At 40.6% G+C, this 72089-nt stretch overlaps 2 protein-coding genes and 6 long non-coding RNA genes across 8 annotated transcripts in view; 4 read left to right on the forward strand and 4 right to left on the reverse strand.

Moving 5' to 3' along the window:
* Positions 1 to 9366: 9366 nt before the first annotated feature.
* Positions 9367 to 10743, forward strand: LOC122677241. Its single transcript, XR_006335734.1, has 2 exons — positions 9367 to 9532; positions 10223 to 10743. It is a non-coding gene; the product is annotated as an uncharacterized LOC122677241 (long non-coding RNA).
* Positions 10744 to 20885: 10142 nt separating this feature from the next.
* Positions 20886 to 22389, forward strand: LOC122677242. Its single transcript, XR_006335735.1, has 2 exons — positions 20886 to 21211; positions 21899 to 22389. It is a non-coding gene; the product is annotated as an uncharacterized LOC122677242 (long non-coding RNA).
* On the reverse strand, positions 21969 to 43738 carry LOC122677240. Its single transcript, XM_043877184.1, has 2 exons — positions 43342 to 43738; positions 21969 to 22091 (listed from the first exon to the last, which is right to left on the reverse strand). Exons 1-2 carry the CDS (start codon positions 43612 to 43614, stop codon positions 21969 to 21971), a joined length of 396 nt encoding a protein of 131 aa, XP_043733119.1. The 5' UTR covers positions 43615 to 43738.
* On the forward strand, positions 26027 to 47867 carry LOC122677239. Its single transcript, XM_043877183.1, has 2 exons — positions 26027 to 26427; positions 47676 to 47867. Exons 1-2 carry the CDS (start codon positions 26155 to 26157, stop codon positions 47796 to 47798), a joined length of 396 nt encoding a protein of 131 aa, XP_043733118.1. The 5' UTR covers positions 26027 to 26154; the 3' UTR covers positions 47799 to 47867.
* On the reverse strand, positions 26054 to 27388 carry LOC122677243. The gene is made up of 2 exons (XR_006335736.1): positions 27187 to 27388; positions 26054 to 26626 (listed from the first exon to the last, which is right to left on the reverse strand). It is a non-coding gene; the product is annotated as an uncharacterized LOC122677243 (long non-coding RNA).
* On the forward strand, positions 42380 to 43715 carry LOC122677246. The gene is made up of 2 exons (XR_006335738.1): positions 42380 to 42582; positions 43143 to 43715. It is a non-coding gene; the product is annotated as an uncharacterized LOC122677246 (long non-coding RNA).
* On the reverse strand, positions 47378 to 48881 carry LOC122677244. Its single transcript, XR_006335737.1, has 2 exons — positions 48556 to 48881; positions 47378 to 47868 (listed from the first exon to the last, which is right to left on the reverse strand). It is a non-coding gene; the product is annotated as an uncharacterized LOC122677244 (long non-coding RNA).
* Positions 48882 to 70726: 21845 nt separating this feature from the next.
* The window catches only part of LOC122677250, a 1504-nt gene continuing 141 nt past the window's right edge, over positions 70727 to 72089 (reverse strand). The window contains exons 1-2 of the long non-coding RNA XR_006335742.1: positions 71905 to 72089; positions 70727 to 71217 (exon numbers count right to left, since the gene is read on the reverse strand). The exon at positions 71905 to 72089 is cut by the window's right edge and continues 141 nt beyond it. This is a non-coding gene — a long non-coding RNA (uncharacterized LOC122677250). The remainder of the gene's footprint in view (positions 71218 to 71904) is intronic.

A 72089-nucleotide genomic window follows, 5' to 3' on the forward strand; every position in this document is an offset into this window, starting at 1 on the left:
AGCAGTCACATCCACAGCTGGGTGCTGTTTTTTCTTTGGTTCCACCTCTTCATTCTGGAGTTATTTCTCCATTGATCTCTAGTAGCATATTGGGCATCTTCCAACCTGGGGAGTTCATCTTTCAGTGTCCTATCTTTTTGCCTTTTCATACTGTTCATGGAATTCTCAAGGAAAGAGTACTGAAGTGGTTTGCCATTTGCTTCTCCAGTGGACCATGTTTTGTCAGAACTCTCCACCATGACCTCTCTGTCTTGGGTGGCCCTAGACAGCATGGCTTATAGTTTCATTGAGCCAGACAAGTTTCAAGATGGTGGATTAGAAGGACGTGTGCTAATCTTCTCCTGCAAGATCTCCAAAATTACATTGGAGTACAAGAACTCCAAAATTACAACTCGCTGCTGAACAACCCTTGACAGGAAAATGTTGGATCCAACCAAAGAAAGATACCCCACGTCCAAGGACAAAGGAGAAGCCCTAGCAAGATGGTTGGAGGGGTGAAATTGCATTTAGAATCAAATCCCATACCCGCCAGAGACACTCGGAGGGCTCAAACAAACTTTGTGTACAGCAGGACCCAACGACCCCTCAGAGACTGAGCCAGAACTGTGTTTGACTGTCTCCCTTGGAGGTATGGGTCAGCAGTGGCCTGCTGCAGGGGTAGGGCTCTGGGTGCAGCAGACCTTGGTATGGCATAAGCCCTCTTGGAGGAGGTCACCTTAACCTCACCACAGAGCCACCAGAACTTACACTGGACTGGCGAAACAAACTCTTGGAGGGCATAAACAAAACCTTGTGCACACCAGGACCCAGGAGAAAGGAGCAGTTACCCCACAAGAGACTGACCCAGACTTGCCTGTGAGTGTCCAGAAGTCGCCAGCAGAGGCATGGAACAGCAGTGGCCTGCTGCAGTGTTGGAGGAACTGAGTGTGGCAGTGTGTGCATGGGACCTTTTGAAGGAGGTCACCATTATCTTCATTACCTCCACCATAGTTTGGCCTCAGGTCCAACAACAGGGAGGGAACACAGCCCTGCCCATCAACAGAAAATTACATTAAAGATTTACTGAGCATGATCCCGCTCATCAGAACAAGACCCAGTTTCCCCCTCAGTCAGTCTCTCCCACCAGGAAGCTTCCATAAGCCTTTTACCCTTATCCATCAGAGGGCAGACAGAATGAAAACCAGAATCACAGAAAACTAACCAAACTGATCACATGGACCACAGTCTTGCCTAACTTCAGGCATACAACACCTGAATTGGAAATTTTATAGATTACACTAGTAATAGAAATTTCATAAGCTACACTCTATACTAAGTTATTATAAAATATTGATTATATTCCCTGTGGTTAGTATTTATTGGAGATATAGTGAAAGTCACCCAGTCATGTCTGACTCTGCAATCCCATGGACTATGGAGTCTGTGGAATTTTCCAGGCAAGAATACTGAAATGGGTAGCCTTTCTCTTCTCCAGGGGATCTTCCCAACCCAGGGACTGAACTCAGGTCTCCCACATTGCAGGTGGATTTTTTACCAGCTGAGCCACCAGGGAAGCCCAAGAATACTTGCTTGGGTAAACTATCCCTTCTCTAGATCTTCCTAACCCAGGAATTGAACCGGGATCTGCTGTATTGTAGGAAGATTCTTTACCAGCTGAGCTACCAGGGAAGCCCTATATTCCCTGTGTTGTTCACGTACAAATGTAAAGAACAAATACTTCATGTCTTCACTTGTGAGTGGAATCTAACAAATAAAACATTATTAAGAGGTATAAACTACTAGTTATAAAATCGTAACTTATTCAGTAGTTTGTACCTCTTAGTCCCCTTCACATATTTTGCCCCTCCATCCACACCCCACTCCTCTATGATAACCACAAGTTTGTTCTCTATATGTCTGAGTCTGTTTCTCTTCTGTTATATTTGTTTGTTTGTTTTATTTGTTAGATTCCAAGTACAAATAAAAACATACAGTATTTGTTCTTCTCTAAGTTACTTTAAAATAACAGAGACTCAGTCTTTAATTCCCTCCCCTCTTCAGATTGCTGTCATGAGTTTCTGTCCATCCAGCAGCAATAGATCAGGACTTCTAGACTCACTGATTGTCCTCAGGGATATAGTTACTGGTTGGGCAAAACTTCCAGGTGTACTCATCTTTGGCCTAGCTCATACCTCTTTTCCTCTCCTCATAATACAGTGATTCATTGCTGAGGTCAACCTATCAGACAGGGGCTTCTGCTTCTTCATCCCCAAGGGCACTTAAATAATCTTTATCACTGTCCTTTGGGCTGTGAATGATTTTGTTTATCAAATAGTATTTTACATGATTTTTAAATGTTACTTGAAATGTTACAAGTAATTGCTACTTGAAAACTGCAGTTAAAAGATGGCAGAGGAATAGGACCGGGAGACCACTTTCTCCCCTACAAATTCATCAAAAGAACATTTGAACGCTGAGCAAACTCCACAAAAAAACTTCTGATCACTAGCAGAGGACATCAGGCCCCCAGAAAAGCAGCCCATTGTCTTCAAAAGGAGGTAGGGCAAAATATAAGAGACAAAAAGAGAGACAAAAGAGCTAGGGATGGAGACCTGTCCCAGGAAGGGAGTCGTAATAGAGGAAGTTTCCAAACACCAGGAAACTCTCTCATTGGCGGGTCTGGGGGAAGTTTTCGAATCTCGGAGGGCAACCTAACTGGGAGGAAAAATAAATAAAACCCACAGATTACATGCCTAAAAGCAACTCCCAGCAGAAAAGTACCCCAGATGCTCGCATCCGCCACCAGCAAGTGGGGCCTGAATGGAGAGGAGCGGATGGCATTGCTTAGGGTAAGGACTGGGCCCAAATGCCCTGAGGACAATTGGAGGGAGCTAACCTGAGATAGCAACTTAAACTGTGGGATAGCAACAGAGAGAGAGAAAATTAACCTGCGAAAAGCGCACTAACCGAACACACTGCCAGCCCGTTCACAGAACAAAGGAAGGACTGAGCAATTCTGGAGAAGAGCTAGCTGCCTGCAGACCGGCCCATCCCCCGCCGGAGGCAGGAGGCAGGGGGGAGGGGAAAGGGGCAAACTCGGCCCCAGAGACGGCACCCCTACCAAACTGCAAACAGGCTTCCAGTTTCTAACCAAAGACTTCCTGAGATTCTGGATGGTTGGCATCCACCGGGAGGGTCACAGCTAGAGACCAGCTCCCCAGCAGAGACACAAGGTGCACCCAAACAGCAAGCGCAGAAACTGAGGCTGGGACCGCGGAGGGGACAAGGCGCACTGCACCCGGGGAGAGTGCGCTTGTCAAGCTCCTGGCTGCCTGAGCTGCTCCAGCAGGGAAGGCACAAAACGCAGGCCCAACCGAGTCTCCGCTTCTGTGGAGGACCCGAAAACTGGAACCGCACGCAACTCAGGGCTCGCTCCCTATAGAGCAGCCAGGAGCCTGAACAGTGTAGACGGGGAAAGCACACACCCGTGAGCGGGGGCAAACCCAGTGTGGCTGGAACACTGCGAGTGCTCCCCACGCAGGCCAGTGACATTTGTCTGCAGCGCCCCTCCCTCCCCGCAGCGCAACTGAACAAGCAAACCTAAACAAGAGACCACCTCCGCCCGCCTGTGTCAGGGCGGAAATTAGACACTGAAGAGACCAGCAAACAGAAGCCAAATAAAGAAAGGGAACCTCTTCAGAAGTGACTGGTGAAGCAGATTAAAACCCTGTAGGTAACACCAACTACACCAGAAGGGGCCTATAGATATCGAGGAGTGTAAGCTGGAACAAAGAGCTATCTGAAACTGAACCGAACCCACACTGCCCGCAACAGCTCCAGAGAAATTCCTAGATATATTTTTACTATTTTTTTAATTAAAAAAAAAAAAAGAAAACTGCAGTTAATAACTAAAATATTTCATAACCAAGAGTGTTGGGTAAATAAAGAGGGGTTGAATTAACTCTCTTAGTGAGGTTAGAAAATTTCCTCAAAAAACTAAAAATGAGATACCATATGATCCAACAATCCCACTCCTGGACATATCTCCTATCTCCAGATAGGAAAAAACTACAATTAAAAAAGATACATACACTCCTTTCTAATAGCTTTGATATTACTGGTACTATTTTGCATCAGTATGAAATGCTATATACAGATACTATTTGGTGAGGACTGGGAAATATGGAAGTATTTCAGATGACTCCACATTTTGGACCCTGGGAGACAGAATAGGTGATGTTGACATAGAATTTTGGTCTCTCAGAAGAGTACAAGGTTATGAAGGAAGGAAATGGGTTTCATTTTGGGTACACTGTGTTAAAGCACATGAGAATTCCAGGTAGAGATGTTAACTGAGTATTTAGAAATGTTACATGGTTCTCTGGCCCCTCCTGGGATGGAGACACAAATACAGTGAGATGGGGTGAAAACTTAAGAAAGGAGAACAGCAAAGGGTTAAGGTGAGTAGAAAATTCTGAGGACAGAATGCCAAGGTTCGAGGGATTTGAGGGCTTCATTTTAGGTTCTAAAAAAGGTGGGTCACTCCTCTCAATTTTTTGTTTTGGAATTGATATACACTGTTACCCAATTATGATTTTGAACATCTATTGCTCTTTTCTTGTGTGGCCCTTCTAGCATTAACATTTTAGAGAGTCTTCTCCCTTATGTCTTGTGTACACAAGACATGAACCAAAGAAATCCTGCTGTGTCAGTGCCTTTAAAACTTCTTCAGACTGTGTTTCTTTATCCATTGGCAAGATACATGGACTTTACAAAATTATTCAGCAATCACATATATAGGGAAATTTTTCCATAGAGAATTAAATACATGAGCCTCAGACATAGTCAAGGCTCTGTCCCTTGTGATTCCAGTTGCTATAGGTTGGTGTATTTTTGAGGAAGGCTAAGGTAGTGGAAAAGACCCTGATGCTGGGAGGGACAGGGGGCAGGAGGAGAAGGGGACGACAGAGAACGAGATGGCTGGATGGCATCACCAACTCGATGGACATGAGTTTGGGTAAACTCCGGGAGTTGGTGATGGACAGGGAGGCCTGGCGTGCTGCGATTCATGGGGTCGCGAAGAGTCCGACACGACTGAGCGATTGAACTGAACTGAAGGTAGTGGAAAGACTATTTGCCTTAGAAATCACATGCCTTTGGCACAGATAGTCTCCTTTTCGGAATGTACAGCCAATTACATTCTCGTTTTCTGAATATAACCTCACCCATGAGAAAGACAGTTTGTCCACTAGTCCTTCAGTTACTTTTTTTTCAAATCACATGTGAACAAAGCTGCACTCCGCACTTCCATGCCCTGGTGTTCTGATCTTCTGCAGGCAAGTCTGTTCCCCCACTAGATAACATTCTCAAGATCAGGGGTATGATTTTCTTTCAATCTCTGCATCCTGAACATTATGTACAGTATTTATTACAGAAATTGTTGATTACAATAATCAATCATTATTGGTTGAATGGATAATTAAAATCCAGTTCTGACTCCCACCAAAGTTTGTTTGCTTATTTAAAATATTTCTTTGATCCTTATTGTGTTCCAAGCTCTGTGGTAGATATTGGAAGTACAAGGTTGAAATAAGACACAATCCTTGCACTAAGGAGCTCATAGTATTTTATGTCAAAGACACATAGAAAATTAACATGTAAGGTTGGCAAGTACAAGGATACAGTCATCAGGACAGTATGGTACTGGCACAAAGACAGAAATACAGATCAATGGAACAAAATAGAAAGACCAGAGATAAATCCATGCACCTATAGACACCTTATCTTTGGCAGAGAAGGCAAAAATTTACAATGGAAAAAAGACAATCTCTTTAACAACTGGTGCTGGGAAAACTGGTCAACCATGTGTAAAAGAATGAAAGTGGAACATTTTCTGACACCATATACAAAAATAAACTCAAAATGGATTAAAGATCTAAATGTAAGACCAGGAACTATAAGACTCTTAGAAGAAAAATATAGGCAGAACACACTTTGAAGTAAATCACAGCAAGATCCTCTATGACCCACCTCCCAGAGATCTAGAAATAAAAACAAAAATAAACAAAAGGGACCTAATTAAACTTAAAAGCTTTTTCACAATGAAAGAACTATAAGCAAGGTGAAAAGGCCACCTTCAGAATAGGTGAAAATAATAGCAAATGAAACAACTGACAAAGAATTAATCTCCAAAATATACAAACAGCTCATGCAGCTCAATACCAGAAAAACAAAAAACCCATTCAAAAAGTGGGCAAAAAGACTAAACGAACATTTCCCCAAAGAAGACATGCAGATGGCGAACAAACACATGTAAAGATGCTCAACATCACTCATTATCAGAGAAATGCAAATCAAAACCACAATGAGGTATCATCTCATGCGAGTCAGAATGGCCATCATCAAAAAGTCTATAAACAATAAATGCTGGAGAGGGTGTGGAGAAAAGGGAACCCTCTTACACTTTTTGATGGGAATGCAAACTGGTACAGCAACTATGGAGAACAGTGTGGAGCTGCCTTAAAAAACTGGAAATAGAACTGCCATATGACCCAGCAATCCCATTGCTGGGCATACACACCGAAGAAACCAGAAGTGAAAGAGACATGTGTACCCCATTGTTCATGGCAGCACTGTTTAGAATAGGTAGGTATGGAGCAAACTAGATGTCCATCAGCAGACAAACGGATAAGGAAGTTGTGTTACATATATACAATGGAATATTACTCAGCTTTAAAAAAGAACACATTTGAGTCAGTTCTAATGAGGTGGATGAAACTGGAGTCTATTATGCAGAGTGAAGTAAGTCAGAAAAACACCAGTGCAGTACATTAACACATATATATAGAATTTAGAAAGACAATAACGATGATCCTATATGCAAGGCAGCAAAAGAAACACAGATGTAAAGAACAGACTTTTGGACACTGTGGGAGAAGGCAAGGGTGGGAGGATTTGAGAGAACAACACTGAAGCATGTATATTACCATATGTAAAATAGATGACTAGTGCAAGTTCGATGCATGAAGCAGGGCACTCAAGACCCATGCTCTGGGCCAACCAAGAGGGATGGGGTGGGGAGGGAAGTGGACGGGGAGCTCAGGATAGGTGGACACATGTGCATCCTGGCTGATTTATGTAGATTCAGTGTATGGCAAAATTCACCACAATGTTGTAAAGTAATTATCATCCAATTAAAATAAAGTAATTAATTAAAAAAAAATGAAAAGGCAGAGGAACCAGGGATCAAATTACCATTATTGGTTGGATCGTATACAAACCAAGATAATTCCAAAAATATCTACTTCTGCTTCATTGACTATGCTAAAGCTTTTGACTGTGTAAATCAGAACAAACTGTGGAAAATTCTTAAAGAGATGGGAATACCAGACCACCTTACCTGCTTCCTGAGAAATGTGTATGCAGGTCAAGAAACAACACTTAGAACCAGACATGGAACAATGGACTGGTTCAAAATTGGGAAAGCAATGCATCAAGCCTGTATATTGTCACACTACTTATTTAATGTATATGCAGAGTACATCATGAGAAATGCTGGGCTGGATGAAGCACAGGCTGGACTCAGGATTGCTGGAAGAAATATCAATAACTTCAGATATGCAGACTACACCACCCTTATGGTAGAAAGTGAAGAAGAACTAAAGAGCCTCTTGATGACAGTGAAAGAGGAGAGTGAAAAAGCTGGCTTAAAACTCAACATTCAGAAAACTAAGATCATGGCATCTAGTTCCATCACGTCATGGCAAAAAGTTGGGGAAACAATGGAAACAGTAAGAGACTTTATTTTCTTGGTCTCCAAATCACTGAAGATGGTGACTGCAGCCATGAAATTAAAAGACACTTGCTCCTTGAAGAAAAGCTATGAGCAACCTAGACAGCATATTAAAAAGCAGAGACATTACTTTGCCCACAAAGGCCCATCTAGTCAAAGTTATGGCTTTTCCAGTAGCCATTCATGTATGGGTGTGAGAGTTGGGCCATAAAGAAAGCTGAGCACCAGATAATTGATGCTTTTGAACTGTGGTGTTGGAGAAGACTCTTTAGAGTCCCTTGGATTGCAAGGAGATCCAACCAGTCAATAGTAAAGATAATCATTCCTAAATATTCATTGGAAGGACTGATGCTGAAACTGAAATGCCAATAATTTGGCCACTTGATGTGAAGAACTGACTCTTTGGAAAAGATCTTGATGCTGGGAAAGACTGACGCAGGAGGAAAGGGAATGACAGAAGATGAGAGGTTTGGATGGCATCACCAACTCGATGGATATGCGTTTTAGCAAGTGCTGGGAGGTGGTGACGGACAGGCAAGTCTGGGGTACTGCAGTTTCATGGGGTCGCAGAGTCAGACATGACTGAGTGACTGGACTGAACTGAACTGAACTGATATCCAAGGTACTCAAGTTTTCCCCTGAAAGGCTTAGTAAATATTATTAGCTGAAGTGTTACTGTCGGTCAACAAATTATACTAATAAATTATCATGGGTTCTATGCCACCCATCTTTTACTTATTTAAGGAAAAATACCCAATGGATTGAATGGTTGAATCAATGATTCATGGAGGTTCATTCCCTGAGTGTACTAAGAATGTCTGAAAACACACTGTCATTTAAAATAAAGGACCTGATAGAGTCAATTGAATTCACTGCTGTAGGGGAAAGAAGTGCAAGATACTTAGGGAGTATTAGTGGAAAAACTTCTAAATGGGTATAGCCCAGACACTGAGTTCATTTTGAAGATAATGAGAGGAGAGGAATTTGGGTTTCTAGAAGACCACAAATGACTCAGATCATGGGTCTGCAGACTTCAGATCAGTGTATAAACCTGCAAAAGTAGAGCTTCAGGAAGGGGCCAGAGCTGGTGATTTATGGCCTAAAAAACTGAGGGATCATATTGTCCTGTTCAAGTCCGTGTATGGAACCATGTGAAAGCACATCTGACATGAGACTGCTTGCATTAAAAAATCCAGATAGACTTTGTGGCCAGGTTTATGTCACTTAATTGTTAAGAAGTAATATACAGTACAAGATGAGTTTAGAAAAACTGTAGGTAGGTTAAAATTGGTGCATTAGTAAACCCTGGTCTAAGTCATCAATGGACAAAAAACCAGGTGCTGACAGATGAAATGGAATGGGGTAGAAAGTTTTATGTACCAGATGCTTGGGGAGCTGGCAAGAGGGGGAAGCAACGTCTCTAACTATGGAAGAATAGCACCATTCTCAAGCATTCCTCATATTTCCTAAATGGTGCATGACACTGGTAGGGGAAGTATGAGACAAAGTCTCAAATGAATCACTCTATAATTCCTCACTGAAGGGTGAGGAAGTCCATGGACAAGGGAACTGAGATATCAGTACGACTGGGGCAATTTATTTTTGAGATTGCAAGCGCATGGTATTTTGGGTGGGAAACAAGTGCATCATGCCAGTCCTGGGATGGTCCCCCTGGGTGGAGCTGCCTGGTCCTTATAAAAGGAGTCTCCATCACAGGGCTGTCATTGTCGTGACGGTCAAAGGTCTTCTTTGGAGCCTCTGGTGAGCACAACTCTTAGAGACCTTTTGGGAACTTGAGTGGTAGGGTTCAATCTGGGGGTAGAAGTGGCTTTAATGGAAGCAATTAGTGCTCTGTATGGGACAAAGAAGATAATGAGGATTTAAGGGTAAATTTTTGGTATTTGGTCATGAATGTGATCTTAAACGTGAGGAGAAAATGGAGTCAGAGGCACAGTCTTAACCTGAGAGAGAGTAAGGGAGATGAGATACAGTGCTATAGCACAGCATACATTAGTTCCAAAAGCACCCTTCTCAGCACTCAATACCATTGAATGCCTAGTTTGGGCCTCTGCATTTCTCCTCAGAAGCCAACAGTCAGGTCAGCTTGACCAGCAACCAAGACCGCATGGGAGAAATAAGTAGAGATTTGTTTGGGGATTGGCTACAAGTTTATTATCCAGATTCTTCTTGAGAGTATGATTGTATTCGTACAACACCTGTGTAGGTAATCTTGTTTTAGAAAGTGGTGGCAGGAGAGACTAACCAGAAAAGACTGAAGGTCTGAGGGCAAGAGATACTAAAAAAGAAGGGTAAGAAGCTATTTATTAAAAACCATAAAGACTGTATTAGGAATCCAGAAGAGTCCTTAGTGATGGGAGGGTTGTTGGCGCAGCTAAATGTTCTACCATTTGGACTCTCTGTTATGAACGATGTTGTCTGTTTCTATTTCAGATTCCTTGAGACCCAGGAAGGATGTCTCACCACCATCATCCGCATCCACATCAGCATCAGCAGCATCACCATCAGGTCAAGGAGCCCTGCCATCCTCCTCCAAAAGTGTGCACACAGAAGTCCCATGAGCCTTGCCCACCTCATCCATGCCCACCTCCAGTGAGCCAGCAGAAATGCCCTCCTGGGCCACCATGCCCACCATGCAAGCAGAAGTGTCCACCCAAGTGAAAGTAAAGGCACCAAGATCCAGGCTCTTCCATTGTCCTCCCTTCGGCCATGGTGACGGACTGCATCTTCCTTAATCTCCCTCCTGAACCCACAGCTGACAGAGAAAAGGCTTTGTTCCTAAAGTTGACACTATGTTGGAATGTAGCAACGTTCTGTTGGAAAAAGATCAGCAGGATCATCACTTGATCTCTCTTTGCCATGTTCCTGTCTGTAATCCGCATTGTGATCTCTATCTCGTGAGCCACTAGTGTATCTATTCTTTTGCTGCTCCAATAAAGCATATTCATAGCCCATTATGTATTTCTTTCTTTCGTTTCTTTGTTTGTTTTTTGCATATAGTGTTTTTCTTCTCTTCTGTCAACTACAAGTATTCTTCTGAGTGTTCCTTTGCATTCTCATTGACTTATCAGAATTAGACTTTTCCATCTCTGAGTTCAGCTTTGCCTGAAATATGTCTTTTGGATTGGATCCATCATAGAATTCTGTCATTGGTTTCAGACTTGTTTCTATCTTTGTCTACTTTGAAGACCCTGAAAAGAATTGAATCCTCTCAGTCTCAGGTTCCTTATTTGTAAAACCAGTAGGCAAGAATCTATTCAACCCAGTGTACTCATAGAAATTAATTTATTCACAAAAGTTTCCTAATTATTAACACAAGCCAGGCAGTCTGTTATGTGCTAGGGACATGAGGATGGTGACTAAAGCCCTTTTTCCATCTAAATTCTTGAATGATTTTGCACACACACACACACACACACACACACACACACGTGCACATACAAGGCAAATAATAGTGATGCATGGGGTTATGTTAGAGACAACTGTGTAGACAAGCTCTTCCAAAATGGCTTTTAGGGCAAAGACTTGAGTGAATAGAAGAGTGAGCCTTGAGTATCTGGGGTACACTGTACCAGTGAGAGGAGATGGTGAGTGCTGAGGCAGGGCAGAGTAACTGCAGGGAGAACAGTCATCAAAGAGACAATGTCTCCAAATGGGATCAAAGACATTTAATCTGAAAGATGTATCAAAGGTTTTGATAATTTATTCAGAGTTTTCCATCCATTCAATGCTGAAGTTCAGAGTCTCAACTTTCTATGTAATTCTCTACTATCACATCTGTTTTCTTTTAACTGAAAGTACATATGATCTTTTAAAGACATTTTTTTGAAAATGGTTAAAAGGGCAGAGGAATAAATTAATTCTTTTGCAAAGCAAAAATTTATTTTATGAGAGTGACTATATGAAAAGTACGTCTATTATTAACAATGTTCCCATCTTATAGGGAAGTTGACTCCATTCATTTCCTCACCTTATAGGTAACAAAATGCATAGAGAATTTTACTGTTGTTGTGCTTCCTACGCTAAGAAGAAGTGATTTTATTTTTAGGAGGGTTGACTCTGTACTCTTGTACAGGGCTCTGGCCTAATATTATTGACACAATTCCCTCCTGAATTTTGTGTTGAAGAAAAACAAGAAAAAGGAAAACAAAAAGTAAAATTTTGTTTGATTTTAGGAGAACATGATCAACACATTCAGAAAGTTCATAAACCTTTGTTTTATGAAGTGGATAATTATAGATTGAACTCTTTATTGTCAACAAACATGAAGATAAGAAAAAGAACATTACCAACCCTTCAGAAGACCCAAGTTTCCTAATTAAATTGCATCGCCTACCTTCTCCACTAGAAGTGACCACAGTCCTGTTTCTGGGATCACAGATCCTATAGCCAGCCTTCCTGAGTTCACCCCATGGTTCTGCTGCCTAGTAACTGTATGATCTTGGGTAATTTGCTTAAGGTCTCTGTGTCTCATTTTAAGGTCTCATTTTTCTTCACTTCAACAGTAGGAATAATAATAGCACTCATTTTGTAGGTTAGCTTGTGAACCTTACATTTATACATACTTATAAAGCATTTAGAACGGTGTCAGCTCACAGAAAGCACAATGAGGATCAGATGTTGCTGTGAGTGCCTCAGAACTGTTCAGCCCACAAGCATAACTTGTCAGTGTTGTGACTTTTTAATCTATGAATTTAATGTCTTGTTCCCTATGCCACTTAAAGAAGCAGTACTTTTCACATTAAGGTTGTGATAATCTTATAGTTTGCTCCATATTTAGCCTATGTCTTTCCTGTATTAGATCTTTGCTTTGGCATCTTAAGTTGTCTCCTCTTCCCACTCCTTATCCTCGCCTTCTTCTGTTCCTTCATCTTCTTTTTCTCTTCTTCCTGTTCCTCTTTTCCTCATTCTTTTGGGAATTTAAAGTCTGCTGGCCCTACAAGTTGTGTGTTCTTTCAAGCTTATGAGGTACAATTGTTGAACAGTGCTACAAATCAGGACTTGATTAATTGCTTGGTGGATTATCTGGACTTGACAAAGTGATTAAAAATGTTAATAACTAAGATGAATTAAAAAATGTGTAGTATCACAAAGCTACAGTCATCAAGCCAGTATGGTACTGGTACAAAACCAGAAATATAGACCAATGGAACAAGATAGAAAGCCCAGATAAATCCATTCACTATGGACATCTTATCTTTGACAAAGGAGGCAAGAATATACACAGGAGAAAAGATAGTCTCTTCAATAAGTGATGCTGGGGAAAATGGTCAGCTATATGTAAAAGAATGAAATTAGAAAACTCCCTACACCATACAAAGTGAAGTCGCTCTGTCATGTCTGACTTTGCCACCCCATAGATGGCAGCCCACCAGCCTCCCCCCATCCCTGGGATTCTCCAGGCAAGAAAACTGGAGTGGGTTGCCATTTCCTTTTCCAAGGCACGAAAGTGAAAAGTGAAAGTGATGGTTCTCATTCCTTTCCGACTCCTTGTGATCCCATGGACTGTAGCCTACCAGGCTCCTCCATCCATGGAATTTTCCAGGCAAGAGTACCGCAGTGGACTGCCATTTCCTTCTCCAGGGGATCTTCCCAACCCAGGGATTGAACCTGGGTCTCCCACATTGCAGGCAGACGCTTTACCATCTGAGCTACCAGGGAAGCCTATACACAAAGATAAATTCAAAATGGTTTAAAGATCTAAATTTAAGACCATAATCCCTAAAACTCTTAGAGGAAAACATAGGAAGAACACTCTTTGACACTGTTGATGAGGTTCAGTCATTAAGCAATGTCTGACACTTTGCAACTCAGTGGACTGCAGCAGGCCGGGCTTCTCAGTCTTCACTGTTGCCTGGAGTTTGCAAAAACTCATGTCCATTGAGTTGGTGATGCTATCCAACCATCTCATCTTCTGTTGCCCCCTTCTCCTCCTGCCTTCCATCTTTCCTAGCATCAGGGTCTTTTCCATTGAGTTGGCTCTTTGAATCAGGTGGCCAAAGCATTGGAGTTTCAGCTTCAGCATCAGTCCTTCCAGTGAATATTCAGGGGTGATTTCCTTTGGGATTGACTTGTTGGATCTCCTTGCAGTCCAAGGGACACTCAAGAGTCTTCTCGAACACCACAGTTCAAAAGCATCAATTCTTCAGAGCTCAGCCTTTGAAGACAAAAGGGAAAAGGGAACCTTCTTGCACTATTGGTGGGAATGTAAACTGATACAGTCATTATGGAGAACAGTATCGAGATTCCTTAAGAAACTAGGGAATAAAACTACCAAAAGACCCAGCAATCCCGCTACTGGACATATACTCTGAGGAAACCATAACTGAAAAGGACACGTGTTTTGCAATATTCATCACAGCAATATTGACAATAGTCAGGACATGGAAGCAATCTAGATGAATGGATAAAGAAGTTGAGGTATATACATATAAGGAAATATTGTTCAACATTAAAAGGAACAAATTTAAGTCATTGCTGTGAGGTGGATTAACCTAGAGCTTGTTATACAGGGTGAAGTAAGTCTGAAAGAGAAGAACAAATATAATATATTAATGCATGTATGTGGAATCTGGAAAAATGACACTGATGAACCTATTTGCAAGGTAGCAATAGCGATGCAGACATCGAGAACAGACTTGTCACAGTGGGGAAAGGAGAGGATGGGATGAACTGACAGAGGCACATGGAAACATATACATTGCCATACCTAAAATAGAAAGAAAGTGGGAATTTGCTGTATAACAGAAGGAACTCAACCTGGGGCTCTGTGACAACCTAGAGAGATGGGATGGCGCGGTGTTGGTCCTTTAATGGACCAGAACCTGGTGGTCCAGAGTCGACGATAAGAAAGTAAGAGAGAGAAAGAGGCTGATACCACTTGTTGGTTCTTTAATGGACTGGAACCTGGTGGTTCTGAGAGTAAGAGAAAGAGGTTGACATCCCTTGGTTTACGTGGAAAGCCAATAGAATCCTGTTCTTAGGGCTCGCGCTGCTGCACGTAGGCACCAAACCAGGCACCCTCTCGAGTGGGTGAAGGTGCAGTGCGCCTTCTCAAGACGGTCTTAGAAGCCAGGGCAAGAAAGTGAGCTCAGTGGGCCTCCGTGCTCCAAGGAATTAGCCAGAAAGAGAGAGAGAGAGAAAGACAGAAAGAAGGAATAGAAAGACAGAAAGAAAGACACGGGGACCAAAGCTCTGATGGAGCAAAGGTGTTTTAATCAACCTGGCGTGGGCATATATACTGTGTTACCAGGTGGTTATTCTCAGCAAAGACAAAGATTAAAATTCCAGACTTACAAAACATAAGATAATCCCTATCAAAGAGAGAGAGTTGCAAACGATCACCTTTTATCATTTGGCTCATAAAAAGGAAGAGGGTACTTATCACTGTAATGAGAAATGCCTGGATTCCTCAGCCCCAGGAAAGGCGTGCCTCTCCTCTTAATTCCTGACTATTCAGGAATCAATAAGGGCCAGAGGGTTCCTGACAGATCCAAAACAGCACACAGGAAGCCTCTTGTTAAATGCTTCCTGACAGTGCGGGAGGTGGCAGGGAGGTCAAAGAGGGAGGAGACATATGCATACCTGTGGCTGACTGATGTTACTGTATGAAACCAGCACAACATTGTAAAGCAATCACCCTCCATTTAAAAAATAAATAATTTTATTCAAGTTCAATGTAATATGTGTGTAGTATGTGTAGTAGTTATGCTGTGAATAGCAATGTCTACACATACATTTTTTTTCTATTCCAGAGAGTAGATTGATAATCAATTATTACCACAGAATTGACTACTGTATATCTTTAAATTAACTGGCCTGTCATTCTTTCTGTCTTCATATTAGACACAGTTTCCAATTGGAAATATAATTTCTGGTACCTTTGAAAAAGTGTCTCAGTAGAATCTTGTTGATTTGTAGGTTTCCCCTACACTTCTCACGCTAGGGCTTTCATTCTCTTATTACGCTCAATTATATCATAGCTTTTTTTTCTATTTTTTTTTTTTTTTTGAGTCTTTCTCAATTTGGGTTTTTACCTTTGTTTTGTTGGAACAAAACCTCAAGAAGCTACATCAGAAAATATATTTGTGGATTTTGTAATATTTTATTCATATTTGACTAATAGTTTGGCTACATGTAACATTGTAGGTTCAAAAAATATGTTCCTTTGGAATTTTAGAGGCACTGCTCTTTAACTCTTTGAACATGCATATTTGTTGATGATTTCTTTTCTGCCTCATGGTTTACTTAGCCTCTCTTCTACTCATTTCCCAGACAGTCAGCTTCTCTCCTAGATAACCACTATTACTAGTTTCTAAGTAAAATCTAGCAAACTCTCATGTAGATATTACATGATTTTCAGAGAGACTCAGAGATTCAGTTTGCTACAAATGCTTCCATTTGTAAAATGGAAAATATCTATTATATGAAAAAATATCCATTATTTGGAAAGAATGAGAACCATTTGTCCTTTAGTCACTTTCTCTGTTATCAAGATCTAATTATCCCTCTTTCTAAGTCAGCAACCTCAAAAGCACATTTTTCTTAAGAAAGCCTAATCCTCCTTCAACTTACCAAACATATGTGACAACCCATAGAATTTATTGGTACAGATATCTTGGAATCCATTAGCAATTCATGAAGAAAGAAAAGCAAGTATAAAATTATGTTGGTAGAACTGCTCTAAGTCACATATTCCTTAGATAATTCTCTTACTCCAGCAGGTACCACCTAGTTCCTAAGACTCTGTCATGAAAAGAATGTTGTGAAAGCACCTAATCCATGCCAAGACTTTCCTGTTCCTTCCAGGATTCCTGAAGGATGTCTGTCTCCTAGTAGTGATCCTGGTGACTCTATTGTGGAGTCTCAGAGGACTAGGCAGGAACAGCTGTCCTCATTTTGGTTCTCTGAGAGACTGAGAAAGAGATTAGGAACAGGACTCAATCTAAAGAAGTCCCTACCTCTTCAAATACCCAGCTTACGCCACTGACTTTTTTCTGAACTACCTCAATCCAGTCAAGATAGAAACATAGCAGATGCTACACAGTCTTCTTTCAGGAAAGAGCACAAGCTGTGAAATCTTCTCTCAGGCAGTGGAGAAGGAAGACCTCTGTTACTAGTAAAAAGATATGGATTCTTAAAGTGCCTTCAAACTCACTCCTTCTAATTAGCAGCGATAACAGCTAGAAGAAAGAGAGGAGCAGGGCAGAGGTCTTAGCGAGGTGGCCCTTAGTCTACACAGTGCTATTCTTTATAAGATTTGGAGTATTTTTGACATTCTTGATTAGTTATTTTGAGTCGTTATTCATAAGTATTAGTTTTTCTACCTATTAGAGCTGACATATATAAGTTTTAAATTTATTTTTAATTGGAAGATAATTGCTGTACTATGTTCTGTTGGTTTCTACCATGCAACAATGTGGATCAGCGCTAAGTACACATATATCGCCTCCACCTTGAGCCTCACTTCCATCCCACTGCCACCCATCCCAGGCCTCTAGGCTGTCACGGAGCACCAGGCTAATGTCCCTGAGCTATAAAACAACTTTCCATCAGTCATCTATTCTACACGCGGCAATGCATGTATTTCAATGCTACTGTCTCTATTTCTTCCACCCTCTCCTTCCCCCACTGTGTTCACAAGTTTGTTTTCTACACCTGCATTTCTATTCCTGCCCTTGACAGAGGTTCATCAGTGCTATTTTTCTAGATTCCATACATATGTGTTAATATACAATGTTTGTTTTTCTCTTCCTGACTTAGCTCACTCTGAGTGAAAGGCTCTAGGCCTGTCCACCTCAATTCAACTGACTCAGATTTGTTCCTTTTTATTGGCTGAGTAATATTTCATTGTATATATGTGCCCCAGCATCTTTATCCACTCATCTGTTGAATGACATCTAGGTTGCTTCCATGTCCTGGCTATTGTAATGGCACTGCAATGAACACTAGGGTACACAGGACTTTCTGAATCATGGTTTTCTCAGGGCATATGCTGGGCCATTTGGTAGTTTTACTCCTAGTTTTTTAATGAATCTCCATATTGTTCTCCATAGTGGCTCTATCAATTTACTTTTTAAAAAAAGTTTTATTGTGTTAGGAACACTTTACATGAGGTGTATCCTCTTAACAGTATTTGAAGTGTATGACACAGTGTTGTTATACACAGTCTTGATGTTGTGAGCAGATCTCTAGAACTGATACACCTTTCAGGACTGGAATTTTAGGCTGTCAACTAAAAAATATTGTCACAACCTGACAGTAGACGTTTATTTTATTTGGTGGGAAAGATTAGGACTCCAAGCCTAGGAGACAGCATCTCAGTACCTCTGAGAAAACTGTTCCCCTTGGAACATGGGAGTGGGAGTCAGGCTACATACAAATTTACAGCAAAGGGAGCGGGCAGTCTGAACGTCAAAGATCAGATATCAAATGAAGGAATTTAGCATTGTATGCATGGGAAGAGCCAAGCCTCTGGGCTCACTGAATTCATTTCTTTCGTCTGTACCTCAGCTCTCTGGGCCCAATCCTGTTTCCTTGTTCCCCTGAAGCAGTGGCAGCTTTGGCAGATGGCTGCTCCTTGTGTCCCCCAGCTCCTCAATATCACGATGGCGGTGGCGGCATCTGCTGGACTGAGCTTTGGGAGCCCGCATTCACATGTGGAGGCCAGAAATCGCTGATGGCTGTGACTTTTCCTGTTTATTGATTTGGCAATAGAGATTTTCCTTTCACGGTACCTATTGATTAGCAACACCCTGTTTTACTCCATGCCCATCCTCCGCCAGTTCCTGGCAACTACTATTCTATTCTTTACTCCGTGAGATTGACTGTTTTCGATTCCTCACATAAGTGGATTCCTGTGGTACTTGTCCGTCTGTTTCTGGCCTATTTTTCTTGGCATAATCTCTTCCAGGTTAGTTCATGCTGTCCATTATGACAGCATTTCCTTCTTTTCAGGATGGAATAATAATCCTTTGTATGTGTATACTACAGTTTATTTATCCATGCATCTGTTGATGAACATTTACGTTGTTACCACATTTTGGCTCTTGTGAGTACTGCTCCAGTGAACTTGGGAGTGCTAATATGTCTTTGAGACTGTGATTTAAGTTATTTTGGGTAAATAGTTTAGATGTAGAATGGGAAAAATTTATGATACTTCTATTTTTTCTATTTTTAACTTTTTGAGTAACCTTCATATTCTTCAAAATGGTTACACAATTTTGCCATCCCACTACGAGGTACAAGGGTTCTTTTTTCTCCATCATCTCACCAACATTTGTTATTTTGATTTTTTGATGATAATCATTCTTCAGGTGTGAAGTGATATATCATTGTGGTTTTGATTTGCATCTCCCTGGTGATTAGTATTAATTTTAAACTCCTGTTCTTGTTGAACCCTCTATTACTGGTTTAAAGCCAACATTATAGCCACTATGTCTTTCTCAATTGATGACTGGTTTTATATATATATATGTCTTCTTTAAAGAAAGCTCTAATCATGTCCCTTACCTATTTAAAATTAAGGTTGTTAAATTTTTTTCTATTATGTCGTAGGAGCTTCTTACATACTTTGGAAATTAACCACTTATCATATACATGGGGCTCACATCCTTAAATCTTGTAACCAGGAAGAGTTAATTTTGAATTGATGCTGGATCAGCTTCTGTGATTTTAACCCTCATCTTGCCACCTTTGTTATTGTAAGCATAAGTAATGGGCTGCCTTTGGGAGATAACCTGAGCTGCCTATCTGTGAAGGACTGTAAGGAAGTGAATCTAACACATTCCCCCGCCTGAGGCTTGCCATACTAGGGGACATTTGCAAGGATTGAGTAGTCTTTTACTTTGTTTCCTTACCTGCACCCCATTTCTGATCCATAAAAGACCCTGGCAACTAGGCCCCAGCAAGATGATTATTTTGAGGCACTAGCTTGCCATTGTCTCAGCCAGCGGGTTCCTAAATAAAGTCCCTTCCTCGTCTAGACGGGTTCCCTCATAGCTCAGTCGGTAAAGAATCTGCCTGCAATGCAGGAGACTCGGGTTTGATTCCTGGGTGAAAACGGACATTTTTCCTTTCATTTTTTCATTTTCCTAGGCTAGACACCTCATCTCAGATTCACTGCAGCGAGCAGAGCAAGCTTGGACTTGGTAACAGATTATGTCATGTGCCTTATATTAGACATTTTGTTGTTTCCATAGCAAAATGTTGAGGCCAGTATAGCTTTTGTCGCTAATTACAGCAGTGTTAGTTATCTGATCTTCAGGGTGGTTGGGAAATATTTAATGTCATAGGTACCGGTGCCTATAGACGTCTGCATACCCAGGGCACTCAAGGTCCCCCATGGACGGTTTAGTGCTTAGTATTAGCTGAAGGGTTGCTGGGTTTCAAATAATTATACTAATAAATATGGGGTCTATGTCATGCTTAGTTTATTTGTTTAGAGAAAAATATCCATGGATTGAATGGCAGGGTCGGCGACTCGTGGAGCTTCATTCCCTGAGTATACTAAGAATGTCTGAAAACACACTAAATGTCATTTCAAAAAAAAAAAAAATGGCCTGATAGAGTAATTTGAATTAACTATTGTAAAGTGGCATAGGATATTTGCAGAGTATTAGAGGAAAATCTTCTTTATGTATGGATACAGCCGAGACAGTAAGTCAATTTTGAAGATAATGAGAAGAAAGGAATTTGAGTTTCTAGCAGATTACAAGTTGCTCATGGTCATGTGGCTGCGGAGACCAGATCAGTGTATAAATTTGCAAAAGTAGAGCTTCAGCAAAGGATCTCAACTTGTGCCCTTATGGCCTAGAAAACTGAAAGATCAAGTTGTCCTCTCGAAGTCCATGAATGGAGCCATGTGAAAACACACCTGGCATGAGACGGCCAACACTAGAAACTAGAAAACTAGAAAAACAAGATAAGACTTTGTGGCCCCAAGTCATTTAATTGTCAAGAAAAGCCTAGAGACCACTGGGGCATGGTGTGAGGAACGCGAGATTAAAAAAACTGTGGGTAGGGGTTAAGATATGTGAGGTTAGTAAATCCTAGTCTCGATCATCAAGGGAAACAACAACTATTGTTGTCAGAGCAAAACTATTGTCAAAGAATTCCTCATATTTCCTAACCGGTGCATAACAATGGCACAGGCAATATGTGACAAGGTCTCCAGTGAATCACTCTGCACTTCCTTAGTGAAGGATAAAGAAGTCCATGGACAAGGGAGATCTGTGATATCAGCATGAGTGTGGCAATTTATTTTTGAGATGGCTAGCGTGTGGTATTTTGGGTGGGAAACAAGTGCATCATGCCAGTCCTGGGATGGTCCCCCTGGGTGGAGCTGCCTGGTCCTTATAAAAGGAGTCTCCATCACAGGGCTGTCATTGTCGTGACAGTCAAAGGTCTTCTTTGGAGCCTCTGGTGAGCACAACTCTTAGAGATCTTTTGGGAACTTGAGTGGTAGGGTTTAATCTGGGGGAAGAAGTGGCTTTAATTGAAGCAATTAGTGTTCTGTATGGGACAAAGGAGGTAATGAGGATTTAGGGGTAAACTTTTGGTATTTGGTCATGAATGTGATCTTAAATGTGAGGAGAAAATGGAGTCAGAGGCACAGTCTTAACCTGAGAGAGAGTAAGGGAGATGAGATACAGTGCTATAGCACAGCATACATTAGTTCCAAAAGCACCCTTCTCAGCATTCAATCCCATTGAGGGCCTAATCTGGGCCTTTGCATTTCTCCTCAGAAGCCCAGAGTCAGGTCAGTTTGGCCAGAAACCAAGATTTCATGGGAGAAATAAGTAGAGATTTGTTTGGGGATTGGCTACAAGTTTATTATCCAGATTCTTCTTGAGAGTATGATTGTATTTGTACAACGCCTCTGTAGGCAATTTTGTTTTAGAAAGTGGTAGAAGGAGAGACTAACCAGAAAAGACTGAAGGTCTGAGGGCAAGAGATGCTAAAAAAGAAGGGTAAAGAAGCTATAAAAAACCTGAAAGACTGTATTAGGAATCCAGAAGAGTCCTTAGTGATGGGAGGGTTTTTGGCGCAGCTAAATGTTCTACCATTCAGACACTCAGTTATGAAGAATGTTGTCTGTTTCTATTTCAGATTCTTTGACACCCAGGAAGGATGTCTCACCACCATCATCCACATCAGCATCAGCAGCATCACCATCAGGTCAAGGAGCCCTGCCATCCTCCTCCAAAAGTGTGCACACAGAAGTCCCATGAGCCTTGCCCACCTCATCCATGCCCACCTCCAGTGAGCCAGCAGAAATGCCCTCCTGGGCCACCATGCCCACCATGCAAGCAGAAGTGTCCACCCAAGTGAAAGTAAAGGCACCAAGATCCAGGCTCTTCCATTGTCCTCCCTTCGACCATGGTGACGGATTCTATCTTCCTTAATCTTCCTCCTGGAGTGACAGCCGACAGAGAAAAGGCTTGGCTCCTGAAGCTGACACCACGTTGTTGGAAGAGCAGCAGGATCATCGCTTGATCCTCTTTGCCATGTGCCTGTCTGTTATCCGCGTGTGATCTCTACCCTTGAGCCCTTAGTGTGTCTATTCCTTTGCTGCTCCAATAAAGCATATTCATAGCCCATTATGTATTTATTTATTTCATTCTTTCTTTTGTTTTTTGCATATAGTGTTTTTCATCTCTTCTGTCAACTACAAGTATTCTGAGTGTTCCTGTTCATTCCGATTGGATTATCAGATTAGACTTTTCCACCATTGAGTTCAGCTTTGCCTGAAGTATGTCTTTTGGACTGGATCGATCAGAGAATTCCTTCATTGGTTTCAGACTTGTTTCTATCTTTGTCTACTTTGAAGACCCTGAAAAGAATTCTCTCAGTCTCAGTTTCCCGATTTGAAAACCAGTAGGCAAGAATCTATTCAACTCAGTGTACTCATAGAAATTAACTTACTGACAAAAGTTTCCTAATTATTAACACAAGCCAGGCAGTCTCTTATGTGCTAGGGACATGAGAATGGTGACTAAAGTCCTTTTTCCATCTAAACTCTTGAAGGGAGTTTGCACGCACGCACACACACACACACACACACACACACACACACACACACACACACACGCACATACAAGGCAAATAATAGTGATTCATGGGGCTATGTTAGAGACAACTGTGTAGAAAAGCTTTTCCAAAGTGAGTTTTAGGGCAAAGATTTGAGTGAAGAGAAGAGTGAGCCTTGAGTATCTGGGGTACACTACCAGTGAGAGGAGATGGTGAGTGCTGAGGCAGGGCAGAGTAACTGCAGGGAGAACAGTCATCAAAGGGACGATGTCTCCAAATGGGATTGAAGACATTGGATCTGAAAGATGTATCAAAGGTTTTGATAATTTATTCACAGTTTTCCAGCCATACTATGCTGAAGTTCAGAGTCTCAACTTTCTATGTAATTCTCTACTATCACATCATCTATTTTCTTCTAACTGAAAGTACATATGATCTTTTAAAGACATCTTTTAAAAATGGTTAAGGGGACTAAGGAATATATGTATACCTATGGCTGATTCACATTGAGGTGTGACCGAAAACAGCAAATCCTGTAAAGCAAGGATTCTTCAATAAAAATTAAATTAATTTAAAAAATTAATTCTTTTGCAAAGCAAAAATTTATTTGATGATATTGATGATATGAAAGGTAGGTCTATTATTAACAGTGTTCCCATCTTATAGGGAAGTTGACTCCATTAAGTTCTATCACCTTATAGGTAATAAAATGCGTAGAATAGTTTACTGTTGTTGTGCTTTCAACACTGATAATTAATTTTATTTTTAGGGGGGTTGACTTTGTACTCTTGGATAGGGCTCTGGCCTAATATTATTGACATGATTCCCTCCCCAATTTTGTCTTGAAAAAACAGAAGAAAAATGAAAACAAAAAATAAAATTTTGTTTGATTTTAGGATAACATGATCAACACATTCAGAAAGTTCATACAGCTTTGCTCTATGAAGTGGATAATTACAAATTGATTTCTTTATTGTCAAGAAACATTAAGTTAAGAAAAAAAAACACTCCAAACCCTTCAAAAGACCCAGGTTTTCTTATTAAATTGCATCCCATACCTTCTCCATTTGAAGTGACCACAATCATGACTCCTAATAATCACTTTCTTGCTTTTTCTTTTGGTTTTTAAACATTGGTATAGGAATATCTCTAAAAATTATAGTTAAGTTACTAGCTTTTTACTGTATAAATGAAATTAAACTGTAAACAATATTTGTGTCTCTCATCTTTCAATTGACACCATGTAGCTTTAGTTTCGAGAAGGCAATGGCACCCCCTCCAGTACTCTTGCCTGGGAAATCCTATGGACAGAGGAGCCTGGTAGGCTGCAGTCCATGGGGTCACTAAGAGTCGGACACGACTGAGCGACTTCACTTTCACTTTTCACTTTCATGCATTGGAGAAGGAAATGGCAACCCACTCCAGTGTTCTTGCCTGGAGAATCCCAGGGTCGGAGGAGCCTGATGGGCTTCCGCCTGTGGGGTAGCACAGAGTTGGACACGACTGAAGCTACTTAGCAGCAGCAGCAGCTTTAGTTTATCCACCAGTGAATTTTAGAATATCCTTGTATGGCTATACAGCACTTCATTTCTCTCTTTGCTGTACTATTGGTTGACCTCAAAGTTGTTTCCTTTTTGGAGCTGTTAGGAACACTGGGGCATTTTCTCCATGTCTGTTAGTGCACATGTTCACACATTTCTCTAGGGGATGTTCCCAGAAGTATCCAACTTCTACTTTTACAGATAATGCCAAACTGTTTTCTAAAGTTATTGCAACAATTCCAGACTTCTCCCAGGGGTGTAGTGTATTTGCTGCTTGTCCTGTGTCTTAATTAGTTTGTCATTTCCATACTTTTGAAGGATTTACCCATCAGATTTGAATTTTGAATACTCCTCATTAAATGCTAGTGACTTTCAGAAGCTCTAAAAATAATTTTGCTGACCATATGAAGGCATTTTCTTTGTAAAGTGACTGTTGCCAAGTTTTCTATTCAGTGTCTATTTATGACTGAGTTTATGAGTTATTTACGTATTTTTGATACTGATTTTTATTAATAGTTAGCCTAACCCATCACAGCTAAGATTTTCTCCTATGTTTTCCTCTAGAAATTGTAGAGTCTTAGATCTTATGTTTTAGTCTATGATACAAATTGAGTTAATGTTTATATGGTGTTAGGTAAAGGCCAAGTTTCAATTATTTCTGTATCAGTATCCAACAGTTTGATTACCATTTATTGGCAAGGTTATTTTGCGTCTGTTGAATTACCTAGACATCCTTGTTGGAAATCAGTTGACCATCTATGGTGTGGATCTATCTCTGGATGTTCTTTTATTGCATTGATCTCTGTGTCTTTTCTTGTGGGATAGCAACCTGTCTTAATTAGTGCAGCTCTATAATGCAATCCTACAATTCATTCAGCAATTTTGATTTATCTTTAATTTATAGTTGAGAATTGCATAGATATAAAATTTGAGGCCGTTAGGCCATCAGCAGAGTATGGCTGTCAAACTATGAATAAATAATGACAATCATTACTAAATCTTTGCATTCCAACCTCTCTGACCCCATTTGAAGGCAGTGTCTCCTTGATCACTGTCCTTTCTGTGGTTAATTTGCTCTGCCTTAGCACTCGCCAACTCCTCTCATTGTACAGTGTATCCCAGATACACACCCAAAGCTCACTCATTTCTTTGCTCAGGTCATTGCCCAAAAAGCCACTTTGGAAGAACTTTTCTCCAAATTTTCTCTCACACATACACACGCAAGACTATTATTTGTCTTCTGCATTTGGGTGTGTATGTGTAAAATGCCCAAGAATTCAGATGGAGAAGGACGTTGGTCATCATGATCATGTCCCTAGCATATAAGAGATGGCCTGGCATGTATCAATAATTAGGAAATATTTGTGTATATATTAATTTCTATGAGTACACTGAGTTGAATACATTCTTTCCTAAATTTCTCAGGTGAAGAAACTGAGGCTGACAGAATTCAGTTCTATTAAGGGTCCTACAAGGTAGAGAGATAGACTTGTTTGAAACCAATGAAAGAATTCCTTGATGGATCTGATCCAAAAGACATATTTCAGGCAAAGCTGAACTCGATGATGGAAAAGTCTAACTCTGAAAATCCAATGGGAGTAAAAGGAACACACAGAAGAATACCTGTAGTTGACAGGAGACATTAAAAACACAAAGTGCAAAAAAAAAGAAAAACAGAAGAAGAAATGTGGGCTCCACTATGACACAGGCTTTATTGGAGAAGCAAAAGAATAGACACACTAAGTGCTCACAAAGTACAAGGTAGAGATCACAACCCAGATTATAGACAGGCACATGGCAAAGAGCCATCAGGAGATGATTCTGTGGCTCTTTATCCAACAAGGTGGTGTCAGCTTCAGGAATCCACCCTTTACTCTGTCAGCCGTTGGTCCCGGAGGGAGGTTAAGGAAGATGCAGTCCATCACCATGGCCGAAGGGAGAGCAATGGAAGAGCCTGGATCTTGTTGTTTCTTGGTCCAGATGAAATCTGGTGCTGTTACTTCCACTTGGGTGGACACTTCTGCTCGCATGGTGGACATGGTGGGCATGGTGGGCATGGTGGGCATGGTGGCCCAGGAGGGCATTTCTGCTGGCTCACTGGAGGTGGGCATGGATGAGGTGGGCAAGGCTCATGGGACTTCTGTGTGCACACTTTTGGAGGAGGATGGCAGGGCTCCTTGACCTGATGCTGATGGTGATGCTGATGCTCATGCTGATGTGGATGTGGGTGCTGATGGTAAGACATCCCTCCTGGGTCGCAAGGAATCTGAAATACAAACAGACAGCATTGTTCACAACAAAATCCTCTTCTTCTATTAACAGGGAGTCCTACTCTACGACTCTCTAAAGAAAAAAATTACTTACACAAGTGCTGTGTGAATACAAACATACTCTGAAGAAGAATAATCAGGATGTGAAACTTGTAGCCCATCTCAAAACACATCTCTACTAACTTCTCCCATGAGATCCTGGTTGCTGGTCTAACTGACTTGACTGTTGTCTTCCGAGGAGAAATGCAAAGGCCCAAACTCAGCCTCAGTGGGAATGAAGGCTGAGAAGGCTTCATTTGCAATTAATGTAGTCTGCACTGAAACGACATCTCATCTCCCTTACTCTCCCTAGGTTAAGATTGTGCCATTGATTTCATTCCTCTCGTCACATTTAAGAGCACATTGAAGACTTCAAGAACAAGTACTGAAAACTACCCTAAATTCTCTTTACCTTCTTATTCCCATAGAGAGCACTAATTTGTTAAAATGCAGCCACTTCTACCCTAAGGTTATACCCTCCCACACAAGTGCTAAAAACCTCTAAAATTGTACTCACCAGAGGCTTCAAAGAAGACCTATGACTGAGTATCACGAAGATAGCAGCAAGGTGATAGAGACTCCTTTTATAAGGACCAGGCAGCTCCACCCAGAGGGAACATCCCAGATCTGTCATGATGCACTTGTTTCCCACCCCAAATACCATGTGCTTGCAATCTCAAAAATACATTGCCACACTCATGCTGATATCACAAAACTCCATTGCCCATGGACTTCCTCACCCTTCACTGAGGGAGTGCAGAGTGAGTCACTCAATACATTGTCTCAAAGCCCCAGTGCCAATGTCATGCACCAGTTAGGAAATATGAGGAACTCTTTGACAATGGTACTGCTCCTCCATGGTTAGGATTGTGCTCCCCACATTCCCCAGCTCCCAAAGCATATCGTATGGAAAGCTTACTACCCCATTCCATTTCACCTTCAGCACCCAGCTTTGTCTCCCTCAGTGGTAATAACTAGGGTGTACTTACCGTACATATCTTAACTCCCACCCACAGTTTTTCTAAATTCCCCTTATACCACATTCTACTGATTTCTGGGCTTTTCTTGACAATTAAATGACTTAAACGTGGCCACAAAGTCTATCATGATTTTCCCGTACTAACAGTCTCATTTCAGTTGTGTTTTCACATGGCTCCATAATGGACTTGAACATTATGATCAAGGGAAACAAGGGACAACAAGGGACAACATGATCCCTCAGGTTTCTCGGCCATAAGCTCATAGACTGAGACCCCTTCATGAAACTCTAATTTTGCCGCCCCCTGACCATGAGTCATTTTTGGTCTAGTGTTGTTTGCTGCTGTTCTGTTGCTCATTCGTGTCCGACTCTTTGCAACCCCATGGACTGCAGCACGCCAGACTTCCTTGTCCTTCACTATCTCCCAGAGTTTGCTCAACTCATGTCCATTGACTCAGTGATGCCATCCAACCATCTCACCCTCTGTCATCCCCTTCTCCTCCTGCCTTCAATCTTTCCCAACATCAAAGTCTTTTCCAATGAGTTGGCTCCTCACATCAGGAGGTCAAAATATTGGAGCTTCAGCTTCAATATCAGTCCTTCCAAGGAATATTCAGAGTCGATTTCCTTTAGGATTGACTGGTTTGATCTCCTTGCTGTCCAAGGGGCTCTCATGTGTCTCCTCCAGCACCACAGTTCAAAAGCATCAGTTCTTCAGTGCTCAGCCTTCTTTATGGTCCAACTCTGACATCCATACATGACTACTGGGAAAACCATAACTTTGAGTATGGTACCTTTGTCACCAAAGTGATGTCTCTGCTTTTTGATACACTGTCTAGGTTTGGTATAGTTTTCTTCCCATGAGCAAGCGTCTTTTAATTTCATGACTGCAGTCTCAGTCCTCAGTGATTTTGGAGCCCAAGAAAATAAAGTCTGTCACTATTTTCATTTTTTTCCCCATCTATTTCCCATGAAGTGATGGGATCAAACACTATGATCTTAGTTTTTTGAATGTGTAGTTTTAAGCCAACTTTTTCACTCTCCTCTTTCACTTTCATCAAGAGGATCTTTAGTTCATTTTTTCTTTCTGCCCCAAGGGTGGTGTCATTGCATACTTGAGGTTATTGATATTTCTCCTGGAAATCTTGATTCCAGCTTGTACTTCATCCAGCCCAGCAGTGTGCATGATGTACTCTGTATATAAGTTAAATGAGCAGGGTAACAATATACTGCCTTTACTTACTCCTTTCCCTACTTTGAACCAGTTCATTTTTCCTCGTCCGGTTATTACTGTTGCTTGTCTGCTGTTTCTCGGCCTACTAGGAACCCAAATTCCTCTCATCTCATTATCTTCAAAATTGTCTCAATATCTGGACTGTATCCATTTAGAAGCTTTTCCACGAGTACCGCTCAAATATCAGGTGCTAATTTACACTACAGCTGTTAATTCAGTCAACTCTATCAGGCCCTTTTTTGAAATGACATTTGGTGTGTTTTCAGACTTTCTTAGTACACCCAGGGAATGAAGCTCCATGAATCATTCATTCCACCATTCAATCATTGGATATTTTTCCCTAAATAAATAAATGATGGGTGACATAGAATCCATTGGTAATTTATTAGTATAATTTGTTGAACCACAGAGTGATAATAACAAATTAAATAAATAATACCTTTACTTGATATATTAATAATAATAATAATAAAGTAAGCATCATAATAATAAGGAAATAACACTTCAGCTAATAATTTGCACTATGCTTTCCAGGGAAAACTTGAGTGCCTTAGCTATGCAGACATTCATGCACACCAGTACTGTGTGACATTAAATATTTACCAACCTCCCTGAAGATCAGTTTATTTACACAGATGTAATTAGAGATGAAAACTATACCTGCCTCAAAATTTTGCTATAAAAACAACAAAATGCCTACTGTAAGGCACATTACATGATCGGTCCTATGGAAATATGAGCCCCCGTATATCTGATAAGGGGTTAATTTCCAAAATATATAAGAAACTTCTATGACATAATGGCAAAAAATTTAGCAGCTTTTATTTTAAATATGCAAGGGATTTGAAGAGAGTTCTGTTTACAGAAGACATATTAAAAAGGAGTTTAATATCACTACTGATCATCAAGGATATGAAAATCAAACACACAGTGACATATCACTTCACACCTGTTAGAATGACTGTAATCAGAAAAACACGAAGTCCTAGCAAAAGTTGGTGAGGTTGTGAAGCAAATAAGGATATTTTAACCTGTTAGTGGGATGGTAAGGGGTACTCAACCATTAAGGGGTACTGGGGAAATGGACACATTTTCAATAGGTTTCCCATATTTGTCTACATTTGCTTCTTTTTGTCCCCCTTCTCTACAAGGATGGTGTTTTAAAAAATTATTGCACATTTAATTGTTGTGAACAATATGAATGTTACTCAAACGTTAAAAAATAGAAAACAGAACTACCGTATGTATTACCCATTCCACATTTGTGTATTTATCCAAGATAATTTAAATCAGGGTCTCAAAGACATATGAGCACTTTCAAGTTCACTGCAGCAGTACCCACAGTAACCAAGATGTGTTAACAACCTAAATGTCCATCAACAGATGAATGGATAAATAAACTGTAGTCTATACATACAATGGATTATTATTCCTCCTTAAAAAGAAGGAAATCCTGTCATATGAGACAACATGGATCAACCTGCAAGACATTCCGCGAAGAGAAGTAAGCCAGACACAGGAGGACAAACACTGCATGAATCCCCTTATATGAGGTATTGAAAACAGTCAAACTCATGGAAGTAAAAGGGCACATGGGCACATGTCCTGAATAAATTGTGATAAAAAGACAAATGTACCCCAGTGTTCATTGCATACAGCTGCTATGGAGAACAGTATGGAGACCCTTAAAAAATTAGGAATAAAATTACCGTATGGCCCAGCAATCCCTGGGGATACTTCTCTGGGCATATGCCCTGAGAAAATTGTAATTCAAAAAGGCATATGTACTCCAGTGTTCATTGCAGCACTGTTTCCAACAGCCAGGACATGGAAGCAACCTAGATGTCTGTCAACAAATGAATGGGTAAAGAAGTAGTTGTACATATATACAACGGAATGTTACTCAGCTATAGAAACAAACAGATAGGAGTGCAGTTTAACTGAGGTGGACAAATCTAAAGCCTGTTACACAGTGTGAATCAGTCAGAAAGAGAAAAACAAATATCGCATTTTAACACATATATATGAAATCTAGACAAATGGTGCTAATGAACGTATTTGCAGAGCAGGAATAGAAATGCAGATGTGGAGTACAGGACTTCTGAACACAGAAAGAAAAAGAGAGAGTGGGATGAATTGAGAGAGTAGCATTGCACATGCATCACCATGTGTAATATAAATGGCTAATAGAAAGTTGCTGAATAGGATAGGGAGCTCAGCCTTGGGCTCTGTGATGATCTAGAGGGATGGGATGCGGAGGAGTGGGGTGAAAGTGAGGCTCAAAGTGGAAGGGATATATGTGTACTTAAAGCTGACCCACATTTTTGTATGGCAGAAAGCACCACAATATTGTGGAGCAGTTATCCTTTAATTAAAAATAAATTTCAAAAGAAGAGATGTGAGCTCTAAAAGGCAGCAAAACTAATACAAATTATGAATAACTACTCACAATAACCAAATAATGTGAAACGTGCCCCAAAATGTGATTAAAGTAGGATTGTTTAGAGTGAGGGCCCCCTCCCCGAGACCCTTGACCTGCCCCTCTGTGTCTTCAAGCTGACATCACTGCTAATTCAAAGGCTTCAGTCTGAAGGCAATTTCAGAATCCACACCTTCTTACTAGTAAGAAAGGTCCTCCCACTGCCTGAGGGAACATTTCATGCTTTGTGCTCTCTCCTGACAGAAGGCTGTGTGGTGTCTGCACTGTTCCTTGATTGGGTTGATGTGGTTAAGAAAAAAAAAAAAAAAAATCAGTGACATAACCTGGGCATTTGAAGAGGTAGGAACTTTTTTAGATTGAGCCCTGGTCCTGATCCCAAAATGAGGACAGCTGTTCTGAGATTCCACAGTGGAGTAACCAAGATCACTGTTAGGAAACAGACATCCTTCAGGGATCCCAGAAGGAACAGGGATGTCTTGGGATGGGTCAGGTTTTTTCACAACATTTTTTTTCATGTTGAAGTGTTAGGAACTAGGTGGGCCTGCTGGAGCAAGAGAATTATCTAAGGAACATGTGACTTAGAACAGTTCTACCAACATAATTTTAAACTTCCTCTTCTTGCCTCATGAATGACTAATGGATTCCAAAGCTATTTTTTACCAATAAATTTTATGGGCTGTCACTTATGTTCGATAAATGAAGGAGGATCAGGCTTTCTTAAAAAAAAAAAAAAGAGTGCTTAATGAGGTTACTGACATGGAAAGAGAAATAATTAATTCCTGATACACAGAGAAAATGTCTAAAAGACAGGTGAGACTCACTTTTTTCAAATAATGGATAATCAAAGCATCTGTAGCAAATTAAAACTCTAAATAGCTACATGTAATAGCTCCATGAAGGCTTGCTAGATTTTACTTAGAACCTAGTAATAGTGGTTATCTAGGAGAGAACTTGACTGTCTGGGGGATGAGTGGGAGAGAGACTAAATGAGACATGAGGCAAAGAAGAAATCATCAGCAAATATACATGCTCGAAGAGGAAGGAGTGATGCCAAGGGAAAGTATTTTTTGAACCTACAGTTTAACATGGAGCCAAACTATTCATCAAATATGAATAAAATAAAATTCATTTGTTCCTTTTCCAGGAAATCTTCCCAACCCAGAGATCAAACCCAGGTCAAACCTCTTTCTACATTGTAGCTTCCTGAAAACAATTAAATTCTCTCAGCCTCAGTTTCCCTATTTGTAAAAAAGTAGAAGAGAATGTATTCAACTCAGTGTACTCATAGAAATTAATTTATTCACAAATGTTTCCTGATTATTAACACATGCCGTGCAGTAAATACATGCTGTTAACTGTTAACATGAGTATGGTGAACAAAGTTCCTGTCTGTGTAAATTCTGGAGTGAATTTCACACACACACACACACAATCCAGCTTGTTATTCTTCCAACCTGCGGTTTCCCATGATGTACTCTGCATATAAATTAAATATTTAGGATAACAATAATACTCCTTCGTCATACTCCTTTCCCAATTTTGAACCAGTCAGCTGCTTCATGTCCAGTTCTGACTGTTGCTCTTGACCTGCATGCAGTTTCTCAGGAGACAGGTAAGGTAGTCTGGTACTCCCACCTCATTAAGAATTTTCTATGGTTTGTTGTGATCCGCACGATCAAAGGTTTTAGCATAGTGAATGAAGCAGAAGTACATATTTTTCTGGAATTCCCTTGATTTCTCCACGATCCAGTGATGGTTGGCAATTTGGTCTCTGGTTCCTCTGCCTTTTTAAAACACAGATTGTACATCTGGAAGTTCTGGGTTCACATTTGATGAAGCCTAGGTTGAAGGACTTTAAACCTAACCTGGTAGCATGTGAAATGAGAGTAATTGTAAGGTAGTACGAACATGATTTGGCCTTACCCTTCTTTGTGATTGGAATGAATAATGACCTTTCCCAGTGCTGTGGCCACTGCTGATGTCTCCAAATTTACTGACATATTAGTGCAGTGTTTTAACAGCACTATCTTTTAGGATTTAAATAGGTCAGCTGGAGTTCGGTCACCACCATTGTCTTCGTTTGTAATGATGCTTCCTAGGGCCCACTTGACTTCACACTCCAGAATGTCCAACTCTAAGTGAGTGATCACACCATCGTGGTTAATTGGTATCATTAAGACTTCTTTTGTATAGCTTTTATGTGCAATATACATGTACTCTGATTTTTGAATGCACAATTTATACATACCCACTAGATTAAAGTTGTTAAAACTATTTATATTTACACTTATTTGTTTCCTTTCATACCTAGCAAAATTAAGAAATTGAATTTGAAATCTCTTGCTAGAATTGTGAATTAATATATATCACCAATATTAAATCAGTGTTTCATATTTCCTAATTAAGAACACAATTTTTAGAGATGAAGATAAAAATTGTGGGTCTTCTCTGCACTGGGAGCAGCTCTTCTGCTGCAGCCTTTCTTTCCCTGAAAGGGTAAGCTTGTGCCAAGTTCGTCTCCACCCCCTCCTTGGTCAGGAGAACCTCTACACTATCGAGCCGATCACTGCTGCTGTGGTGCTAAGATGACGAGAGACACTGAGAGATGAGAGCCATCGCAGCTTGGCAGCCCCCCGCCCCCCGACCACCTCACTTACTACTTTACTAGCTGCAGCTTCCAAACCAGTGCCATTTCAAGGGGCATAGACGCAGCAGCCAAGTTCTTTGGAGCTGGGGCTGCCAGGGCTGCGGTGGCTGGCTTCGGAGCTGGAAGTGGGACTGTGTTTGGGAGTCTCCTCATTGGTTATGCCAGGAACCCTTCTCTAAAGCAGCTGCTCTTCTCCTGTGCCATTCTGGGTGGGCTTTGCCCTCGCAGGGGCCATTGGGCCCTTTTGCCTGATGGCAGCCTTTCTCCCTTCTTTGCCATGTGAGGCAGCCATTTCCACCTCCCATGGTTCTTTTCCCATGTCTCGTCTGCCCTGTTTGTCCCTTTTCCTGTATCTCCCCAGGCAGCAGGGGAAAGTGGTTGGCTCAGGGCTTGACAGAAGGAAGACAAATAAATACTGTATTAATAAGAAAAAAAGAAAAAGATAAAAACTGTGCACCAAATTCCTGCACTAGAAGTATGGTGAGGGTTCCACTAACCACTGAACAATTCTTGAACACTAGCTGGGTATTCACAATTCAACTTAATTCTGATACTCTTTATCTGGAGATAGTATCAGATTCCATAGGTTAACTGTTCAGCCCTCTATGACAGACCCCCATCACCACTTAAGACACCAGTCAAAAGTCCAGTTTGTCACCTGAGCTTCTGACCAACTAGTTACAGATGGGAGGTTTCAGTGACCTCCTCCTTAGGTTAGATTACTTTGCTAGAGTAGCTCACAGAACCAAAGAAAATTCTTTACATGCACTCACTGCTCTATTGTAAAATTATATGGTACAGGATACAGATGAGTACCAAACAGACAAAACACACAGGGCAAGGTATGTGGCCAGGGCTGTGGTGCTTCCATGACCCTCCAGGTGTGCCACTCTCCCTGCACCTCTAATTTTCAACAACCCAGAAGACCTTCAAACCCCAAGACTGAGATGTTTATGATGGCCTCATTTTCAGCCCACCTCTCTCCTCATTAAAATTAGAGGCAGGGGCTAAAAATCCCAAACTTCTAATCCAATGCTGTAAAGAGCAATATTGCTTAAGAACCTGGAATACTAGATCCATGAATCAAGGAAAATTGGATGCAGTCAAGCAGGAGATGATAAGGTTGAACATCAACATCATAAGAATCATTGACCTAAAGTGGACAGAAATGGGTGAATTTCATTCAGATGACCATTATATCTACCACTGTGGGCAAGAGTCCTTTAGAAGAAATGGAGCAGCCCTCATAGTAGCCCTCAAGAGTCCAAAATTCGGTACTTGGACCCAACCTCAAAAACAGCAGAATGATCTCAGTTCATTTCCAAGGAAGACCATTCAACATCACTGTAATTCAAGTCTACACCCAAACCACTGATGTGCACGAAGTTGAAGTTGACTGGTTCTGTGAACACCTACAATGCCTAGAACTAGCACCAGAGAAGACATCCTTTTCATCATAGGGATTTGGAATGCAAAAGTAGGAAATCAGGAGATACCCGGAATAACAGGCAAGTTTGACCTTGGAGTACAAAGTGAAGCAGGGCAAAGGAAAGAGAGTTTCATCAAGGGAACAGGCTGATCATAGCAGACACACTTTTCCAACAACCCAAGAAATAGCTCCACACATGGATATCACCAAAGGTCAATGCTGAAACAAGATTGATTATGTTCTTTGCACTTCAAGATGGAGAAGCTCTATACTGTCAGCAAAAACAAGACACAGAGCTGACTGTGGCTGAGATCATGAGTTCCTTATTGCAAAATTCAGGTTTAAAGTGAAGAAAGTAGGGAAAACCATTAGGCCATTCAGGTATGACCTAAATCAGATCCCTTATGATTATACACTGGAGAGGATGGATAGATTCAAGGGATGAGATATGATAGACAGAGTGCCTGAATAACTATGGACAGAAGTTTGTAACTTTATATAGGAGGTAGTGACCAAAACCATTCCAAAGAAAAAGAAATGCAAGAAGGCAGAGTGGTTGTCTGAGGAGGTTTTGGAAATATGAGAAGAGTAAGGCAAGGGGGAAAGGGAAAGCTGTACCCAACTGTAGACAGAGTTTCAGAGAAGAGCAAGGGGAGATAAGAAAGCCCTTTAAGTGAAGTGTGCAAAGTAATAGAGAAAAACAATAGAATGGGAATGAATAGAGATGTCTTCCAGATAATTGTAGATATCCTGGGGACTATTCACGCAAGGATGGGCAGGATAAAGGGCAGACACAATAAGGCCCTAACAGAAGCAGAACAGATTAAGAAAAAGTGACAAGAATATACATAAAAGCTATACAAAAGAAGTCTTAATGATACCAATTAACCACGATGGTGTGATCACTCACTTAGAGTTGGACATTCTGGAGTGTGAAGTCAAGTGGGCCCTAGGAAGCATCATTACAAACGAAGACAATGGTGGTGACCGAACTCCAGCTGACCTATTTAAATCCTAAAAGATAGTGCTGTTAAAACACTGCACTAATATGTCAGTAAATTTGGAGACATCAGCAGTGGCCACAGCACTGGGAAAGGTCATTATTCATTCCAATCACAAAGAAGGGTAAGGCCAAATCATGTTCGTACTACCTTACAATTACTCTCATTTCACATGCTACCAGGTTAGGTTTAAAGTCCTTCAACCTAGGCTTCATCAAATGTGAACCCAGAACTTCCAGATGTACAATCTGTGTTTTAAAAAGGCAGAGGAACCAGAGACCAAATTGCCAACCATCACTGGATCGTGGAGAAATCAAGGGAATTCCAGAAAAATATGTACTTCTGCTTCATTCACTATGCTAAAACCTTTGATCGTGCGGATCACAACAAACCATAGAAAATTCTTAATGAGGTGGGAGTACCAGACTACCTTACCTGTCTCCTGAGAAACTGCATGCAGGTCAAGAGCAACAGTCAGAACTGGACATGAAGCAGCTGACTGGTTCAAAATTGGGAAAGGAGTATGACGAAGGAGTATTATTGTTATCCTAAATATTTAATTTATATGCAGAGTACATCATGGGAAACCGCAGGTTGGAAGAATAACAAGCTGGATTGTGTGTGTGTGTGTGTGAAATTCACTCCAGAATTTACACAGACAGGAACTTTGTTCACCATACTCATGTTAACAGTTAACAGCATGTATTTACTGCACGGCATGTGTTAATAATCAGGAAACATTTGTGAATAAATTAATTTCTATGAGTACACTGAGTTGAATACATTCTCTTCTACTTTTTTACAAATAGGGAAACTGAGGCTGAGAGAATTTAATTGTTTTCAGGAAGCTACAATGTAGAAAGAGGTTTGACCTGGGTTTGATCTCTGGGTTGGGAAGATTTCCTGGAAAAGGAACAAATGAATTTTATTTTATTCATATTTGATGAATAGTTTGGCTCCATGTTAAACTGTAGGTTCAAAAAATACTTTCCCTTGGCATCACTCCTTCCTCTTCGAGCATGTATATTTGCTGATGATTTCTTCTTTGCCTCATGTCTCATTTAGTCTCTCTCCCACTCATCCCCCAGACAGTCAAGTTCTCTCCTAGATAACCACTATTACTAGGTTCTAAGTAAAATCTAGCAAGCCTTCATGGAGCTATTACATGTAGCTATTTAGAGTTTTAATTTGCTACAGATGCTTTGATTATCCATTATTTGAAAAAAGTGAGTCTCACCTGTCTTTTAGACATTTTCTCTGTGTATCAGGAATTAATTATTTCTCTTTCCATGTCAGTAACCTCATTAAGCACTCTTTTTTTTTTTTTTAAGAAAGCCTGATCCTCCTTCATTTATCGAACATAAGTGACAGCCCATAAAATTTATTGGTAAAAAATAGCTTTGGAATCCATTAGTCATTCATGAGGCAAGAAGAGGAAGTTTAAAATTATGTTGGTAGAACTGTTCTAAGTCACATGTTCCTTAGATAATTCTCTTGCTCCAGCAGGCCCACCTAGTTCCTAACACTTCAACATGAAAAAAAATGTTGTGAAAAAACCTGACCCATCCCAAGACATCCCTGTTCCTTCTGGGATCCCTGAAGGATGTCTGTTTCCTAACAGTGATCTTGGTTACTCCACTGTGGAATCTCAGAACAGCTGTCCTCATTTTGGGATCAGGACCAGGGCTCAATCTAAAAAAGTTCCTACCTCTTCAAATGCCCAGGTTATGTCACTGATTTTTTTTTTTTTTTTTCTTAACCACATCAACCCAATCAAGGAACAGTGCAGACACCACACAGCCTTCTGTCAGGAGAGAGCACAAAGCATGAAATGTTCCCTCAGGCAGTGGGAGGACCTTTCTTACTAGTAAGAAGGTGTGGATTCTGAAATTGCCTTCAGACTGAAGCCTTTGAATTAGCAGTGATGTCAGCTTGAAGACACAGAGGGGCAGGTCAAGGGTCTCGGGGAGGGGGCCCTCACTCTAAACAATCCTACTTTAATCACATTTTGGGGCACGTTTCACATTATTTGGTTATTGTGAGTAGTTATTCATAATTTGTATTAGTTTTGCTGCCTTTTAGAGCTCACATCTCTTCTTTTGAAATTTATTTTTAATTAAAGGATAACTGCTCCACAATATTGTGGTGCTTTCTGCCATACAAAAATGTGGGTCAGCTTTAAGTACACATATATCCCTTCCACTTTGAGCCTCACTTTCACCCCACTCCTCCGCATCCCATCCCTCTAGATCATCACAGAGCCCAAGGCTGAGCTCCCTATCCTATTCAGCAACTTTCTATTAGCCATTTATATTACACATGGTGATGCATGTGCAATGCTACTCTCTCAATTCATCCCACTCTCTCTTTTTCTTTCTGTGTTCAGAAGTCCTGTACTCCACATCTGCATTTCTATTCCTGCTCTGCAAATACGTTCATTAGCACCATTTGTCTAGATTTCATATATATGTGTTAAAATGCGATATTTATTTTTCTCTTTCTGACTGATTCACACTGTGTAACAGGCTTTAGATTTGTCCACCTCAGTTAAACTGCACTCCTATCTGTTTGTTTCTATAGCTGAGTAACATTCCATTGTATATATGTACAACTACTTCTTTACCCATTCATTTGTTGACAGACATCTAGGTTGCTTCCATGTCCTGGCTGTTGGAAACAGTGCTGCAATGAACACTGGAGTACATATGCCTTTTTGAATTACAATTTTCTCAGGGCATATGCCCAGAGAAGTATCCCCAGGGATTGCTGGGCCATACGGTAATTTTATTCCTAATTTTTTAAGGGTCTCCATACTGTTCTCCATAGCAGCTGTATGCAATGAACACTGGGGTACATTTGTCTTTTTATCACAATTTATTCAGGACATGTGCCCATGTGCCCTTTTACTTCCATGAGTTTGACTGTTTTCAATACCTCATATAAGGGGATTCATGCAGTGTTTGTCCTCCTGTGTCTGGCTTACTTCTCTTCGCGGAATGTCTTGCAGGTTGATCCATGTTGTCTCATATGACAGGATTTCCTTCTTTTTAAGGAGGAATAATAATCCATTGTATGTATAGACTACAGTTTATTTATCCATTCATCTGTTGATGGACATTTAGGTTGTTAACACATCTTGGTTACTGTGGGTACTGCTGCAGTGAACTTGAAAGTGCTCATATGTCTTTGAGACCCTGATTTAAATTATCTTGGATAAATACACAAATGTGGAATGGGTAATACATACGGTAGTTCTGTTTTCTATTTTTTAACGTTTGAGTAACATTCATATTGTTCACAACAATTAAATGTGCAATAATTTTTTAAAACACCATCCTTGTAGAGAAGGGGGACAAAAAGAAGCAAATGTAGACAAATATGGGAAACCTATTGAAAATGTGTCCATTTCCCCAGTACCCCTTAATGGTTGAGTACCCCTTACCATCCCACTAACAGGTTAAAATATCCTTATTTGCTTCACAACCTCACCAACTTTTGCTAGGACTTCGTGTTTTTCTGATTACAGTCATTCTAACAGGTGTGAAGTGATATGTCACTGTGTGTTTGATTTTCATATCCTTGATGATCAGTAGTGATATTAAACTCCTTTTTAATATGTCTTCTGTAAACAGAACTCTCTTCAAATCCCTTGCATATTTAAAATAAAAGCTGCTAAATTTTTTGCCATTATGTCATAGAAGTTTCTTATATATTTTGGAAATTAACCCCTTATCAGATATACGGGGGCTCATATTTCCATAGGACCGATCATGTAATGTGCCTTACAGTAGGCATTTTGTTGTTTTTATAGCAAAATTTTGAGGCAGGTATAGTTTTCATCTCTAATTACATCTGTGTAAATAAACTGATCTTCAGGGAGGTTGGTAAATATTTAATGTCACACAGTACTGGTGTGCATGAATGTCTGCATAGCTAAGGCACTCAAGTTTTCCCTGGAAAGCATAGTGCAAATTATTAGCTGAAGTGTTATTTCCTTATTATTATGATGCTTACTTTATTATTATTATTATTAATATATCAAGTAAAGGTATTATTTATTTAATTTGTTATTATCACTCTGTGGTTCAACAAATTATACTAATAAATTACCAATGGATTCTATGTCACCCATCATTTATTTATTTAGGGAAAAATATCCAATGATTGAATGGTGGAATGAATGATTCATGGAGCTTCATTCCCTGGGTGTACTAAGAAAGTCTGAAAACACACCAAATGTCATTTCAAAAAAGGGCCTGATAGAGTTGACTGAATTAACAGCTGTAGTGTAAATTAGCACCTGATATTTGAGCGGTACTCGTGGAAAAGCTTCTAAATGGATACAGTCCAGATATTGAGACAATTTTGAAGATAATGAGATGAGAGGAATTTGGGTTCCTAGTAGGCCGAGAAACAGCAGACAAGCAACAGTAATAACCGGACGAGGAAAAATGAACTGGTTCAAAGTAGGGAAAGGAGTAAGTAAAGGCAGTATATTGTTACCCTGCTCATTTAACTTATATACAGAGTACATCATGCACACTGCTGGGCTGGATGAAGTACAAGCTGGAATCAAGATTTCCAGGAGAAATATCAATAACCTCAAGTATGCAATGACACCACCCTTGGGGCAGAAAGAAAAAATGAACTAAAGATCCTCTTGATGAAAGTGAAAGAGGAGAGTGAAAAAGTTGGCTTAAAACTACACATTCAAAAAACTAAGATCATAGTGTTTGATCCCATCACTTCATGGGAAATAGATGGGGAAAAAAATGAAAATAGTGACAGACTTTATTTTCTTGGGCTCCAAAATCACTGAGGACTGAGACTGCAGTCATGAAATTAAAAGACGCTTGCTCATGGGAAGAAAACTATACCAAACCTAGACAGTGTATCAAAAAGCAGAGACATCACTTTGGTGACAAAGGTACCATACTCAAAGTTATGGTTTTCCCAGTAGTCATGTATGGATGTCAGAGTTGGACCATAAAGAAGGCTGAGCACTGAAGAACTGATGCTTTTGAACTGTGGTGCTGGAGGAGACACATGAGAGCCCCTTGGACAGCAAGGAGATCAAACCAGTCAATCCTAAAGGAAATCGACTCTGAATATTCCTTGGAAGGACTGATATTGAAGCTGAAGCTCCAATATTTTGACCTCCTGATGTGAGGAGCCAACTCATTGGAAAAGACTTTGATGTTGGGAAAGATTGAAGGCAGGAGGAGAAGGGGATGACAGAGGGTGAGATGGTTGGATGGCATCACTGAGTCAATGGACATGAGTTGAGCAAACTCTGGGAGATAGTGAAGGACAAGGAAGTCTGGCGTGCTGCAGTCCATGGGGTTGCAAAGAGTCGGACACGAATGAGCAACAGAACAGCAGCAAACAACACTAGACCAAAAATGACTCATGGTCAGGGGGCGGCAAAATTAGAGTTTCATGAAGGGGTCTCAGTCTATGAGCTTATGGCCGAGAAACCTGAGGGATCATGTTGTCCCTTGTTGTCCCTTGTTTCCCTTGATCATAATGTTCAAGTCCATTATGGAGCCATGTGAAAACACAACTGAAATGAGACTGTTAGTACGGGAAAATCATGATAGACTTTGTGGCCACGTTTAAGTCATTTAATTGTCAAGAAAAGCCCAGAAATCAGTAGAATGTGGTATAAGGGGAATTTAGAAAAACTGTGGGTGGGAGTTAAGATATGTACGGTAAGTACACCCTAGTTATTACCACTGAGGGAGACAAAGCTGGGTGCTGAAGGTGAAATGGAATGGGGTAGTAAGCTTTCCATACGATATGCTTTGGGAGCTGGGGAATGTGGGGAGCACAATCCTAACCATGGAGGAGCAGTACCATTGTCAAAGAGTTCCTCATATTTCCTAACTGGTGCATGACATTGGCACTGGGGCTTTGAGACAATGTATTGAGTGACTCACTCTGCACTCCCTCAGTGAAGGGTGAGGAAGTCCATGGGCAATGGAGTTTTGTGATATCAGCATGAGTGTGGCAATGTATTTTTGAGATTGCAAGCACATGGTATTTGGGGTGGGAAACAAGTGCATCATGACAGATCTGGGATGTTCCCTCTGGGTGGAGCTGCCTGGTCCTTATAAAAGGAGTCTCTATCACCTTGCTGCTATCTTCGTGATACTCAGTCATAGGTCTTCTTTGAAGCCTCTGGTGAGTACAATTTTAGAGGTTTTTAGCACTTGTGTGGGAGGGTATAACCTTAGGGTAGAAGTGGCTGCATTTTAACAAATTAGTGCTCTCTATGGGAATAAGAAGGTAAAGAGAATTTAGGGTAGTTTTCAGTACTTGTTCTTGAAGTCTTCAATGTGCTCTTAAATGTGACGAGAGGAATGAAATCAATGGCACAATCTTAACCTAGGGAGAGTAAGGGAGATGAGATGTCGTTTCAGTGCAGACTACATTAATTGCAAATGAAGCCTTCTCAGCCTTCATTCCCACTGAGGCTGAGTTTGGGCCTTTGCATTTCTCCTCGGAAGACAACAGTCAAGTCAGTTAGACCAGCAACCAGGATCTCATGGGAGAAGTTAGTAGAGATGTGTTTTGAGATGGGCTACAAGTTTCACATCCTGATTATTCTTCTTCAGAGTATGTTTGTATTCACACAGCACTTGTGTAAGTAATTTTTTTCTTTAGAGAGTCGTAGAGTAGGACTCCCTGTTAATAGAAGAAGAGGATTTTGTTGTGAACAATGCTGTCTGTTTGTATTTCAGATTCCTTGCGACCCAGGAGGGATGTCTTACCATCAGCACCCACATCCACATCAGCATGAGCATCAGCATCACCATCAGCATCAGGTCAAGGAGCCCTGCCATCCTCCTCCAAAAGTGTGCACACAGAAGTCCCATGAGCCTTGCCCACCTCATCCATGCCCACCTCCAGTGAGCCAGCAGAAATGCCCTCCTGGGCCACCATGCCCACCATGCCCACCATGCCCACCATGTCCACCATGCGAGCAGAAGTGTCCACCCAAGTGGAAGTAACAGCACCAGATTTCATCTGGACCAAGAAACAACAAGATCCAGGCTCTTCCATTGCTCTCCCTTCGGCCATGGTGATGGACTGCATCTTCCTTAACCTCCCTCCGGGACCAACGGCTGACAGAGTAAAGGGTGGATTCCTGAAGCTGACACCACCTTGTTGGATAAAGAGCCACAGAATCATCTCCTGATGGCTCTTTGCCATGTGCCTGTCTATAATCTGGGTTGTGATCTCTACCTTGTACTTTGTGAGCACTTAGTGTGTCTATTCTTTTGCTTCTCCAATAAAGCCTGTGTCATAGTGGAGCCCACATTTCTTCTTCTGTTTTTCTTTTTTTTTGCACTTTGTGTTTTTAATGTCTCCTGTCAACTACAGGTATTCTTCTGTGTGTTCCTTTTACTCCCATTGGATTTTCAGAGTTAGACTTTTCCATCATCGAGTTCAGCTTTGCCTGAAATATGTCTTTTGGATCAGATCCATCAAGGAATTCTTTCATTGGTTTCAAACAAGTCTATCTCTCTACCTTGTAGGACCCTTAATAGAACTGAATTCTGTCAGCCTCAGTTTCTTCACCTGAGAAATTTAGGAAAGAATGTATTCAACTCAGTGTACTCATAGAAATTAATATATACACAAATATTTCCTAATTATTGATACATGCCAGGCCATCTCTTATATGCTAGGGACATGATCATGATGACCAACGTCCTTCTCCATCTGAATTCTTGGGCATTTTACACATACACACCCAAATGCAGAAGACAAATAATAGTCTTGCGTGTGTATGTGTGAGAGAAAATTTGGAGAAAAGTTCTTCCAAAGTGGCTTTTTGGGCAATGACCTGAGCAAAGAAATGAGTGAGCTTTGGGTGTGTATCTGGGATACACTGTACAATGAGAGGAGTTGGCGAGTGCTAAGGCAGAGCAAATTAACCACAGAAAGGACAGTGATCAAGGAGACACTGCCTTCAAATGGGGTCAGAGAGGTTGGAATGCAAAGATTTAGTAATGATTGTCATTATTTATTCATAGTTTGACAGCCATACTCTGCTGATGGCCTAACGGCCTCAAATTTTATATCTATGCAATTCTCAACTATAAATTAAAGATAAATCAAAATTGCTGAATGAATTGTAGGATTGCATTATAGAGCTGCACTAATTAAGACAGGTTGCTATCCCACAAGAAAAGACACAGAGATCAATGCAATAAAAGAACATCCAGAGATAGATCCACACCATAGATGGTCAACTGATTTCCAACAAGGATGTCTAGGTAATTCAACAGACGCAAAATAACCTTGCCAATAAATGGTAATCAAACTGTTGGATACTGATACAGAAATAATTGAAACTTGGCCTTTACCTAACACCATATAAACATTAACTCAATTTGTATCATAGACTAAAACATAAGATCTAAGACTCTACAATTTCTAGAGGAAAACATAGGAGAAAATCTTAGCTGTGATGGGTTAGGCTAACTATTAATAAAAATCAGTATCCAAAATACGTAAATAACTCATAAACTCAGTCATAAATAGACACTGAATAGAAAACTTGGCAACAGTCACTTTACAAAGAAAATGCCTTCATATGGTCAGCAAAATTATTTTTAGAGCTTCTGAAAGTCACTAGCATTTAATGAGGAGTATTCAAAATTCAAATCTGATGGGTAAATCCTTCAAAAGTATGGAAATGACAAACTAATTAAGACACAGGACAAGCAGCAAATACACTACACCCCTGGGAGAAGTCTGGAATTGTTGCAATAACTTTAGAAAACAGTTTGGCATTATCTGTAAAAGTAGAAGTTGGATACTTCTGGGAACATCCCCTAGAGAAATGTGTGAACATGTGCACTAACAGACATGGAGAAAATGCCCCAGTGTTCCTAACAGCTCCAAAAAGGAAACAACTTTGAGGTCAACCAATAGTACAGCAAAGAGAGAAATGAAGTGCTGTATAGCCATACAAGGATATTCTAAAATTCACTGGTGGATAAACTAAAGCTGCTGCTGCTGCTAAGTAGCTTCAGTCGTGTCCAACTCTGTGCTACCCCACAGGCGGAAGCCCATCAGGCTCCTCCGACCCTGGGATTCTCCAGGCAAGAACACTGGAGTGGGTTGCCATTTCCTTCTCCAATGCATGAAAGTGAAAAGTGAAAGTGAAGTCGCTCAGTCGTGTCCGACTCTTAGTGACCCCATGGACTGCAGCCTACCAGGCTCCTCTGTCCATAGGATTTCCCAGGCAAGAGTACTGGAGGGGGTGCCATTGCCTTCTCGAAACTAAAGCTACATGGTGTCAATTGAAAGATGAGAGACACAAATATTGTTTACAGTTTAATTTCATTTATACAGTAAAAAGCTAGTAACTTAACTATAATTTTTAGAGATATTCCTATACCAATGTTTAAAAACCAAAAGAAAAAGCAAGAAAGTGATTATTAGGAGTCATGATTGTGGTCACTTCAAATGGAGAAGGTATGGGATGCAATTTAATAAGAAAACCTGGGTCTTTTGAAGGGTTTGGAGTGTTTTTTTTTCTTAACTTAATGTTTCTTGACAATAAAGAAATCAATTTGTAATTATCCACTTCATAGAGCAAAGCTGTATGAACTTTCTGAATGTGTTGATCATGTTATCCTAAAATCAAACAAAATTTTATTTTTTGTTTTCATTTTTCTTCTGTTTTTTCAAGACAAAATTGGGGAGGGAATCATGTCAATAATATTAGGCCAGAGCCCTATCCAAGAGTACAAAGTCAACCCCCCTAAAAATAAAATTAATTATCAGTGTTGAAAGCACAACAACAGTAAACTATTCTACGCATTTTATTACCTATAAGGTGATAGAACTTAATGGAGTCAACTTCCCTATAAGATGGGAACACTGTTAATAATAGACCTACCTTTCATATCATCAATATCATCAAATAAATTTTTGCTTTGCAAAAGAATTAATTTTTTAAATTAATTTAATTTTTATTGAAGAATCCTTGCTTTACAGGATTTGCTGTTTTCGGTCACACCTCAATGTGAATCAGCCATAGGTATACATATATTCCTTAGTCCCCTTAACCATTTTTAAAAGATGTCTTTAAAAGATCATATGTACTTTCAGTTAGAAGAAAATAGATGATGTGATAGTAGAGAATTACATAGAAAGTTGAGACTCTGAACTTCAGCATAGTATGGCTGGAAAACTGTGAATAAATTATCAAAACCTTTGATACATCTTTCAGATCCAATGTCTTCAATCCCATTTGGAGACATCGTCCCTTTGATGACTGTTCTCCCTGCAGTTACTCTGCCCTGCCTCAGCACTCACCATCTCCTCTCACTGGTAGTGTACCCCAGATACTCAAGGCTCACTCTTCTCTTCACTCAAATCTTTGCCCTAAAACTCACTTTGGAAAAGCTTTTCTACACAGTTGTCTCTAACATAGCCCCATGAATCACTATTATTTGCCTTGTATGTGCGTGTGTGTGTGTGTGTGTGTGTGTGTGTGTGTGTGTGTGTGTGTGCGTGCGTGCAAACTCCCTTCAAGAGTTTAGATGGAAAAAGGACTTTAGTCACCATTCTCATGTCCCTAGCACATAAGAGACTGCCTGGCTTGTGTTAATAATTAGGAAACTTTTGTCAGTAAGTTAATTTCTATGAGTACACTGAGTTGAATAGATTCTTGCCTACTGGTTTTCAAATCGGGAAACTGAGACTGAGAGAATTCTTTTCAGGGTCTTCAAAGTAGACAAAGATAGAAACAAGTCTGAAACCAATGAAGGAATTCTCTGATCGATCCAGTCCAAAAGACATACTTCAGGCAAAGCTGAACTCAATGGTGGAAAAGTCTAATCTGATAATCCAATCGGAATGAACAGGAACACTCAGAATACTTGTAGTTGACAGAAGAGATGAAAAACACTATATGCAAAAAACAAAAGAAAGAATGAAATAAATAAATACATAATGGGCTATGAATATGCTTTATTGGAGCAGCAAAGGAATAGACACACTAAGGGCTCAAGGGTAGAGATCACACGCGGATAACAGACAGGCACATGGCAAAGAGGATCAAGCGATGATCCTGCTGCTCTTCCAACAACGTGGTGTCAGCTTCAGGAGCCAAGCCTTTTCTCTGTCGGCTGTCACTCCAGGAGGAAGATTAAGGAAGATAGAATCCGTCACCATGGTCGAAGGGAGGACAATGGAAGAGCCTGGATCTTGGTGCCTTTACTTTCACTTGGGTGGACACTTCTGCTTGCATGGTGGGCATGGTGGCCCAGGAGGGCATTTCTGCTGGCTCACTGGAGGTGGGCATGGATGAGGTGGGCAAGGCTCATGGGACTTCTGTGTGCACACTTTTGGAGGAGGATGGCAGGGCTCCTTGACCTGATGGTGATGCTGCTGATGCTGATGTGGATGATGGTGGTGAGACATCCTTCCTGGGTGTCAAAGAATCTGAAATAGAAACAGACAACATTCTTCATAACTGAGTGTCTGAATGGTAGAACATTTAGCTGCGCCAAAAACCCTCCCATCACTAAGGACTCTTCTGGATTCCTAATACAGTCTTTCAGGTTTTTTATAGCTTCTTTACCCTTCTTTTTTAGCATCTCTTGCCCTCAGACCTTCAGTCTTTTCTGGTTAGTCTCTCCTTCTACCACTTTCTAAAACAAAATTGCCTACAGAGGCGTTGTACAAATACAATCATACTCTCAAGAAGAATCTGGATAATAAACTTGTAGCCAATCCCCAAACAAATCTCTACTTATTTCTCCCATGAAATCTTGGTTTCTGGCCAAACTGACCTGACTCTGGGCTTCTGAGGAGAAATGCAAAGGCCCAGATTAGGCCCTCAATGGGATTGAATGCTGAGAAGGGTGCTTTTGGAACTAATGTATGCTGTGCTATAGCACTGTATCTCATCTCCCTTACTCTCTCTCAGGTTAAGACTGTGCCTCTGACTCCATTTTCTCCTCACATTTAAGATCACATTCATGACCAAATACCAAAAGTTTACCCCTAAATCCTCATTACCTCCTTTGTCCCATACAGAACACTAATTGCTTCAATTAAAGCCACTTCTTCCCCCAGATTAAACCCTACCACTCAAGTTCCCAAAAGATCTCTAAGAGTTGTGCTCACCAGAGGCTCCAAAGAAGACCTTTGACTGTCACGACAATGACAGCCCTGTGATGGAGACTCCTTTTATAAGGACCAGGCAGCTCCACCCAGGGGGACCATCCCAGGACTGGCATGATGCACTTGTTTCCCACCCAAAATACCACACGCTAGCCATCTCAAAAATAAATTGCCACACTCATGCTGATATCACAGATCTCCCTTGTCCATGGACTTCTTTATCCTTCACTAAGGAAGTGCAGAGTGATTCACTGGAGACCTTGTCACATATTGCCTGTGCCATTGTTATGCACCGGTTAGGAAATATGAGGAATTCTTTGACAATAGTTTTGCTCTGACAACAATAGTTGTTGTTTCCCTTGATGATCGAGACTAGGATTTACTAACCTCACATATCTTAACCCCTACCCACAGTTTTTTTAATCTCGCGTTCCTCACACCATGCCCCAGTGGTCTCTAGGCTTTTCTTGACAATTAAATGACTTGGGGCCACAAAGTCTTATCTTGTTTTTCTAGTTTTCTAGTTTCTAGTGTTGGCCGTCTCATGCCAGGTGTGTTTTCACATGGCTCCATTCATGGACTTCGAGAGGACAACTTGATCTTTCAGTTTTCTAGGCCATAAGGGCACAAGTTGAGATCCTTTGCTGAAGCTCTACTTTTGCAGATTTATACACTGATCTGGTCTCCGCAGCCACATGACCATGAGCAACTTGTAATCTGCTAGAAACTCAAATTCCTTTCTTCTCATTATCTTCAAAATTGACTTACTGTCTCGGCTGTATCCATACATAAAGAAGCTTTTCCATTAATACTCTGCAAATATCCTATGCCACTTTACAATAGTTAATTCAAATTACTCTATCAGGCCATTTTTTTTTTTTTTGAAATGACATTTAGTGTGTTTTCAGACATTCTTAGTATACTCAGGGAATGAAGCTCCACGAGTCGCCGACCCTGCCATTCAATCCATGGATATTTTTCTCTAAACAAATAAACTAAGCATGACATAGACCCCATATTTATTAGTATAATTATTTGAAACCCAGCAACCCTTCAGCTAATACTAAGCACTAAACCGTCCATGGGGGACCTTGAGTGCCCTGGGTATGCAGACGTCTATAGGCACCGGTACCTATGACATTAAATATTTCCCAACCACCCTGAAGATCAGATAACTAACACTGCTGTAATTAGCGACAAAAGCTATACTGGCCTCAACATTTTGCTATGGAAACAACAAAATGTCTAATATAAGGCACATGACATAATCTGTTACCAAGTCCAAGCTTGCTCTGCTCGCTGCAGTGAATCTGAGATGAGGTGTCTAGCCTAGGAAAATGAAAAAATGAAAGGAAAAATGTCCGTTTTCACCCAGGAATCAAACCCGAGTCTCCTGCATTGCAGGCAGATTCTTTACCGACTGAGCTATGAGGGAACCCGTCTAGACGAGGAAGGGACTTTATTTAGGAACCCGCTGGCTGAGACAATGGCAAGCTAGTGCCTCAAAATAATCATCTTGCTGGGGCCTAGTTGCCAGGGTCTTTTATGGATCAGAAATGGGGTGCAGGTAAGGAAACAAAGTAAAAGACTACTCAATCCTTGCAAATGTCCCCTAGTATGGCAAGCCTCAGGCGGGGGAATGTGTTAGATTCACTTCCTTACAGTCCTTCACAGATAGGCAGCTCAGGTTATCTCCCAAAGGCAGCCCATTACTTATGCTTACAATAACAAAGGTGGCAAGATGAGGGTTAAAATCACAGAAGCTGATCCAGCATCAATTCAAAATTAACTCTTCCTGGTTACAAGATTTAAGGATGTGAGCCCCATGTATATGATAAGTGGTTAATTTCCAAAGTATGTAAGAAGCTCCTACGACATAATAGAAAAAAATTTAACAACCTTAATTTTAAATAGGTAAGGGACATGATTAGAGCTTTCTTTAAAGAAGACATATATATATATAAAACCAGTCATCAATTGAGAAAGACATAGTGGCTATAATGTTGGCTTTAAACCAGTAATAGAGGGTTCAACAAGAACAGGAGTTTAAAATTAATACTAATCACCAGGGAGATGCAAATCAAAACCACAATGATATATCACTTCACACCTGAAGAATGATTATCATCAAAAAATCAAAATAACAAATGTTGGTGAGATGATGGAGAAAAAAGAACCCTTGTACCTCGTAGTGGGATGGCAAAATTGTGTAACCATTTTGAAGAATATGAAGGTTACTCAAAAAGTTAAAAATAGAAAAAATAGAAGTATCATAAATTTTTCCCATTCTACATCTAAACTATTTACCCAAAATAACTTAAATCACAGTCTCAAAGACATATTAGCACTCCCAAGTTCACTGGAGCAGTACTCACAAGAGTCAAAATGTGGTAACAACGTAAATGTTCATCAACAGATGCATGGATAAATAAACTGTAGTATACACATACAAAGGATTATTATTCCATCCTGAAAAGAAGGAAATGCTGTCATAATGGACAGCATGAACTAACCTGGAAGAGATTATGCCAAGAAAAATAGGCCAGAAACAGACGGACAAGTACCACAGGAATCCACTTATGTGAGGAATCGAAAACAGTCAATCTCACGGAGTAAAGAATAGAATAGTAGTTGCCAGGAACTGGCGGAGGATGGGCATGGAGTAAAACAGGGTGTTGCTAATCAATAGGTACCGTGAAAGGAAAATCTCTATTGCCAAATCAATAAACAGGAAAAGTCACAGCCATCAGCGATTTCTGGCCTCCACATGTGAATGCGGGCTCCCAAAGCTCAGTCCAGCAGATGCCGCCACCGCCATCGTGATATTGAGGAGCTGGGGGACACAAGGAGCAGCCATCTGCCAAAGCTGCCACTGCTTCAGGGGAACAAGGAAACAGGATTGGGCCCAGAGAGCTGAGGTACAGACGAAAGAAATGAATTCAGTGAGCCCAGAGGCTTGGCTCTTCCCATGCATACAATGCTAAATTCCTTCATTTGATGTCTGATCTTTGACGTTCAGACTGCCCGCTCCCTTTGCTGTAAATTTGTATGTAGCCTGACTCCCACTCCCATGTTCCAAGGGGAACAGTTTTCTCAGAGGTACTGAGATGCTGTCTCCTAGGCTTGGAGTCCTAATCTTTCCCACCAAATAAAATAAACGTCTACTGTCAGGTTGTGACAATATTTTTTAGTTGACAGCCTAAAATTCCAGTCCTGAAAGGTGTATCAGTTCTAGAGATCTGCTCACAACATCAAGACTGTGTATAACAACACTGTGTCATACACTTCAAATACTGTTAAGAGGATACACCTCATGTAAAGTGTTCCTAACACAATAAAACTTTTTTTAAAAAGTAAATTGATAGAGCCACTATGGAGAACAATATGGAGATTCATTAAAAAACTAGGAGTAAAACTACCAAATGGCCCAGCATATGCCCTGAGAAAACCATGATTCAGAAAGTCCTGTGTACCCTACTGTTAACTGCAGAGCCATTACAATAGCCAGGACATGGAAGCAACCTAGATGTCATTCAACAGATGAGTGGATAAAGATGCTGGGGCACATATATACAATGAAATATTACTCAGCCAATAAAAAGGAACAAATCTGAGTCAGTTGAATTGAGGTGGACAGGCCTAGAGCCTTTCACTCAGAGTGAGCTAAGTCAGGAAGAGAAAAACAAACATTGTATATTAACACATATGTATGGAATCTAGAAAAATAGCACTGATGAACCTCTGTCAAGGGCAGGAATAGAAATGCAGGTGTAGAAAACAAACTTGTGAACACAGTGGGGGAAGGAGAGGGTGGAAGAAATAGAGACAGTAGCATTGAAATACATGCATTGCCGCGTGTAGAATAGATGACTGATGGAAAGTTGTTTTATAGCTCAGGGACATTAGCCTGGTGCTCCGTGACAGCCTAGAGGCCTGGGATGGGTGGCAGTGGGATGGAAGTGAGGCTCAAGGTGGAGGCGATATATGTGTACTTAGCGCTGATCCACATTGTTGCATGGTAGAAACCAACAGAACATAGTACAGCAATTATCTTCCAATTAAAAATAAATTTAAAACTTATATATGTCAGCTCTAATAGGTAGAAAAACTAATACTTATGAATAACGACTCAAAATAACTAATCAAGAATGTCAAAAATACTCCAAATCTTATAAAGAATAGCATTGTGTAGACTAAGGTCTCCCTCGCTAAGACCTCTGCCCTGCTCCTCTCTTTCTTCTAGCTGTTATCGCTGCTAATTAGAAGGAGTGAGTTTGAAGGCACTTTAAGAATCCATATCTTTTTACTAGTAACAGAGGTCTTCCTTCTCCACTGCCTGAGAGAAGATTTCACAGCTTGTGCTCTTTCCTGAAAGAAGACTGTGTAGCATCTGCTATGTTTCTATCTTGACTGGATTGAGGTAGTTCAGAAAAAAGTCAGTGGCGTAAGCTGGGTATTTGAAGAGGTAGGGACTTCTTTAGATTGAGTCCTGTTCCTAATCTCTTTCTCAGTCTCTCAGAGAACCAAAATGAGGACAGCTGTTCCTGCCTAGTCCTCTGAGACTCCACAATAGAGTCACCAGGATCACTACTAGGAGACAGACATCCTTCAGGAATCCTGGAAGGAACAGGAAAGTCTTGGCATGGATTAGGTGCTTTCACAACATTCTTTTCATGACAGAGTCTTAGGAACTAGGTGGTACCTGCTGGAGTAAGAGAATTATCTAAGGAATATGTGACTTAGAGCAGTTCTACCAACATAATTTTATACTTGCTTTTCTTTCTTCATGAATTGCTAATGGATTCCAAGATATCTGTACCAATAAATTCTATGGGTTGTCACATATGTTTGGTAAGTTGAAGGAGGATTAGGCTTTCTTAAGAAAAATGTGCTTTTGAGGTTGCTGACTTAGAAAGAGGGATAATTAGATCTTGATAACAGAGAAAGTGACTAAAGGACAAATGGTTCTCATTCTTTCCAAATAATGGATATTTTTTCATATAATAGATATTTTCCATTTTACAAATGGAAGCATTTGTAGCAAACTGAATCTCTGAGTCTCTCTGAAAATCATGTAATATCTACATGAGAGTTTGCTAGATTTTACTTAGAAACTAGTAATAGTGGTTATCTAGGAGAGAAGCTGACTGTCTGGGGAATGAGTAGAAGAGAGGCTAAGTAAACCATGAGGCAGAAAAGAAATCATCAGCAAATATGCGTGCTCAAAGAGTTAAAGAGCAGTGCCTCTAAAATTCCAAAGGAACATATTTTTTGAACCTACAATGTTACATGTAGCCAAACTATATAGTCAAATATGAATAAAATAATGTAATTTCCACAAATATATTTTCTGATGTAGCTTCTTGAGGTTTTCTTCCAACAAACCAAAGGTAAAAACCCAAATTGAGAAACACTCAAAAAAAAAAAAAAAAAAGCTATGGAAATAAATGAGAATAATAAGTGAATGGAAACCATAGGGTGACAAGTGTTCGGGAAACCTACAGATCAACAAGATTCTACTGAGACACTTTTTCAAAGGTACCAGAAATTATATTTCCAATTGGAAACTGTGTCTAATATGAAGACAGAAAGAATGACGGGCCAGTTAATTTAAAGATGTACAATAGTCAATACTGTGGTGGTAACTGATTATCAATCTACTCTCTGGAAAGGAAAAACATGTATGTGTAGACATTGCTATTCACAGCATAACTACTACACATACTACACACATATTACATTGAACTTGAATAAAATTATTTATTTTTTAAATGGAGGGTGATTGCTTTACAATGTTGTGCTGGTTTCATACAGTAACATCAATCAGCCACAGGTATACATAAGTCTCCTCCCTCTTTGACCTCCCTGCCACCTCCCGCACTGTCAGGAAGCATTTAACAAGAGGCTTCCTGTGTGCTGTTTTGGATCTGTCAGGAACCCTCTGGCCCTTATTGATTCCTGAATAGTCAGGAATTAAGAGGAGAGGCACGCCTTTCCTGGGGCTGAGGAATCCAGGCATTTCTCATTACAGTGATAAGTACCCTCTTCCTTTTTATGAGCCAAATGGTAAAAGGTGATGGTTTGCAACTCTCTCTCTTTGATAGGGATCATCTTATGTTTTGTAAGTCTGGAATTTTAATCTTTGTCTTTGCTGAGAATTACCACCTGGTAACACAGTATATATGCCCATGCCATGTTGATTAAAACACCTTTGTTCCATCAGAGCTTTGGTCCCCGTGTCTTTCTTTCTGTCTTTCTATTCCTTCTTTCTGTCTTTCTCTCTCTCTCTCTTTCTGGCTAATTCCTTGGAGCACGGAGGCCCGCTGAGCTCACTTTCTTGCCCTGGCTTCTAAGACCCCCTTGAGAAGGCACACTGCACCTTCACCCACTCGAGAGGGCACCTGGTTTGGTGCCTACGTGCAGCAGCGCGAGCCCTAAGAACAGGATTCTATTGGCATTCCGCGTAAACCAAGGGATATCAGCCACTTTCTCTCTCTTACTCTCAGAACCACCAGGTTCCGGTCCATTAAAGAACCAACACCGCGCCATCCCATCTCTCTAGGTGGTCACAGAGCCCCAGGTTGAGTTCCTTCTGTTATACAGCAAATTCCCACTTTCTTTCGAGTTTAGGTACGGCAATGTATATGTTTCCATGTGCCTCTGTCAGTTCATCCCATCCTCTCCTTTCCCCACTGTGACAGGTCTGTTCTCTATGTCTGCATCGCTATTGCTACCTTGCAAATAGGTTCATCAATGTCATTTTTTAGATTCCATATATATGCATTAATATATGATATTTGTTCTTTTTCAGACTTCACTCTGTATAACAGGCCCTAGGTTCATCCACCTCACAGCATTGACTTAAATTTGTGCCTTTACTATTCAGTAATATTTCATTGCATATACATACCTCAACTTCTTTATCCATTCATCTAGGTTTCTTCCATGGCCTGACTATTGCCAATATTGCTGCGATGAATATCGGGAAACGTGTGTCCTTTTCAGTTATGGTTTCCTCAGTGTATATGCCCAGTAGTGGGATTGCTGGGTCATTTGGTAGTTTTATTCCCTAATTTCTTAAGGAACCTCGATACTCTTCTCCATAATGACTGTATCAGTTTAAACTCCCACCCCTAGTGAAAGAAGATTCCCTTTTCCCTTTTGTCTTCGAAGGCTGAGCTCTAAAGAATTGATGCTTTTGAACTGTGGTGTTGGAGAAGACTCTTGAGAGTCCCTTGGACTGCAAGGAGATCCAACCAGTCAATCCCAAAGGAAATCACCCCTGAATATTCACTGGAAGATGCTGGAGCTGAAACGCTGATACTTTGGCCACCTGATTCAAAGAGCCAACTCAATGGAAAAGACCCTGATGCTAGGAAAGATGGAAGGCAGGAGGAGAAGGGGGCAACAGAAGATGAGACGGTTGGATAGCAATGCCAATTCAATGGACATGAGTTTTTGCAAACTCCAGAAAATAGTGAAGGACTGAGAAGCCTGGCCTGCTGCAGTCCACTGAGTTGCAAAGTGTCAGACATTGCTTAATGACTGAACCACATCAACAGTGTCAAAGAGTGTTCTTCCTATGTTTTCCTCTAAGAGTTTTAGGGACTATGGTCTTACATTTAGATCTTTAAACCATTTTGAATTTATCTTTGTGTATGGTGTTACTAAGAAGCCGCTGCTCTTCTCCTGTGCCATTCTGGGCTTTGCCCTCCCAGGGACCATGGGGCTCTTTTGCCTGGTGGCAGCCTTTCTCCCCTCTTCGCCATGTGAGGGAGCCATTTCCACCTCCCATGGTTCTTTTCCCGTGTCTCGTCTGCGCTGTATGTCCCTTTTCCTGTATCTCCCCAGGCAGCAGGGGAAAGTGTTGGCTCAGAGCTTGACAGAAGGAAGACAAATAAATACTGTATTAATAAGAAAAAAAGAAAAAGATAAAATCTGTGCACGAAACTCCTGCATAAGAAATATGGTGAGAGTTCCACTAACCACTGAACAATTCTTGAACGCTAGCTGGGTATTCACAATTCAACTTATTTCTGATACTCTTTATCTGGAGACAGTATCAGATTCCATAGGTTAACTGTTCAGTCCTCTATGACAGACCCCTGTCACCACTTAAGACACCAGTCAAAAGTCCAGTTTGTCACCTGAGCTTCTGACCAACTAGTTACAGATGGGAGGTTTCAGTGACCTCCTCCTTAGGTTAGATTACTTTGCCAGAGTAGCTCACAGAACCAAAGAAAATTCTTTACATGCACTCACTGCTCTATTGTAAAATGATACGGTACAGGATACAGATGAGTACCAAACAGACAAAACACACAGAGCAAGGTATGTGGCCAGGGCTGTGGTGCTTCCATGCACTCTCCAGGTGTGCCACTCTCCCTGCACCTCTAATTTTCAACAACCCAGAAGACCTTCAAACCCCAAATTACTGAGATTTTTATGAAGGCCTCATTTTCAGCCCACCTCTCTCCTCATCAACATTAGAGGCAGGGGCTAAAAATCCCAAACTTCTAATCCAATGCTGTAAAGAGCAATATTGCTTAAGAACCTGAAATACTAGATCCATGAATCAAGGAAAATTGGATGCAGTCAAGCAGGAGATGATAAGGTTGAACATCAACATCATAAGAATCATTGACCTAAAGTGGACAGAAATGGGTGAATTTCATTCAGATGACCATTATATATACCACTGTGGGCAAGAGTCCTTTAGAAGAAATGGAGCAGCCCTCAAGAGTCCAAAATTCGGTACTCGGACACAACCTCAAAAACAGCAGAATGATCTCAGTTCATTTCCAAGGAAGACCATTCAACATCACTGTAATTCAAGTCTACACCCCAACCACTGATGTGCACGAAGTTGAAGTTGACTGGTTCTGTGAACACCTACAACACCCAGAACTAGCACCAGAGAAAGATGTCCTTTTTATCATAGTGTATTGGAATGCAAAAGTAGGAAATCAGGAGATACCTGGAATAACAGGCAAGTTTGACCTTGGAGTACAAAATGAAGCAGGGCAAAGGAAAGAGAGTTTCATCAAGGGAACAGGCTGGTCATAGCAGACACATTTTTCCAACAACCCAAGATATAGCTCCACACATAGATATCACAAAAGGTCAATGTTGAAACAAGATTGATTACGTTCTTTGCACTTCAAGATGGAGAAGTTCTATACGGTCAGCAAAAACAAGACACAGAGCTGACTGTGGCTGAGATCATGAGTTCCTTATTGCAAAATTCAGATTTAAAGTGAAGAATGTGGGGAAAACCTTAGGCCATTTAAGTTTGACCTAAATCGGATCCCTTATGCTTATATACTGGAGAGGATGAATAGATTCAAGGGATGAGATATGATAGACAGAGTGCCTGAGTAACTATGGATGGAAGTTTGTAACATTATGTAGGAGGTAGTGACCAAAACCATTCCAAAGAAAAAGAAATGCAAGAAGGCAAAGTGGTTGTCTGAGGAGGTTTTAGAAATAGGTGAGGAAATATGAGAAGAGTAAGGCAAGGGGGAAAGGGAAAGCTATACCCAGCTGAAGGCAGAATTCTAGAGAACAGGAAGGGGAGATAAGAAAGCCCTTTAAGTGAGGTGTGCAAAGTAATAGAGAAAAACAATAGAATGGGAAAGAATAGAGATGTCTTACAGATAATTGGAGATATCCAGCAGACCATTCATGCAAGGATGGGCAGGAAAAAGGGCAGACAAAATAAGGCCCTAACAGAAGCAGAAGAGATTAGGAAAAAGTGACAAGAATATACATAAAAGCTATACAAAAGAAGTCTTAATGATACAAATAACCACGATGGTGTGATCACTCACTTAGTGTTGGACATTCTGGAGTATGAAGTCAAGTGAGCCCTAGGAAGCATTATTACAAACGAAGATAGTGATGGTGACTGAATTTCAGCTGAGCTATTTAAATCCTAAAAGATAATGCTGTTAAAACACTGCACTAATATTTCAGTAGGGCTTCCCTGGTGGCTCAGAGGTTAAAGCGTCTGCATGCAATGCTGATGACCTGGGTTCGATTCCTGGGTCGGGAAGATCCCCTGGAGAAGGAAATGGCAACCCACTCCAGTATTCTTGCATGGAGAATCCCATGGACGGAGGAGCCTTATGGGCTACAGTCCACGGGGTCGCAAAGTGTCAGACACGACTAAGCGACTTCACTTTCAATATGTCAGTAAATTTGGAAACATCAGCAGTGGCCACAGCACTGGGAAAGGTCATTATTCATTCCAATCACAAAGAAGGGTAAGGCCAAATCACATTCATATTACCTTACATTACTCTCATTTCACATGCTAGCAGGTTAGGTTTAAAATCCTTCAACCTAGGCTTCATCAATATGTGAACCCAGAACTTCCAGATGTATAATCTGTGTTTTAAAAAGGCAGAAGAACCAGAGATCAAATTGTCAACCATCACTGGATTGTGGAGAAATCAAGGGAATGCCAGAAAAATATGTACTTCTGCTTCATTCACTATGCTAAAACCTTTGATCGTGCGGATCACAACAAACTGTAGAAAATTCTTAATGAGGTGGGAGTACCAGACCACCTTACCTGTCTCCTGAGAAACTGCATGCAGGTCAAGAGCAACAGTTAGAACTGGACATGAAGCAGCTGACTGGTCCAAAATTGGGAAAGGAGTACGACGAAGGAGTATTATTGTTATCCTACATATTTAATTTATATGCAGAGTACATCATGGGAAACCGCAGGTTGGAAGAATAACAAGCTGGATTGAATGTGTGTGTGTGTGTGTGTGTGTGGGTATGTGTGTGAAATTCACTCAAGAATTTACACAGACAAGAACTTTGGTCACCATACTCATGTTAACAGTTAACAGCATGTAAGACACTGCAGGGCATGTGTTAATAATCAGGAAACATTTGTGAATAAATTAATTTTTATGAGTACACTGAGTTGAATACATTCTTTTCTACTTTTTTACAAATAGGGAAACTGAGGCTAAGAGAATTCAATTGTTTTCAGGAAGGTACAATGTAGAAAGAGGTTCGACCTGGGTTTGATCTCTGGGTTGGGAAGATTTCCTGGAAAAGGAACAAATGAATTTTATTTTATTCATATTTGATGAATAGTTTCAGTCAGTTCAGTCACTCAGTCATGTCTGACTCTGCGACCCCAAGAATCGCAGCACACCAGGCCTCCCTGTCCATCACAAACTCCCGGAGGTTACTCAGACACATGTCCATCGAGTCGGTGATGCCATCCAGCCATCTCATCCTCTGTCATCCCCTTCTCCTCCTGCCCCCCAATCACTGCCTGCATCAGAGTCTTTTCCAATTAGTCAACTCTTCGCATGAGGTGGCGAAAGTACTGGAGTTTCAGCTTCAGCATCAGTCCTTCCAATGAACACCCAGGACTGATCTCCTTTAGGATGGACTGGATGGATCTCCTTGCAGTCCAAGGGACTCTCAAGAGTCTTCTCCAACACCACAGTTCAAAAGCATCCATTTTTCGGCACTCAGCTTTCTTCACAGTCCAACTCTCACATCCATACATGACCAGTGGAAAAACCATAGCCTTGACTAGATGGACCTTTGTTGGCAAAGTAATGTCTCTGCTTTTCAATATGCCATCTAGGTTGGTCATAACTTTCCTTCCAAGGAGTAAGCGTCTTTTAATTTCATGGCTGCAATCACCATCTGCCGTGATTTTGGAGCCCAGAAAAATAAAGTCTGACACTGTTTCCACTGTTCCTCCATCAATTTCCCATGAAATGATGGGACCAGATGCCATGATCTTAGTTTTCTGAATGTTGAGTTTTAAGCCAACTTTTTCACTCTCCTCTTTCACTTTCATCAAGAGGCTTTTTAGTTCCTCTTCACTTTCTGCCATAAGGTTGGTGTCATCTGCATATCTGAGGTTATTGATATTTCTCCCTGCAATCTTGATTGCAGCTTGTGTTTCATCCAGTCCAGCATTTCTCATGATGTACTCTGCATATAAGTTAAATAAGCAGGGTGACAATATACAGCCTTGATGTGCTCCTTTTCCTATTTGGAGCTAGTCTATTGTTCCATGTCCTGTTCTAATCATTTCTTCCTGAACTGCATATAGATGTCTCAAGAGACAGGTCAGATGGCTAGTTTGGCTCCATGTAAAACCGTAGGTTCAAGAAATATTTTCCCTTGGCATCGCTCCTTCCTCTACGAGCATGTATATTTGCTGCTGATTTCTTCTCTGTCTCACGTCTCATTTAGTCTCTCTTCCACTCATCCCCCAGACAGTCAACTTCTCTCCTAGATAACCACTATTACTAGGTTCTAAGTAAAATCTAGAAAGCCTTCATGGAGCTATTATATGTAGCTATTCAGAGATTTAATTTACTACAGATGCTTTCATTATCCATTATTTGAAAAAAGTGAGTATCACCTGTCTTTTAGTCATTTTCTCTGTGTATCAGGAATTAATTATCTCTCTTTCCATGTCAGTAACCTCATTAAGCACTTCTTTTTTTTTTAAAGAAAGCCTGATCCTCCTTCCTTTATAAACATAAGTGACAACCCATAAAATTTATTGGTAAAAAATACCTTTGGAATTCGTTTGTAATTCATGAGGCAAGAAGAGGAAGTTTAAAATTATGTTGGTAGAACTGTTCTAAGTCACATGTTCCTTAGATAATTCTCTTGCTCCAGCAGGCCCCACCTAGTTCCTAACACTTCAACATGAAAAAAAATGTTGTGAAAAAACCTGACCCATCCCAAGACATCCCTGTTCCTTCTGGGATCCCTGAAGGATGTCTGTTTCCTAACAGTGATCTTGGTTACTCCACTGTGGAATCTCAGAAGAACAGCTGTCCTCATTTTGGTTCTCTGAGATACTGAGAAAAGGATCAGGACCAGGGCTCAATCTAAAAAAGTTCCTACCTCTTCAAATGCCCAGGTTATGTCACTGATCTTTTTTTTTTTTTTTTTTTCCTATACCACACCAAGCCAATCAAGGAACATTGCAGACACCACACAGCCTTCTTTCAGGAGAGACCACAAAGCATGAAATATTCCCTCAGGCAGTGGGAGGACCTTTCTTACTAGTAAGAAAGTGTGGATTCTGAAATTGCCTTCAGACTGAAGCCTTAGAATTAGCAGTGATGTCAGCTTTAAGACACAGAGGGGCAGGGCAAGGGTCTTAGGGAGGGGGCCCTCACTCTAAACAATCCTACTTTAATCACATTTTGGGGCATGTTTCACATTATTTAGTTATTGTGAGTAGTTATTCATAATTTGTATTAGTTTTGCTGCCTTTTAGAGCTCTCAATTCTTCTTTTGAAATTTATTTTTAATTAAAGGATAACTGCTCCACAATGTTGTGGTGCTTTCTGCCATACGATATGTGGATCAGCTTTAAGTACACATGTATCCCCTCCACCTTGAGCCTCACTTTCACCCCATTGCCCCCCATCCCATCCCTCTAGATCATCACGGAGCACAAGGCTGAGCTCCCTATGCTATTCAGCAACTTTCCATTAGCCATCTATTTTACACATGGCGATGCATATATTTCAAAGCTACTCTCTCAATCCATCCCACCCTCTCTTTCTCTTTCTGTATTCAGAAGTCTTGTACTCTACATCTGCATTTCTATTCCTGCTCTGCAAACAGGTTCATTAGCAACATTTTTCTAGATTTCATATATATGTGTTAAAATGCGATATTTGTTTTTCTCTTTCTGACTGATTCACACTGTGTAACAGGCTTTAGATTTGTCCACCTCAGTTAAACTGCACTCCTATCTGTTCCTTTCTATAGCTGAGTAACATTCCGTTGTATATATGTATAACAACTTCTTTACCCATTCATTTGTTGATGGACATCTAAGTTTCTTCCATGTCCTGGCTGTTGGAAACAGTGCTGCAATGAACACTGGAGTACATATGCCTTTTTGAATTACAATTTTCTCAGGGCATATGCCCAGAGAAGTGTCCCCAGGGATTGCTGGGCCATACGGTAATTTTATTGCTATTTTTTTAAGGATCTCCATACTGTTCTCCATAGCGTCTCTAACACTGGGGTACATTTGTCTTTTGAATCACAATTTACTCAGGACATATGCCCATGTGACCTTTTACTTCCATGAGTTTGACTGTTTTCAATACCTCATATAAGGGGATTCATGCAGTGTTTGTCCTCCTGTGTCTGGCTTACTTCTCTTCGCGGAATGTCTTGCAGGTTGATCCATGTTGTCTCATATGACAGGATTTCCTTCTTTTTAAGGAGGAATAATAATCCATTGTATGTATAGACTACAGTTTATTTATCCATTCATCTGTTGATGGACATTTAGGTTGTTAACACATCTTGGTTACTGTGGGTACTGCTGCAGTGAACTTGAAAGTGCTCATATGTCTTTGAGACCCTGATTTAAATTATCTTGGATAAATACACAAATGTGGAATGGGTAATACATACGGTAGTTCTGTTTTCTATTTTTTAACGTTTGAGTAACATTCATATTGTTCACAACAATTAAATGTGCAATAATTTTTTAAAACACCATCCTTGTAGAGAAGGGGGACAAAAAGAAGCAAATGTAGACAAATATGGGAAACCTATTGAAAATGTGTCCATTTCCCCAGTACCCCTTAATGGTTGAGTACCCCTTACCATCCCACTAACAGGTTAAAATATCCTTATTTGCTTCACAACCTCACCAACTTTTGCTAGGACTTCGTGTTTTTCTGATTACAGTCATTCTAACAGGTGTGAAGTGATATGTCACTGTGTGTTTGATTTTCATATCCTTGATGATCAGTAGTGATATTAAACTCCTTTTTAATATGTCTTCTGTAAACAGAACTCTCTTCAAATCCCTTGCATATTTAAAATAAAAGCTGCTAAATTTTTTGCCATTATGTCATAGAAGTTTCTTATATATTTTGGAAATTAACCCCTTATCAGATATACGGGGGCTCATATTTCCATAGGACCGATCATGTAATGTGCCTTACAGTAGGCATTTTGTTGTTTTTATAGCAAAATTTTGAGGCAGGTATAGTTTTCATCTCTAATTACATCTGTGTAAATAAACTGATCTTCAGGGAGGTTGGTAAATATTTAATGTCACACAGTACTGGTGTGCATGAATGTCTGCATAGCTAAGGCACTCAAGTTTTCCCTGGAAAGCATAGTGCAAATTATTAGCTGAAGTGTTATTTCCTTATTATTATGATGCTTACTTTATTATTATTATTATTAATATATCAAGTAAAGGTATTATTTATTTAATTTGTTATTATCACTCTGTGGTTCAACAAATTATACTAATAAATTACCAATGGATTCTATGTCACCCATCATTTATTTATTTAGGGAAAAATATCCAATGATTGAATGGTGGAATGAATGATTCATGGAGCTTCATTCCCTGGGTGTACTAAGAAAGTCTGAAAACACACCAAATGTCATTTCAAAAAAGGGCCTGATAGAGTTGACTGAATTAACAGCTGTAGTGTAAATTAGCACCTGATATTTGAGCGGTACTCGTGGAAAAGCTTCTAAATGGATACAGTCCAGATATTGAGACAATTTTGAAGATAATGAGATGAGAGGAATTTGGGTTCCTAGTAGGCCGAGAAACAGCAGACAAGCAACAGTAATAACCGGACGAGGAAAAATGAACTGGTTCAAAGTAGGGAAAGGAGTAAGTAAAGGCAGTATATTGTTACCCTGCTCATTTAACTTATATACAGAGTACATCATGCACACTGCTGGGCTGGATGAAGTACAAGCTGGAATCAAGATTTCCAGGAGAAATATCAATAACCTCAAGTATGCAATGACACCACCCTTGGGGCAGAAAGAAAAAATGAACTAAAGATCCTCTTGATGAAAGTGAAAGAGGAGAGTGAAAAAGTTGGCTTAAAACTACACATTCAAAAAACTAAGATCATAGTGTTTGATCCCATCACTTCATGGGAAATAGATGGGGAAAAAAATGAAAATAGTGACAGACTTTATTTTCTTGGGCTCCAAAATCACTGAGGACTGAGACTGCAGTCATGAAATTAAAAGACGCTTGCTCATGGGAAGAAAACTATACCAAACCTAGACAGTGTATCAAAAAGCAGAGACATCACTTTGGTGACAAAGGTACCATACTCAAAGTTATGGTTTTCCCAGTAGTCATGTATGGATGTCAGAGTTGGACCATAAAGAAGGCTGAGCACTGAAGAACTGATGCTTTTGAACTGTGGTGCTGGAGGAGACACATGAGAGCCCCTTGGACAGCAAGGAGATCAAACCAGTCAATCCTAAAGGAAATCGACTCTGAATATTCCTTGGAAGGACTGATATTGAAGCTGAAGCTCCAATATTTTGACCTCCTGATGTGAGGAGCCAACTCATTGGAAAAGACTTTGATGTTGGGAAAGATTGAAGGCAGGAGGAGAAGGGGATGACAGAGGGTGAGATGGTTGGATGGCATCACTGAGTCAATGGACATGAGTTGAGCAAACTCTGGGAGATAGTGAAGGACAAGGAAGTCTGGCGTGCTGCAGTCCATGGGGTTGCAAAGAGTCGGACACGAATGAGCAACAGAACAGCAGCAAACAACACTAGACCACAAATGACTCATGGTCAGGGGGCGGCAAAATTAGAGTTTCATGAAGGGGTCTCAGTCTATGAGCTTATGGCCGAGAAACCTGAGGGATCATGTTGTCCCTTGTTGTCCCTTGTTTCCCTTGATCATAATGTTCAAGTCCATTATGGAGCCATGTGAAAACACAACTGAAATGAGACTGTTAGTACGGGAAAATCATGATAGACTTTGTGGCCACGTTTAAGTCATTTAATTGTCAAGAAAAGCCCAGAAATCAGTAGAATGTGGTATAAGGGGAATTTAGAAAAACTGTGGGTGGGAGTTAAGATATGTACGGTAAGTACACCCTAGTTATTACCACTGAGGGAGACAAAGCTGGGTGCTGAAGGTGAAATGGAATGGGGTAGTAAGCTTTCCATACGATATGCTTTGGGAGCTGGGGAATGTGGGGAGCACAATCCTAACCATGGAGGAGCAGTACCATTGTCAAAGAGTTCCTCATATTTCCTAACTGGTGCATGACATTGGCACTGGGGCTTTGAGACAATGTATTGAGTGACTCACTCTGCACTCCCTCAGTGAAGGGTGAGGAAGTCCATGGGCAATGGAGTTTTGTGATATCAGCATGAGTGTGGCAATGTATTTTTGAGATTGCAAGCACGTGGTATTTGGGGTGGGAAACAAGTGCATCATGACAGATCTGGGATGTTCCCTCTGGGTGGAGCTGCCTGGTCCTTATAAAAGGAGTCTCTATCACCTTGCTGCTATCTTCGTGATACTCAGTCATAGGTCTTCTTTGAAGCCTCTGGTGAGTACAATTTTAGAGGTTTTTAGCACTTGTGTGGGAGGGTATAACCTTAGGGTAGAAGTGGCTGCATTTTAACAAATTAGTGCTCTCTATGGGAATAAGAAGGTAAAGAGAATTTAGGGTAGTTTTCAGTACTTGTTCTTGAAGTCTTCAATGTGCTCTTAAATGTGACGAGAGGAATGAAATCAATGGCACAATCTTAACCTAGGGAGAGTAAGGGAGATGAGATGTTGTTTCAGTGCAGACTACATTAATTGCAAATGAAGCCTTCTCAGCCTTCATTCCCACTGAGGCTGAGTTTGGGCCTTTGCATTTCTCCTCGGAAGACAACAGTCAAGTCAGTTAGACCAGCAACCAGGATCTCATGGGAGAAGTTAGTAGAGATGTGTTTTGAGATGGGCTACAAGTTTCACATCCTGATTATTCTTCTTCAGAGTATGTTTGTATTCACACAGCACTTGTGTAAGTAATTTTTTTCTTTAGAGAGTCGTAGAGTAGGACTCCCTGTTAATAGAAGAAGAGGATTTTGTTGTGAACAATGCTGTCTGTTTGTATTTCAGATTCCTTGCGACCCAGGAGGGATGTCTTACCATCAGCACCCACATCCACATCAGCATGAGCATCAGCATCACCATCAGCATCAGGTCAAGGAGCCCTGCCATCCTCCTCCAAAAGTGTGCACACAGAAGTCCCATGAGCCTTGCCCACCTCATCCATGCCCACCTCCAGTGAGCCAGCAGAAATGCCCTCCTGGGCCACCATGCCCACCATGCCCACCATGCCCACCATGTCCACCATGCGAGCAGAAGTGTCCACCCAAGTGGAAGTAACAGCACCAGATTTCATCTGGACCAAGAAACAACAAGATCCAGGCTCTTCCATTGCTCTCCCTTCGGCCATGGTGATGGACTGCATCTTCCTTAACCTCCCTCCGGGACCAACGGCTGACAGAGTAAAGGGTGGATTCCTGAAGCTGACACCACCTTGTTGGATAAAGAGCCACAGAATCATCTCCTGATGGCTCTTTGCCATGTGCCTGTCTATAATCTGGGTTGTGATCTCTACCTTGTACTTTGTGAGCACTTAGTGTGTCTATTCTTTTGCTTCTCCAATAAAGCCTGTGTCATAGTGGAGCCCACATTTCTTCTTCTGTTTTTCTTTTTTTTTGCACTTTGTGTTTTTAATGTCTCCTGTCAACTACAGGTATTCTTCTGTGTGTTCCTTTTACTCCCATTGGATTTTCAGAGTTAGACTTTTCCATCATCGAGTTCAGCTTTGCCTGAAATATGTCTTTTGGATCAGATCCATCAAGGAATTCTTTCATTGGTTTCAAACAAGTCTATCTCTCTACCTTGTAGGACCCTTAATAGAACTGAATTCTGTCAGCCTCAGTTTCTTCACCTGAGAAATTTAGGAAAGAATGTATTCAACTCAGTGTACTCATAGAAATTAATATATACACAAATATTTCCTAATTATTGATACATGCCAGGCCATCTCTTATATGCTAGGGACATGATCATGATGACCAACGTCCTTCTCCATCTGAATTCTTGGGCATTTTACACATACACACCCAAATGCAGAAGACAAATAATAGTCTTGCGTGTGTATGTGTGAGAGAAAATTTGGAGAAAAGTTCTTCCAAAGTGGCTTTTTGGGCAATGACCTGAGCAAAGAAATGAGTGAGCTTTGGGTGTGTATCTGGGATACACTGTACAATGAGAGGAGTTGGCGAGTGCTAAGGCAGAGCAAATTAACCACAGAAAGGACAGTGATCAAGGAGACACTGCCTTCAAATGGGGTCAGAGAGGTTGGAATGCAAAGATTTAGTAATGATTGTCATTATTTATTCATAGTTTGACAGCCATACTCTGCTGATGGCCTAACGGCCTCAAATTTTATATCTATGCAATTCTCAACTATAAATTAAAGATAAATCAAAATTGCTGAATGAATTGTAGGATTGCATTATAGAGCTGCACTAATTAAGACAGGTTGCTATCCCACAAGAAAAGACACAGAGATCAATGCAATAAAAGAACATCCAGAGATAGATCCACACCATAGATGGTCAACTGATTTCCAACAAGGATGTCTAGGTAATTCAACAGACGCAAAATAACCTTGCCAATAAATGGTAATCAAACTGTTGGATACTGATACAGAAATAATTGAAACTTGGCCTTTACCTAACACCATATAAACATTAACTCAATTTGTATCATAGACTAAAACATAAGATCTAAGACTCTACAATTTCTAGAGGAAAACATAGGAGAAAATCTTAGCTGTGATGGGTTAGGCTAACTATTAATAAAAATCAGTATCCAAAATACGTAAATAACTCATAAACTCAGTCATAAATAGACACTGAATAGAAAACTTGGCAACAGTCACTTTACAAAGAAAATGCCTTCATATGGTCAGCAAAATTATTTTTAGAGCTTCTGAAAGTCACTAGCATTTAATGAGGAGTATTCAAAATTCAAATATGATGGGTAAATCCTTCAAAAGTATGGAAATGACAAACTAATTAAGACACAGGACAAGCAGCAAATACACTACACCCCTGGGAGAAGTCTGGAATTGTTGCAATAACTTTAGAAAACAGTTTGGCATTATCTGTAAAAGTAGAAGTTGGATACTTCTGGGAACATCCCCTAGAGAAATGTGTGAACATGTGCACTAACAGACATGGAGAAAATGCCCCAGTGTTCCTAACAGCTCCAAAAAGGAAACAACTTTGAGGTCAACCAATAGTACAGCAAAGAGAGAAATGAAGTGCTGTATAGCCATACAAGGATATTCTAAAATTCACTGGTGGATAAACTAAAGCTGCTGCTGCTGCTAAGTAGCTTCAGTCGTGTCCAACTCTGTGCTACCCCACAGGCGGAAGCCCATCAGGCTCCTCCGACCCTGGGATTCTCCAGGCAAGAACACTGGAGTGGGTTGCCATTTCCTTCTCCAATGCATGAAAGTGAAAAGTGAAAGTGAAGTCGCTCAGTCGTGTCCGACTCTTAGTGACCCCATGGACTGCAGCCTACCAGGCTCCTCTGTCCATAGGATTTCCCAGGCAAGAGTACTGGAGGGGGTGCCATTGCCTTCTCGAAACTAAAGCTACATGGTGTCAATTGAAAGATGAGAGACACAAATATTGTTTACAGTTTAATTTCATTTATACAGTAAAAAGCTAGTAACTTAACTATAATTTTTAGAGATATTCCTATACCAATGTTTAAAAACCAAAAGAAAAAGCAAGAAAGTGATTATTAGGAGTCATGATTGTGGTCACTTCAAATGGAGAAGGTATGGGATGCAATTTAATAAGAAAACCTGGGTCTTTTGAAGGGTTTGGAGTGTTTTTTTTTCTTAACTTAATGTTTCTTGACAATAAAGAAATCAGTTTGTAATTATCCACTTCATAGAGCAAAGCTGTATGAACTTTCTGAATGTGTTGATCATGTTATCCTAAAATCAAACAAAATTTTATTTTTTGTTTTCATTTTTCTTCTGTTTTTTCAAGACAAAATTGGGGAGGGAATCATGTCAATAATATTAGGCCAGAGCCCTATCCAAGAGTACAAAGTCAACCCCCCTAAAAATAAAATTAATTATCAGTGTTGAAAGCACAACAACAGTAAACTATTCTATGCATTTTATTACCTATAAGGTGATAGAACTTAATGGAGTCAACTTCCCTATAAGATGGGAACACTGTTAATAATAGACCTATCTTTCATATCATCAATATCATCAAATAAATTTTTGCTTTGCAAAAGAATTAATTTTTTAAATTAATTTAATTTTTATTGAAGAATCCTTGCTTTACAGGATTTGCTGTTTTCGGTCACACCTCAATGTGAATCAGCCATAGGTATACATATATTCCTTAGTCCCCTTAACCATTTTTAAAAGATGTCTTTAAAAGATCATATGTACTTTCAGTTAGAAGAAAATAGATGATGTGATAGTAGAGAATTACATAGAAAGTTGAGACTCTGAACTTCAGCATAGTATGGCTGGAAAACTGTGAATAAATTATCAAAACCTTTGATACATCTTTCAGATCCAATGTCTTCAATCCCATTTGGAGACATCGTCCCTTTGATGACTGTTCTCCCTGCAGTTACTCTGCCCTGCCTCAGCACTCACCATCTCCTCTCACTGGTAGTGTACCCCAGATACTCAAGGCTCACTCTTCTCTTCACTCAAATCTTTGCCCTAAAACTCACTTTGGAAAAGCTTTTCTACACAGTTGTCTCTAACATAGCCCCATGAATCACTATTATTTGCCTTGTATGTGCGTGTGTGTGTGTGTGTGTGTGTGTGTGTGTGTGTGTGTGTGTGCGTGCGTGCAAACTCCCTTCAAGAGTTTAGATGGAAAAAGGACTTTAGTCACCATTCTCATGTCCCTAGCACATAAGAGACTGCCTGGCTTGTGTTAATAATTAGGAAACTTTTGTCAGTAAGTTAATTTCTATGAGTACACTGAGTTGAATAGATTCTTGCCTACTGGTTTTCAAATCGGGAAACTGAGACTGAGAGAATTCTTTTCAGGGTCTTCAAAGTAGACAAAGATAGAAACAAGTCTGAAACCAATGAAGGAATTCTCTGATCGATCCAGTCCAAAAGACATACTTCAGGCAAAGCTGAACTCAATGGTGGAAAAGTCTAATCTGATAATCCAATCGGAATGAACAGGAACACTCAGAATACTTGTAGTTGACAGAAGAGATGAAAAACACTATATGCAAAAAACAAAAGAAAGAATGAAATAAATAAATACATAATGGGCTATGAATATGCTTTATTGGAGCAGCAAAGGAATAGACACACTAAGGGCTCAAGGGTAGAGATCACACGCGGATAACAGACAGGCACATGGCAAAGAGGATCAAGCGATGATCCTGCTGCTCTTCCAACAACGTGGTGTCAGCTTCAGGAGCCAAGCCTTTTCTCTGTCGGCTGTCACTCCAGGAGGAAGATTAAGGAAGATAGAATCCGTCACCATGGTCGAAGGGAGGACAATGGAAGAGCCTGGATCTTGGTGCCTTTACTTTCACTTGGGTGGACACTTCTGCTTGCATGGTGGGCATGGTGGCCCAGGAGGGCATTTCTGCTGGCTCACTGGAGGTGGGCATGGATGAGGTGGGCAAGGCTCATGGGACTTCTGTGTGCACACTTTTGGAGGAGGATGGCAGGGCTCCTTGACCTGATGGTGATGCTGCTGATGCTGATGTGGATGATGGTGGTGAGACATCCTTCCTGGGTGTCAAAGAATCTGAAATAGAAACAGACAACATTCTTCATAACTGAGTGTCTGAATGGTAGAACATTTAGCTGCGCCAAAAACCCTCCCATCACTAAGGACTCTTCTGGATTCCTAATACAGTCTTTCAGGTTTTTTATAGCTTCTTTACCCTTCTTTTTTAGCATCTCTTGCCCTCAGACCTTCAGTCTTTTCTGGTTAGTCTCTCCTTCTACCACTTTCTAAAACAAAATTGCCTACAGAGGCGTTGTACAAATACAATCATACTCTCAAGAAGAATCTGGATAATAAACTTGTAGCCAATCCCCAAACAAATCTCTACTTATTTCTCCCATGAAATCTTGGTTTCTGGCCAAACTGACCTGACTCTGGGCTTCTGAGGAGAAATGCAAAGGCCCAGATTAGGCCCTCAATGGGATTGAATGCTGAGAAGGGTGCTTTTGGAACTAATGTATGCTGTGCTATAGCACTGTATCTCATCTCCCTTACTCTCTCTCAGGTTAAGACTGTGCCTCTGACTCCATTTTCTCCTCACATTTAAGATCACATTCATGACCAAATACCAAAAGTTTACCCCTAAATCCTCATTACCTCCTTTGTCCCATACAGAACACTAATTGCTTCAATTAAAGCCACTTCTTCCCCCAGATTAAACCCTACCACTCAAGTTCCCAAAAGATCTCTAAGAGTTGTGCTCACCAGAGGCTCCAAAGAAGACCTTTGACTGTCACGACAATGACAGCCCTGTGATGGAGACTCCTTTTATAAGGACCAGGCAGCTCCACCCAGGGGGACCATCCCAGGACTGGCATGATGCACTTGTTTCCCACCCAAAATACCACACGCTAGCCATCTCAAAAATAAATTGCCACACTCATGCTGAT

The sequence above is a fragment of the Cervus elaphus genome, chromosome 20, assembly GCF_910594005.1.
Source record: "Cervus elaphus chromosome 20, mCerEla1.1, whole genome shotgun sequence".
In the NCBI taxonomy this organism is placed as follows: Eukaryota; Metazoa; Chordata; class Mammalia; order Artiodactyla; family Cervidae; genus Cervus; species Cervus elaphus.

Bases quoted from the DNA above. Each gene is read 5' to 3' on its own strand.
- LOC122677239 (XM_043877183.1), top strand. From the start codon at position 26,155: ATGGCAAAGAGCCATCAGGAGATGATTCTGTGGCTCTTTATCCAACAA. The intron at 26,428-47,675 runs GTGGCCCAGGAG...TCTGCTTGCATG, and splicing joins TGGTGGGCATGGTGGGCATG to GTGGGCATGGTGGCCCAGGA.
- LOC122677240 (XM_043877184.1), bottom strand. From the start codon at position 43,614: ATGGCAAAGAGCCATCAGGAGATGATTCTGTGGCTCTTTATCCAACAA. The intron at 22,092-43,341 runs GTGGCCCAGGAG...TCTGCTTGCATG, and splicing joins TGGTGGGCATGGTGGGCATG to GTGGGCATGGTGGCCCAGGA.